General features: G+C 42.5%; 1 protein-coding gene across 1 annotated transcript; it reads right to left on the minus strand.

Moving 5' to 3' along the window:
- Positions 1-27,558: 27,558 nt before the first annotated feature.
- LOC117541462 (fucolectin-5-like) lies at positions 27,559-31,467 on the minus strand. Its single transcript, XM_034208623.1, is given in 4 exon segments — positions 27,559-27,739; positions 27,895-27,982; positions 27,985-28,065; positions 31,437-31,467. Coding segments are annotated over 4 exon segments (381 nt in total).
- Positions 31,468-72,089: the final 40,622 nt, after the last annotated feature.

Genomic DNA, 72,089 nt, shown 5'->3' on the forward strand with positions numbered 1-72,089 from the left:
CAGTTTGCAAACCACTTACGAGTACTGGAGTGTGAAACAAGAGCTATTGAGTCAGTGTTGTGGTGCTGTTGTTTTGGTCTGGATCTGTGAGCTAACCACGCCCCGTTCATTTGCATATAAGGAATGGAAATTAGTCATTATGAAATACAAGTCCCCTGAAATAAATAAATGTGTCATTATGAAATACAAGTCCCCTGAAATAAATAAATGTGTCATTATGAAATACAAGTCCCCTGAAATAAATAAATGTGTCATTATGAAATAAAAGTCCCATGAAATAAATAAATGTGTATTTAAATGTACATGTATACATATTTATTGCCTCATTTATTTATTTCAGAATACATTTCATAGGCATATTTATATATATATATGTATTTATTTAATTATTTATGTATTTATTTATTTAATTTTGGCTTAAATGGCATTCCATCTTGTAACTTTGTCTATCTATCCATCCATCCATCTATCTATCCATCTATTACTAGTTTGACAGGAAATGAACAAAAGTAAACATACAATCTTGTTCACTAGATGTTGCATATTAATTCACTTCCTGACGGATGGCAAAAAAGCAAGAGATTATAGAATTAAACAAATAAATAAAAACAAGGATAATTGTGTGTTATTGTTGAGTAAATAACAGTGTGTTATTTAGAAAAGAATAACAAATTAGAAGGAAAAAAAGATTTAAAAAATACAGATTTCAGTATTCTGAGGCTCTGAGCCCCATTTATTTTCCTCACGGACAGCAAAAAAAAGTCCGACATTATACGATTTAAAATAAAAACAATAAGAGTAAGAAACATTTTCTTATGAACCACACAGCTTCCGGTCTTCCAAGACCCGACCGGACAAAAAGACGTGGTGTAGGCACGAAACACACTACCAATAGAAATACATTGCTTTTTAAATCGTTCTGTTTGACAAGAAAAAAAGGGGAAAATCAATAGATGACTATAACACGAAATGCCATGAGACTGGGTTGTTTATTAGCTCAATAATAAACTCTTAACAATGTGGCTGTATGTTGTTCTGGTACAACCTTTAACTCCATTCCTATAGTCTTTAGTTGCTATTTTTGTCCGAGGTTTAATCATCTTGAGACGATGGGATAGAGGATCGGTTCCGAGACTGAGGCAGATGCAAAAAGGCAGTGAAAAAATCAGTAATGTGTCAAATGTATAATTTGATTGTATATTAGCATATTTTAGGTAATAATTATAAAGATTTTACTGTTTTGTAATTGAACAGTTAAACCCCACTCTCAGTGAACCTTGCTTCGTGAACTTTAATAGCCCCCCAGCCTGTGCTGACTTACAATACCTTGAAATTAAAGTATCTCGCCACAAAGTCCAGAAAATATGTATTCCAGTGAAAGACATCCCACTTTAAATGTAAGCCTTTCACTCTGACATTTTATGGTAGACTTCACACCTCTCAGCATTAATCTTTCTAATTTGATTTGTGACAGATTTTATTCGGGAGCACATTCCCTTCCTTAAGTTATTAATTCAAGTCTTTAAATCTCTCTATGCTGAGCTGTGGCATGGTTTTGTCAAATCAAGGTCCTGTGAAAAAAAGAATATAAGCGTGAAATATGCAGCGGTTGAACCTTAAAAGGTCTTTTCACACTGGGGCCCATAACACATGGATTGGAAAAAAATACCATTTGAGAAATCATACTTTATAGAATGGTATCTGTTGTTTTATCATATCTTGTAAAAAGGTTATTTACATTTGTAATGTCTATATATCAAAACATGTATTCCTTTGTCAATGAAAAAGGCTTTTCACTTTACATCTACAGCAGCATATACTGTTCATGCACAGCCCAGAAAAGGATCTCTTCTATGAAGTCAAAGAAGAGATACTGAAATGTGTAAATCATGTACTACTTAAAAAGAGAAACATAAAATACTGAGTGGGTCTAGAGACCTATAAACAGAAAATACTCTGTTGCCATTTCTGAATGCCCCATATATTAACATGCTGATATAAGAAAGTAGCAGGGTGGATCAGTGCTACATTACCTCATGCTTAAGACAATATATGGTCTTGCAAAGCTAATATAGTGCTCACCCCAAGGGGGAATCCATCTTACCTGACACACAATGGAGCTACTGAAAGACATAAAATCTTATCAGACCCCACCATTTGCCTGTAATTAGAAAAATAATGAAACAGGTAAATGTGCATGTTATAGAGGAAATGTGGATGGGATTTTAATTGAAGCTAGATCATTTTATTTGACAAGGGATTTTGCCACTCTAGGTGTCCTGATGTAGGTTTTAAATAAATCCATGTATGGTAGTGTGAATGGGTTAGTTTAAAAACAAGATGAACCCTACAATGTCTCATTTTGTTTAATTTTAAATTAAACAATTGACCAGTGTTGTGGAACCTGCTGACATTTCAGGCATATGCACATTTTACTTATGTCATACTCAATGCCATAAAACACAGAAATGATGTAACAAAAAATGTATATGCCATTTTTTACGAAAGCTGTAATTTTTCAGTTTTGTTTACATGTAGCAGAGAGTCAGCCGCTGTGTCCTTCTCTGTGACAACATAATATTCATGTCTGGTAGGAAAAAAGGTCAAGCTCAACAAAGTGGGCATCAGCTGAAGAGGATTTTTCACTCGTATTGCAAAATGTCTCCATTTTCAAAAGCCAGACCTTGAACTCCAAAGGTGACAAAGTGTTCGAGGCTTCCACCAGTCACCTTAATTCAACGGCTGGTTGTTAAAATCATCAATTCATCAGATGACTGTATTATCTGAAATCACTTGCTCTTGGCAGTTGTGGATAATTGAAGACACAATCTGGTTTGAGTGCTCAGTTTATTGCTGGGATGAAAAATGTATTCATAACGGGACCCCAGAATGATCAGATTTATTTTTAAAACTGAATACTCAGACAAAACCACTTTTTACAGCTAAGTACCTTTGTAGTTTTGGAAATCTGGAGTGTCCCACAAAACTTTTCTAAATGTGTTCAGAATTTGCAGCAATAGTTTTTTGTTGAATATGTTAATCTATTAGATGACTGAGTCTGAAGTGATATTACAGTCAGAACAAAAAAATAAGAAATGTTGGATACCATAAAACGAATGTTAGAATATATATGGGTGCCTGTCATTAAAAAGATAGAGCCAATGTTATTACCATGATGTAAATTAGATCTTCAGCAGAAAAAAAACAACCTGGGTTAGAAAGAAAATAAGGAAGGATACAAAGAAAAATCACAACATCTGTTTGCTTCCTTCAAAACTCTTTGTGACATTAACACCCAAACTGACCTCCAGCACAATCTTCACAGTCCACATGATATTTATGAAACTATGTCTTCACTTTGCAGTTTGAGGACAATTCAAAGTCAAACCTATAGCTCATTCCATGTGTGGGTGTCTCGATTCATTTTCTCTTGACTTCCAATTTAGAGAGGTACAAAAAAAAAGAAGTAAACCCCATGGCAGTGACCTCTGCTGTAGGGCCATGAATAATGGGGACCATTAGTTGCAAGGTAGTGCACTCTGAGAAAACTAGTCATTTCAGCCGCAGGGGTGTTTCATTTAGATATTGCGTGGAATGACACATTTTGCAAAATGTTTTGCATATAAGTTAGAAAATATATATGGAGCTGTATGTAGAACATGCTGTAGGTCACAAACATGTCTCTCTGCATTATTCTGTCCCACAGGTGCCCGGATGAATTTCATTGGCTCTCATCGTGTTTTCTCTCTACCTCCATCCAGCTCACCCATACACAGAATACAAATATAACACAATTAATAGTTCAAGAAAAGTTCATGTTTTATGCGGGATGCAATCTTTACGTTTGCTTTATCACCCTACAAGGGGTGAAGCACCCACAGGTAGACAAATAGGTTTTTCTATAATGAATCGCATAGTGGCGAGGAAAACAGCCTCTGTTAGAGCTCAGTCACAATGACACAGATGTTAATTTTGCATCACAAGTTAAACAGTTTACAAAAATAGGTTGTATTTGTTCTAGGATTTCCAAAAGGCAGTCCAGATTGGGGTTTATGGTTTGGAGCAACTGCACAAGCAAAGCACATGGATCAAAATGAAGAAAACAAAGGCTGGAAAAAGAATCAGTCGAGCTTCAAAGACTTAATTATTTCGGTTGAATTGGTCCTATGATAATGATCCATTTATCCAGTCTAGGAGATTTGCTGCCAAAGGCATAAGGGCGGAAATTACTCACCCGCCTCCAGCAGAGAAATGTTTGTTTCCCTGCCCTGCCCTCAAATTATTTCAATCAAAACACAAATTAAGTGCAATTAACGGAATGCTAAAATGCTCCAAACCAACTGATATGGAATCATTAGGAGTCAACTCAACCATATCTCCTTCTTTCTTTCTCCCTCTCCTTCTCTCTGTCTCTCTGTCTTCATCAAACTTCGCACTTCATTAATTAATTCATCACCTAAAAGCTGAGTATTGATTTTCAGTAATAGCTTTACAAATCTGTTGGACACCTAGCTGCAGGGATAATTAAAAATAATGCGTATCTGCAATAAATCATCTTTAAAAGGGTTAAAAGTCTTACAGGTCATGGGGAGGTAGGTTACAATATCAACAAACAGGCCGTAATATCCCCCAGTAACTAGGACACCAAAGGACAGCCTTTACGATTGTTATTTTTTACCAACCAGTGAGCTTAATGGATGTCATGAAATACTGAGAGGGAAACTGAATCATTGCGGTATAGAAACTTTAAAGTGATATATTGTTAGAAGGTTATTGATTGATCAAGTGAGAATTACAAGTGCCTAAAGGTCGTGGAGAACAGACATTTTAGGTGAATGGAGACAGGCGATCTTGCCAATATTTACAAATAGCATTTCATCAAGGAAGTTTATTCTATATTTGTTGTAGAGAGAATTTTTTGCTAATTCTCCACCATAAATAAAATGTTCTGCGCATCAAAGAGAACTTGAGGTAATGCCAATTTTTAGGCCACACACTAGCTGTTACTGTAGATGTACAACAAAGCTGTGTGTGGAAAACTGTGTGAAGAGCCATCATCTGAGGTTACTGAATCAGACTGATCCTGAGACTCAAGTCAACTACATTTCCCAAATATTGAAATATGGTTGAGCCATTAATAAAGGTGAATATATTTAAAATTGTATTCATGTAGCCGATTATTAGGTTGGTCTTTCCTGTATTTTTTCATTACAGCATCTCCTATCTTTACGTTACACCCAGGAGGTTCCAATAACCTTTGTCAATCAAAAGTTGCTGTAAGCCAGGTGTTCACGACATATGTTGAAACCTATTGATTTTGTCAATACGATAATTGTCAAACTGATATATCATGTTTTTTATAGAAAATCAATACAGCTAAATGCCATTGGCAAAGTACTGGTTCAAGATCCCATGTGGTTTCTGAATGATTTACTGATGACCTGCAAAGTTGAAAAAAAGCGTAGATTATCAAAAGAGCTAAGTAGCCATTTTTTCCCATCCTTGGGGATTTAGATAAAGGGACAACGATAAATGATTTGATAAAATTGGTTAAGGTTTCTAAATCATTGATTTTGTAAGCCTGCCAGGATGACATGCTCCATGGGCGAAAATGTCATCACCTGAGCAGGAAAGTACGTAACCAAAAGCCGTGTTACTGGGGAGAAGACACTAAAAACACATGTAATATAGCTTGAGCTCCAACAAGGTGAATTTGTCATTGGGAACATGTAAATGTATTCCACCGTCACCTTATATCATAGTAATCACAGCCTACTCCACTGGGGCAAGTCCTGTGATTTAAGACAGGAGACACCGTTTTATAACACTCTTAAAATGCTCTGTTCTTTGCTCACTCTGCCCCTCTCCCCTCCTCTTTAGCTCTCCATTCACTGCTCTCTATCTTGCTTTATCTCCTCTTTTTTCCCTCACACACACACATGGATAGAAAAGTACATACATCTGGCTAGTGTGCCAGAATGGGCTATGGACACCATAATTACAGAACATCAAATGAAATAATTAGTGTCCCTTTTCTCATTGCCATGCAAGACTTGCAAGTCCTCTGCAATTCCCCGGCTTACCTTTGCTTTACAACCTACACATGCAACACACACTCTCTTTCTATCTCTATCAATCTCTCTCATTTTGTCATAGTATGACTTTCTCTTACACACACACACAAACACACACACACAAAATGCATGTAAATGTGCAATAATCATGTGTTTTTTAACTTTGAATAGGTTTTAAATGTATGTATGAAGGTTGAGGACACTGAGTAGACTTTATACTGTAACTTATGTAAGGTTAGGTTAAAACAGGTTGTACTGTAGGTCTATTATAGTCAAATGTAGTATATGTGAATGGTATAACCTTTGATAGTAAGACCCTCAAGAAATGTCTTTACATAAAGTTTGAGTATTTTAATCTGCCTTTTATAGGGAATGCTTTATTTTATCACATGGTGTGCTGATAATTAACACAATTTCTGTGTTTGCCTTGAACCACCCTGTGCAGGCCTCAGGAAGTAATGGTCGTTATCCCTCTGTTCTTATCTGCTTCCCATCCCTATTTGTATCCATTTTATGTTTTCATCATAAGCTAAATCATTTATACATGATGCTTTGGTGTCATGAAATGTGGCCTGTTGCTTTGCTTGAGTAGAAAACGTGATGTCTTTCCAAACAGTGTAAAGTGTCTGTCTGTTGTAAGGGTTTCTGTAAGCAGTTCCAAACCAAGGAAACAGCGTATAAACACCCTTAAAATATTTTATTAGAATTTCCAATGAAAAGACCATCTGCTAATCTTGTTGCCAACATTAATTGACTATTATTTCCCTTTATCTGACACAGCAAAAAGAAGAAAACATGCATTCGTATCGTATTGTACTTTTTATCATGTAATTATTCCTATATAAATAGTCGTATTTTATGTGTGTATAGTCAAGGGGGATAATAGCATGCATCATTACAAATAACAATCTGAGAGAAATCTTCAAGTCTGTCCCCAATTTCAATCAGATGGAACAATTCAAGAGCATGATGATAGCTCTGTCTCTTATTTACTTGTTGTTATTGCTTCTGTTGGTTGAGACTGATAAGTTGCATTATTTCTTAATGGCATAATGAACACAAGAGCAGCTAATGTACAGTACAAAGACTTCACATTTCATTCATATTTTAGTTTTTGGGTGCTGAATAATTGTTTGGAAACAATAGTGTTTCATATTTTTACCATTTGTCTATTCCAGACGAAAAACTCAAGACAAATGTAAAACTACATAAAAGCACCACCAGTTGTGCACTTCATATGTTGTCTTTGTCACACTACTCTTGTGTTTCTTTAAATTCAGCATTTAGAGATCCTGTATCATAGCCGTGACAATCCATCGAAATCGAATTTTCCAGACTCAGAATTGCCCCAATAAGACTGACTATGCAGACACAGCGACAGGCCTGCTTTCCTACACAGTAATGAAAGGCTCCCTCTCTTCTGCTTTCCTCTTTCCTACCTTTCCTGTCAATTACCATTCCACACATATGGAAAAAATGTACATCTCAGCAGTTTAAGAGCCACCTCTACTTGAAGATTTCCCAAGGTTTTGATTGCAAAATCTTATAAAAAGCTTGAGGTAAAGGCTTTAGAGCAGTGGTTCCCAACCAGCCAGGCCTCAGATGATTTGAGGCCAAATATCATAATTTAGACTTTTTTTTTTTTTTACATATTGTAAGGCAATACATGATTGTCAATAAAAGCCTTGTCTCTACATTACAATAAAATATAAAAAATAATTGACTAATTAATTTTAATAAAAATTCAAGTTAGTATTAAAGGCATAAAAAGACAAAAATGTATAATTCTTTCTTTGATATAAATGTTTCTTCTGCCCATAAAGTGTCCAAACCAGGCTTGTCTGGATAAGCGCATTTTTAAAACATAGTCATTGTCCATGCCGGTTTCAGTTGGATTATTTGTCACAGTTGCTCCAATCAGATCGGTCTCCTCCGTTTTGTAGATTATTTACGACTTTTGAATCCACATAAACACATCGGCAACATCCGGCTTACTTTGAGCATGTGTTTTAAACAGTTTAATCTCTTTGTGAATTGTTTCCACTTGCGCCGTCCTTTAATTTCTTCATACAGCGGGAATCCAAATAAATTAATCCTAAATCCAATAGTCCTTTTTTCCCAAGAGCCAAAATTCCCAAATGACTCCTGTTGGAAGTTGTGCCCATGGATAGATGGAGGTGAAAAGCTCAGTTTCAGTGCATGACTTTTTTTTTGTAACCGAACAGGATGAATCGACTGCACTATAGTTTAAATGTACAATAAATAATACATACATTTTAGCTATAAAATTATGTATTGTTTTACTTTATTTTGGAAGATAAGGAAATATTTGAATATAATCACATGGATGTTACCTGCAATACAATTACAACTATTTTGACTTCATTATCTGCAAAAACGGTTCCACTATAGCAGTAATTCAAACTTTGTAAGATGCACATTGTGCAATACAAGCAACGATAAATACATCAACTATTACTAATATATAATATATAGTATAATATTGATTTATTAAAATGACCCAATGCCATAAACAAAGCACCATATATTTCTGTATGCCACTTGAAATAGCCATGACTTTATTGCCCACATAAAATATATTTATTTTCCAGCACTGGCTCGATGAATGTCCAGAAGGCTAACTCAAGCTGAGAATTATTACCATTTCAATGACATGCTATCGTTTTGTTTGTCCCTATTTACATTTTAGTGAGAGGTCTGTATATTTAAACCTAATTGACATTGACTCACTCAATGAGGTTGGGGCCCTGCCCATAACAGTTGTTTCCTCACTACTTGACAGACAATTACAGTACAGCTTTATAAATAAACCTGTGTGGTTAACATCAACAGAGCCACCACAGCCGCCTAGCAAGTACACTTGTGATTTAAAAGCCATGGGTGGCTAGCCATGAAATCTCCCCTTTTGTCATAATAACCTTTTCATTTTGGAATCTTATTTACACATCACGATATACACATATTACCAGAAGCGCTTGTGATATCAAACTGGCTGCTTGGGATTATGAACATTAAAAGAACCCCAACTGATTTCCATTAATTTGCTAGCTCAACTCCCCATTATGTAGCAAATTGGGATTTACATTGGTATGATTCTGCGGGTTAGCCACTATGCTTACAGGCTCTACCCAGTTTGAGCAAGTGTGACAAGAAACAAATACCTGACTCAACAACAGCAATACCCCACATTGCTAATGACAACATTTCCTTTTGGGACTAGATCAAAATCTTGGAAGATATGTTTATTTGTGATCCCTGGGATAAATGAGAAGATTGATACAACTCTCATGTTCGTGTGGTAAATATGTAAGCTGAGCGAACAGCTTGTTAGCTTAGCATAACTATTTGAAACCGGAAGAAACAGCTTACCATGTTAAAAAGCATATTTCTGTTACGGCCTAGAGATATTGGACCCCAAAGCAAAAAACTTAGAGTGATGGTCAAAAACAAAAAGTTTATTTTAAGCAGAGGCACAGGTAACGGCAGTGGAGGCAGGAAGCTGGCTGGCATGGAGACAGAAAGGACAGGAGACACAAATCCAGGCGATAAGATCACAGGGACGAGGAGAACAGCGAGACACACAGGAGGGTCAAACACGACGGAATTATCTGGCAGGGAAGTGGCATGAGGACCGGGCTTTTATGTCAACAGGTTGAAGAGGTGAGTGAAAACAGGTGTGCCTCGTCTGCTGCTGGGAGGAGCCAGCCAACTCCCAGTCACACACCAGCTCTGCAGTGAAAAACAGAGAAGGGAGGGGGGAGACAGTAGAAAACACAAAAAAAGCACAAAACTAAACAAAATCATCACAGTATCCCCCCCCTCCCTCAACGGACGCCTCCTGGCAACCTACCAGGCCTGTCCGGGTACCTAACATAGAAGTCCCTAAGGAGATCATGGTCCAAAATAAGGGAGCGGGAGATCCACGAAAGCTCCTCTAGCCCGTACCCCTCCCAATCCACCAAGTACTGGAACCCTCGGCCTCGCATTCGCACATCCAACAACCGCTGGACGGTGAAAGCAGGGTGATTGTTAATGATCCGGGGGGGAGGAGGGGGCTCGGCCGGAAGGCTCAGAGGACTGGAGGAAACTGGCTTGAGAAGTGAAACATGAAATGCTGGGTGGACATTCAAGGCAGCAGGCATCTTGAGCCTAACCACAGCAGGATTAATAATCTGTTCAATTACAAACGGGCCAATGTACCTGGGTGCCAGTTTGCAGGATTCAGTCTGGAGTGGGAGATCACGGGAGGCGCGGTGGAATGCCTTACTGCGGGCGCAGGCGGAGCAGGCGGCGACAAACTCCTTCGTGTTAGTTGACATGGAGGGCCACCAGAACCGTTGCTGGAGGAGGCCTAGAGTCCGAAGTGCTCCTGGAAGGCAAGCTACCTTAGCATCTTGTCCCCACTGGAGCACTGAAGAGCTGGCGTGCGGTGGAATGAACAGCCTATCCAGTGGACAATCCTCAGGAGCCGGATGGTCCTGTTGTGCCTCCTGGACCACCCTCTTAACCTCCCACCTGGCTGCTCTCACCACACAGGAGGATGGCAGAATGGTCCCCTCGGATGGCTCCTCAACCGGAGGAGCGAACTGACGTGACAGGGCGTCCGCCTTGACGTTCCGTGAGCCTGGCCGATAGGTGAGGGTGAAGCTGAACCGACCCAGGAAAAGAGCCCACCGAGCCTAGCGAAAGTTGAGCCTGGGAGCAGAACGGAGATAAGATACGTTTCTGTGGTCAGTCCCAGTGCTGGAATTGGGCCGGTACTCACCGGTACGCAGTACCGGCACTTCTGGTTCTGACCCATGGAGTACCGGCACTTCTTGCTCAGTACCGGCATGCTGGCGGTACTCCGGTACTCATGCACCGTGCCAGTACTCAACACTCTCCCGCCGTTCTTATTATACATCCATATATATATATATATATATATACAGCCGCCCGGTACTCAGTAGATGCGTCATGAGGTGCCGAACGGACATTCTCATCGCTCTAACCGCTGGAGTTTCACAGCGGCTGTCAGCTGTTTACTCCTGTCATTCAAACAGAACGTGCTGGAGAGGGGGCGGGGCTTATATTCTCCATGTAAATACTGTGGTGGAAACGACTATGTCAAAATTAACCTATTTGACCGTGATTTAATAGTAATACACGTTTCAAAATAATAATAATAATAATGCCGAAGTAACAACATACTGAAAACTGTTAGTAAAACCATGTTTTAATGCTTTACAATTTACATACCTAGATGCACGTGTGTTGTGTTTATGCAGTGCAACTCCCACCCAGTGGGTGGCTATGTAGAGTGATAGAACAGAGCAGGCACGCCCCCGAGAGAAGGAAAGCAAGTCACGTCACAAATTAGCATTTCTAAAATGTTAGCGTGGATTAATAAAAGTGCAAAAAGACAGCGGTTGTCGCCGGAAGAAACTTCAAATACAGAGAATGCTGTGCCTGTGTTGGAAATTGTGTCTGATGGGGAGCTTTCTTTGGTTGATCCTCCTGCTCCAAGTTCTAGTGCATTAGCATTAGCACTAGCTCCGCCGCCTCCTCCAGAGCCTCTAACGTTAGCTGCTGCTGGCGCAACTGCCACCACCAACACCGGGCAAAGCGATGCACCTGACTGCTGGACAACGGACCAGGTGCAATATTTTTGCAAGACCAATGCATGGCTCCTTCTTAAAGATAAGAAGCTAGGATGTCGGATATGCAGAGATGTCAAATCTTTGGGAATACACACTGGACAAGGACTGAAACTGTCAACTGAATGGGGTGAGTGTGCAGTGTCTCATTTCGGTGTTGACAAGGGCAAACAACAAGCTAGCCTGAGAAAAAAAAATCAAAGAACATAAAGAATCACAAGCCCATGTAAAAGCTGCTGCCATCCTTACATCTGCTTCACGTGAAACTATTCAACATCAAGTGCAGTCTATGCATACATCTGAATTAGACACCACTATCAGAGTTTTTCGAACGGCATATACAATTGGCAAACATAGCCGGCCATTCACAGACATGCCAATTGATTTGAATGTACAGAAACTGAATGGGCTGAACGTGGGCAGGGTTTTGCACTCCAATAAAACCTGTGGCGAAATCATCGACCACATAGCTCATGAGCTGAAGAAAAAAATGGCAAAAGACATTACAGAAAACCAAAGAAAACTCTGTGTTTTGGTCGATGAATCTACCACTATTAGTGGTAAAACGGTGCTTGTTGTGTGTCTACGCTCAGCATTAGCTGATGCTGAGCCCGAAACGTTTTTTTGGGAGCTGATCGAGTTGGATGGAACAACGGCTGATGACATCACAAAGGCGTTAATGGAGTGTCTTGGAAGAGATTTTAACGAGGACTTTTTAGGTCAGTGTTTCGTTTCTTTTGCATGTGATGGGGCTTCAGTCATGCTAGGGAAGAGAACAGGCGTTGCTACCCAGTTGTGTAGTAAATTCCCAAGCCTGTTTGTGTGGCACTGCTCCAATCATCGTCTAGAGCTGGCAGTTGGGGATGTGGTCAAGGAGGTCTCAGGGCTCAATCATTTCCAGATCTTTTTTGACAAACTCTATTCCTTGTTCCATGCCTCCCCCAAAAATCAGAGGCAGTTAGCGCAGTGTGCGCAAGCAGTCGGACAGCGTCTCCTGGTGATAGGGCGTGTTTTGTCCATCCGCTGGGTGGCTTCAAGTGAAAGGAGCATCAGAGCAGTCTGGGAAAACTACCGAGTGCTTCATGATCACTTCACAAATGCTGCAAACGACACGAGCAGGGATTCCAGAGACAGAGCAAAGTACAAGGGCCTGGATGATGTGCTCACATCTGCAACGTTTGTCAGCAATCTGGGACTGATGTACGATGCGCTCACAGAGCTCAGCGACCTCTCTCGGCAACTCCAAAAAAGAGAGATGACACTGCCTACAGCAGATAGGCTCTTAACTTGAGAAATACGAGTTTTTGAATCCATGGTCACCATGCCTGGCCCACACATGACTACAGTTCATACAGCTCTAGCTGAGAAGTCCTTCAAGGGTGTTGCCCTGCGTGAGAATGGCAGGCTTGTACAGATTCATGCAGGTCAGTTTTTCCGCAGTATGGTAGAGAATCTGAGACACAGAATGACTTCCACAACCTCCTCTCATGTCAGCACAAGAGAAATCCCATTACATGGCCGGGAGGCCCGGGACAATCAGCTAATCCAGGACATGAAAGTTATCCATCCTGGAAGTTGGCCTGAAGAGGAGTTAGACGTACAGTATGGGGACGTAGAGGTGCTACGTTTGTGCGAAGTGCTGAAAGTGGACAGAAGAGAGACTGTTCAGGGCTTTCGCGAATACAAGGAAACCAGGGCATCCCGTACACCTCTTGCCATGGAGCCTCTACTGAAAGCAGTCCGAACCATCGCTGTCTCCACTAGTGAGTGTGAGCGGGCATTCAGCTGCATGAACGATATCCTTACTGCAAAAAGGAATGCTCTCTCTGTCAGCCGAATGTCCAGCCTGGTTTTCATTAAATGTAATGGACCATCACTAGGACAGTTCAATCCGGAACAGTATGTGAGGTCCTGGCTGGCAAAGGGAAGGAGAAGTGCTGATGAAAGAGCCTGTCCAGCTCCAGCCCCTGATACTGATGTCCCCAAGGCCTTCTGGAGCCTTTTCTAACAATGTGAAGTATATTGCAAAGCAGCTCACCCAGTGAGAAGACTTTTGGCATAATGTGCCGATTTGTACAGATCCTGGAGATAGAAGGACTTCAGACCAACCAGGGAGTTATCTGATCAGCTTGGTGTTCAATGTAACTCTTTACCATGGCTCAGACTTTGTTACTTGCAGTTACAGTTTCTCATTTTAGATTGTGCAAATTTTGCATTTGTTTTTACATGTTCTTTGTTCATGCTCTTTATCATTTTTCTGAGTTGAAAAGTTAGATTGCATCATAGTTTACTTTATACATATTTGTATTCTTCAGTGGTGAAGTATATTGCAAAGCAGCTCAGCCATGTGAGAAGACTTTTGGCACTTTTTCGTTTTTCGTTTTCTGAGTTGGAAAGTTAGATTGCATTCAAAATGTACAGAAATACTTAATTTTGTTAAAGCTTTTTATAAAAAATGCTTCTGACCAGAGCTTTGTTTCCTTGTCATTAATGTTGAACACCACCAGAGGGGCTCTCATCTGAAAGGTCTCTGCTTCATGTGTCTTCAGCAGAAGATCTAGACTTTGATTGCTATATTTTCAGTTAATATTGACCTTACTGAGCTTTAGCCATATCCGCTGCCTATCATAAAAAATGTTAAGTACAGTGAACCTTTCTAAAATATACAGTAGTAAAGAGACAAACCCACCAGCATTATAGTAGCCAAATTCTTGTTTGTGGGCTGTATATATAAAATTGACTTGAAAAAGTTGCTGATTTTAGAGTACTGGCACCTTTTTCATTCCAATTCAAGCACTGGTCAGTCCATACCAAAAACGGGTGAGTCGTGCCCTCCAGCCAGTGCCTCTATTCCTGCAGGGGTAAGACTACTGCCAGCAGCTCCCGGTTGCCCACATCATAGTTCCTTTCTGCCGGGGAGAGCCGGCGGAAAAAGAAGAAGCAGGGATGCAACTTCTGGTCGGAGGCTGAGCGCTGGGAGAGGACTGCCCCGACACCAGTGTCGGAGGCGTTCACTTCGACCACGAAAGGGGCTGAAGGATCAGGGTGGGATAACACAGGGGCAGAGGAAAACAAACACTTCAACATAGCAAAAGCAGCCTCAGCTGCAGATGACCACACAAAGGGAACTTTAAATTGAGGTGAGCTTGGTAAGTGGGGCGGCTGCTCGACTTTAGTCACGAATAAACCTGCGGTAAAAGTTGGCAAAACCAAGGAACCTTTGAAGTTGCTTTCTCGTTGTAGGAGTGGGCCATTCGGCCACTGCCTTGACTTTGGCAGGGTCGGCATTGACCTGCCCTTTCTCCACCACAAAACCCAGGAATGAAACAGAGGAAACATTAAATTCACACTTCTCAGCCTTCACATACACTCTGTTCTCCGGCAGTCTCTGCAGCACCAACCTCATGTGTTGGACATGTTATTGGGGATCACGAGAGAAAATGAGGATATCATCAAGATACACAGACAAATCTTTTTAGCATATCACGAAGGACATCGTTAATGATGAGTGCCTGAAACACAGCAGGGGCGTTAGTTAACCCAAAAGGCATAACAAGATATTCAAAATAGCCCAGGGGAGTCTTAAATGCAGTTTTCCACTCGTCTCCCTCCTTTATCCTTACCAGGTGGTAGGCATTTAGGAGGTCCAACTTTTGAGAAGATGGTGGCTTGATGGAGGGGATCAAAAGCTGAGTCTATGAGAGGGAGAGGATATTTATTCTTCACTGTGATGTCATTCAAGCCCCTGAAATCAATACAGGGGCGTAGAGTCTTATCCTTCTTGTCAACAAAAAAGAAGCCCGCCCCCAATGGAGAGCGAGAAGGTCGAATGTGGTAGAGACAGGGCACGATCCTTGCTGAAGACCTCCTGGAGGTCATGATACTCGGAGGGAACTGACATGAGGTCAACAGGTCTTGGGGGAACGGGTTTGGAAGTAACAGTGGTGGGTATGGCAGAGTGTAAACAGTGAGAGTGGCAGAACAAACTCCAATTGACGATGGATAAGGTGGCCCAGTCAATGTGTGGGTTGTGGAGTTTAAGCCAAGGGAGACCTAACACAAGCGGAGAAAGGGGTGAAGTAATGAGATAAAGGGAAATGGTCTCGTGATGATTACCTGAGAGTAACAGTGACACTGGGGCAGTACGGTGAGTTACACAGGCTAGGAGCCTACCATCAAGAGAAAAAATGTCCTTGAGCTCGGGAAGGGGTTCTGAGGGGAGATTTGACTGGAAAACAACATCAGAGTCAATAAAATGTTCATCAGCCCCTGAATCTACTAAGACTTTGAGAGGAAGGGACATTTGTGAACAGAAAACAGTACCTTTTAACTGGAGACGATTAGCGTGGGAAGGGGACACAGAAGTATGGCTCACCAGCGCCCCTCCCCTGGCTGATGAGCCTGCTCTTTTGGCCGAGCAGGACAGTTGGCTCGGATGTGGCCAGCCTGGCCACAGTATATGCAGAGCCTCTGGAGGAAGAGGCGTTCACGTTCAGCAGGTGAGAGCGTCATTCTCCCCAGCTGCATAGGCTCCTCTGGGTTTAGGGATGAGGAGGCTGATGGAAGTGGGTCCCGGTAGGGGAAAGGCTCCAGGCGTGGGTGAGGAGGTGCGGACTGTCCAGGTGGACGTGGTGACTTGGGTTGGGAAAAGGGGAGAGGGAATCTCTGCCTGCCTGTTCTCTCCCTACATCTCTCACGGAGGCGATTATCTAAGCGAATGGCCAAAGAAATTAATTCCTCAAGGGATGAGGTCTCATCTCGAGCAGCGAGCTCGTCCTTTAACTCCTCGTTTAATCCATGGGAAAAAACTCCCTGTTGAGCCCTCTCGCCCCACCCGCTCTCTGCTGCAAGAATGCGGAAATCAATGGAATATGTGGTGACTGAATCTGAACGCTGACGGTGGTGAAGAAACTGACTGCATGTCCCTGAATCACCTGACTACCTCACAGGGGTGGGGATGAATGGTTCACGGGGTTGGCCGGGATGGGTGACTGGAATATCTGGAGCTTGAGGCGGTGGGGCCGGAGCTGGAGCCGTCAGAATGTTGAGCTGGGTGGAAAACTGGTCCAAGTGGCCGCTAAGCTGAGTGACACCGGCAGTAAGGTTGTGGAGGGATTCCATGATTCTTTGCAGAGCTTGTTCGTGCTGACCCACACGAGTTCCCTGTGTGGAAAGAGCCTGCTTAAATCTCTGTCTCTGCGGGGTCCATACTTTGGCCAGATAATTCTGTTACGGCCTAGAGATATTGGACCCCAAAGCAAAAGACTTAGAGAGAAAGATGGTCAAAAACAAAACGTTTGTTTTGAGCAGAGGCACAGGTAACGGCAGTGGAGGCAGGAAGCTGGCTGGCACGGAGACAGAAAGGAGACAAAAATCCAGGCGACGAGATCACAGGGACGAGGAGAAAAGCGAGACACAGGAGGGTCGAACACGACGGAATTCTCTGGCAGGGAAGTGGCATGAGGAACGGACTTTTATGTCAACAGGTTAAGGTGAGTGAAAACAGGTGTGCCTCGTTTGCTGCTGGGAGGAGCCAGCCAACTCCCTGTTACACACCAGCTCTGCAGTGAAGGAGGGGGGAAACAGAAGAAAACACAAAAGAAGCACACAACAAAACCAAAACTAAACAGAATCATCACAATTTCCCAAGAATATACATTTCTTTGCATAAATTAATAAATGTTCACGATTACATTGACCCTATTTTCTTCCCAAGAATAAAGGTGTAGTACATATATAACAGCTTCTAAAGATCTTACTTCAACATTGTAAATGATGTTTGTTATTTTAAGCAGGAAAGAAACCTCTTCCATTAAATACAATGGGACATCCCATTAACTTATTGATCACTCAAGTACAGAATCCTATCTGGTAGATCATTTTGCCTTTCATGGCAGAAGGGCTCACTGAACAAGCGCTTGATAGAAGTGAACTGGGATGTAAATGTGCCAGTATCACTTCAGATTTTTCGCACCAAGGAAATGACTGATGACTGTTTTTCTGCCCGACTGCCACAGTGGGTTAAGACAAGGGGCTTTATGATGCATGGACATCCTTCATAACTAATTAACCTTCATACCACACTAATTAATTAGATTCCAGCAAGGTCAAGCTTTCTAAATGGGACAATTAAGTGCCTTCCTCATACAGTATTGCACAATAAAGAGGACAGATGTCTCTTCTTTACAGAGACGTTGGTCAAAGGTTTTACACTTTTCACTTACTATGTAAAATATCATTCTTGTGACATGTGCATATGTTATCCGGACCAGCATTGAAGTCTTCAGTTTAACTATGGAAGTATATATATATATATATTTATTATAAAAAGATGGAAAATACATTATTCCAGCCCTGTCTGAACTACTGGACAGTCCTCAGGTTGCCACCTATGGATCAAAGCATGTTAATATGAAGGGAAGAACACAAATATGTAAACCAAGGAGAGACACCAAAATAGAAGATAATGTATGGTGTGTTCATGTCATACCACTAAAAACATGTTTTTGTATTTTGAACGTGAATCAAATGTGACAGTGAGAGAGGATGGATGGGGTGAGAAGTTCAAAGAACGGATAAGAAAAGAAAAGAAAAACACTGTGGTCTTCATCAACCCATATAAAGGCTGTGTATAGCAGCACAGTATTCAAATGAAGGAAGGTAATAATGTGGAGATGGGAGCATTCTGTGGGCCAAAGAATGTCTTAACAGCACATTAGAGATTTCACTAATGATAGTGGTAGTTGAAAAGCAGTTAACATTAACACACATTTTCATTTTCTTTGAAATACCTAACAGAGATATTCAAAGAAAAAGACAATGTGAACTAGAGGATGTGAGAGTCAGGAAATTAAGCGTGCTTGAGTACACACACACATTTTCACATGCAGGCGTAATGGACCAGTTGGACAGGACAGCTTATGCTCAGGAAAAATAAATGGTCAAATAATGACAGAAACAAATAAAAGTTCTCTCACACTTGCACACACACTTAATCCTTTACATATGCATATGTATATACACATGCAAGTACAGTATGTGTGCACATTTGCATATAGTGCACAAACATGTGAGCACACAGAGGAGACAGTGGACAGTGGAGTAGGTATCATTTAAAAGAATATCCCCCCTGTTCACTTGAGCCCATATCTGACTAACAGTGTGGAACCAGCCAAATGTGGCAGCCAAATGTTCCCCATCCTCAGGCTATCCCTGGACTTGGCCCGAGTACAACAAATTGTATCATCGTAGTGTGCATTTCTGTGTGTGTGTGTACATTGGAGAGGGACCACTGAGAATAGTGGGTCTGTCAGATAAAGATAAGTATATTTATGGCGTGTAGAAAGTAATGTAGTTGACATGCAGTTGTGTGTAGAGAAATTACATGGCATATGCTCTTTCCATTTATGTATGTTGTTGATAGTGGATCAATGTCACGTCTTCATATAAGTGATGAAACAATTAGTTCATTAATCTGTTGTACCAAAATTAACATGACATTTTGGTATATGGCTAGTCATTTATCAAATGCGGGACATGTGGGACATGATTGGACCAAAGATGCGTGTGTGTGTGTGTGTGTGTGTGTGTGTGTGTTGGATGTGTGTGTGTGGTGTGTGTGTGTGTTTGACTGTGTGTGTGTGTATGTATGTGTGTGTGTTGTGTTTGTGTGTGTGTGTGTGTGTGTATGTGTGTATGTGTGTGTGTGTGTGTGTGTGTGTGTGTGTGTGTGTGTGTGTGTTTGAGTGTGTGTGTGTGTGTGTATGTATGTGTGTGTGTGTGTGTTTGTGTGTGTGTGTGTGTGTGTGTATATGTGTGTATGTGTGTGTGTGTGTGTGTGTGTGTGTGTGTGTGGTGTGTGTGTGTGTGTGTGTGTGTGTGTGTGTGTGTGTGTGTGGTGTGTGTGTGTGTGTGTGTGTGTGTGTGTGGTGTGTGTGTGTGTGTGTGTTCTACAGACTTCTAACTGTGCATTTGACAGAGATTAATAAGCAGTAAGCCAATTTTTGAACTACCACAGTAACCCTATATTTTACACAACCCCACATAAATAAAACCACAGGGTGCCAGTTACTTGAGCAGAAAAAAGATTCTTCACACACCATTAGCATACTAGAAATCGAAGACAGAAAGAAACTAGTAGATAGGCAGAAGGAGTAAGAAAAAATGCTGTTTTCCCCATTTCACTGGGGTCACTTTGTGAACCAAATCCTTCCAGATGGTGTTTTATGACAATTTTTTTATTTATTTCTAGGGAGTGATGAAGTTAGATGACATGGCTGATGAGAATGATTCTCAATGTTAAAGCGCCCAGGGACAAATTAAATCCACTTAAGAGTGCAAGGTTAAAGATTCTATTACACAATCTGTTTAGATCCCAGTAAGCACTGCCGGTTTTAACATAATGCCCTTCTCAGTGTTTAAAGAAATTAACATTTTGGGAAATAGACCTGCTGTCTTATTGATACTGAGATGAGATCAATTTCAACTCTGTGTGGTTAAATGAGTGATAGGTTTCGGCCAAAGACTGGCCCTCTAACAACTCCAAAGTTGGTGTATTTTGTAATATTGTAAAACCATAAACTTTAGTTTGAGATATCTAGTTAGCTTTAACTTTTAAAATGTACACTTAACTGTATGTTGATAAATAAGATAGCATACACATACAATTTATGTAGCTACAACCTGAATGTAAGGCAAACACCAACATAAGGTAATATTATTTTATGAATTACCTGCCTCAATACTGAAGTTTAGTTAATAATCCTAATGTCAATCTGATACTGAATGTAATATAAGATACAATATAATCACAGTTTGGCTAAGGTTGCCCAATTGGGAACTATTTATTGTTTCGTAAATGCAATTTAAGTTAATTGAAGCTAATTCGAAGAAAAAAAACCTTGTCGGTGCAACCCAGCTTTATAAGAAGCCTCTTTAGTTCAGCCTTGTCAAGTCTGTTTAAGTATTCCCTCTTTGGCATTGGTCTAGTGCATAATTTCTATAACATTTTTAAGTCTATTAATGATGAATGTGTAACCTGGTGAAAACCAAAGAAAGAGAGAGAGAGAGAGAGAGAGAGAGAGAGAGAAACAGTTTGATAGTGGATGGGTGTTGGCAAGGGTAATTAGAGAACAATAATGCATTCTATTCATGCCTCCACCAGGGAAGTCCTGCAACACAATGCGTTGGCCCACAGAGACTAAATGCCACATCTCCAAGTGTAATTTATTATGGAGTGAAGGTAGATAATATGGATGCCCTGGCTCACACAGAAAACAATGTGTTATCCAGTTACCATCACACACAGCTAGCACTGCAAAAGGCTTAGATTAATGATGGTCCTGTTCAGTCTATATGCCTTATATATTAAAAGCCAATGTAATGACTGTATTAGTGCTTATTAAGAGGCCAGAGATGAAGAGAAGAAGAGGTGGTTAGTGTGAGATATGAGGGCATGAGGAAGCAAACAAGAACATTCAAATAGAACATATGTGAAAGGAAGGGCAAAAGAAAGGGAACAAAACAGCAAATGGAAGAAATAAGTGAAAGACATGCAACAGGGAAGCTGAGACCTAAAGAGAGAAAGTGAATATTTCATTAGATACTGGAAAACACCCAAGTGCTTAGATATACATAGATGCTGCAATGCGTTTATTATTATTAGAGACCATTGTGTTGGGTTAACTATAAATGAATGTCCATTACTAACAGGGTTCACAGTAGACAATAAAGAACATAATCAGGGGACACGTTTATCTCCCACATGTATCTGCCATAATGACAAGAAGTCATTACAGCCATTGCCATTAACAGAGATAGTAGTTTCCCTTGTTAACTAGCGGAGTCTTTATAAATGTAACAGGACACAAAGGAAGAAGATGTGCTACCGACTGCTCTTCTTTAAGCAACAGTCTTATGTATCATCTCAAAGACCTTCCCGTAAAATAAGTACAGTACCCAAAGTAAGCAAGTTCATGAAGAACAGACTTCATAACACAACTACTTTTAGACACCATGTAATATAAACCACATTTAAATGTATTTGATATAAAACACAAATATTCAATATCCAATCTACCAAGTAAAGGCAGGAGTTGCATTTACCCAGCCGTGAAGGAAGAGACTGTTTTCCAGACTATTAAGAAATGACTGATAGGGCAGAGTGACAATGATCCAGCCTCTATGACAACCTCCTATCATTACAGTATCAAATGACCTCTTGGGCTATATTACAACCACCTAGTGTCACCAATTACGAAACAAAGATAAGTTGTAATATTGCGGAAGTGCATTTATACTGTCTGTTGTCAAATGTTAATGTTGCATAGAGGCCATTTGGGTACACTTTGAGTCTGTATTGAGGCATTTGATGGACGGAAATACAGCAAATTGCACACTGGATGATTGGTGGAGGTGCTGCAGCAAGACCAGTAGGAATGTTATTACAAGTCATAATAAAATAATAAAAAGCTAAGATGCATTCTTTTGGGCCAAGACTACCACTGCCATTTTTCAAGTTAAAGTCTGACTTTGGATGACCCAGTTATGAAATACAGTATTCCAACTGCAGACTTACTGTAATTAACACTAGCAGGAGAGTACTCACATACATGTTGCTTTTGAGCAATGACAACTACAGTACTACTTATTTGAATAATTAGTTTTGAATGATAAATAGATAGTGTTATCACCAGAAACTCATATTTGGGAGCAAGTTGTAAAGGCTCCCTAGGTATTTTTTTACTTGACACATCGTTGTAACTATTTAGGCCCAAAAAGCATTTGTTCAATTAATAAAACGTCCAGGCTAGATTAGTTCTCACGCTCTAGCTAGCATAAAGGTATTTGAGCTATAGACTTCAATAACTTTAATTACAGGTTACTCCTTTTTTGGTTATTATTTAAGTTGAAAGCCATTTCTGTAGCCAAAAAAAAACACAAATTGTAGGTGCGCAGTGGTTATCAATTATTTGGACAACTGCAACCGTTTGTATAGGTCCACATATCGTGTACATTAAAAGTAGAATGAAAAAGATTCTCCCATTTCAGTCAACAATTTAAGGCAACACTGCCTTTACTGTTAAAGTAAATCTGAATAAAACATCTAATAATCATATAACCCTTCTATATAGTTCTTAGCGTGAAATATATATATATTATATATATATATATATATATATAATATATATACAATCTTGTAGTTTTAAGATAATTATTCCAAATCAACACATGTTCAACCTAACAGCAATTCATTATGATATATTTATATTGCATTTAGCTTCATTGCTTATATCTTAACGTAACTTTTGGAAATAATAAGATAACTTACTCTGCCCAAAGACTTTAGTGACACAAAGAGATCTCAGAAATAAAGATGCAGAGATATTGGAAAATTATACAGACAGATTGAATGTGTTTTCAAAGATATACGGAAACAATACTACTCAGGACTGAAGGAAAAGAAAATACACCCAGGATTGCCGCTTGATTTTGGTAAAAAAAATGGGCCATGGCCTTTTCACTGTTGCCCTGTGTCTTTAAATGACACAGTGCAATTACAGCATTCTTAATTAGTATAGTTCAATAATACTGTAGTTTAGTTATAATCTGAATTGTGTGGGATTGTGGACTTTGCTGATACCATCTCGAATCGAAGTGAATGGATGAATGAACTTGTGCATCCGACTACTACCTGGCCTCCCTTGTGGACCTGAAATGACAAATATACAGTCTGGCTAATCTACAGAGGATAGCACTTGCTATTACACTGCACAGCCCCACAGGGAGGCTCGAGGAGAACATAATGGATAATTTGCTGATCTGGACATATTCTTTCTCTCCCTCTCTGTGTGTGTGTGTGTGTGTGTGTGTGTGTGTGTGTGTGTGTGTGTGTGTGTGTGTGTGTGTGTGTGTGTGTGTGTGTGTGTGTGTGTGTGTGTGTGTGTGTGTGTGTGTGTGTGTGTGTGTGTGTGTGTGTGTGTGTGTGTGTGTGTGTGTGTGTGTGTGTGTGTGTGTGTGTGTGTACATTTGGTAAGGAAGTGAGTATACATGTGCAGCAGAGGAAAGAGAGAGAAAGAGAATAATGGCTGTAATAAATGAAGATGAACATTCTAGGGCCTCTGCTCTCTTCCCGTGTTTTTCACAATTTTCTCCTCTCCCCCACTGCCAAATAAGTATTGATTTCCATGCATATTTATAATCTACACTTACCCAGGGGGTCTCCAGTGTTTTCAGAGGTGATAGGCCTGCTCCGTGGAGCAGAATCAACAATATCGAACACACACAGAATCTCCAATCCCTCCTCTAAGCTCTGATGATGCAAAGCATTCATTTCCAACTCTAGTTTGTTCGAGCATTGTGTACCTTGGGTATAGTGAAGCGATGGTGTAGGGTTTTATGTTGCGGTCAAACATTATTTATTCTGTTTTCTCCTCTTTGTTTGATTCTCTAAATCAAACTTAATATGGATTTCTGTAGTCCATTGTTCTGCAGTTTGTGCATTGTAGACATTAGCATAGCATTCATTGAGTTATCTAATGTTATTGCCTCTTACACTCTCTATTTCTGTTTTCTCTGCATGACATTGAATAAGATAATATATCTTCAAACTTGAATTACTTAAGTCTTCAAGCTTGGCTATGGCACTTTGATGGGACAGAATCCCCCAAAGACTCCCAACATGATAAATTATCCACTAATTATGTGAGTAATTGTAATTTTACTCGATTATGTTCTACTTTTCTACCCTACCGTAACACTTATTCCATTCATTTCTCTTCCACCTGACATTGAGATCAACTATGACTTCATTGTTCATTCCCTATCAATAGACTCTTTGAGCATAGAGCTCTCACAGGGGAGGCACAGGATAAAAACAAGAGACAGGTCTCCTAAGTGGCTCTTCATCTGCCTGCTGTCAGCCTTGACCTTGCTCTGATGGCTTAATGGACGTGCGTGTGGTGTGTGTTTCCTTTGTGTATTTTGTGTGTAAAGACAATGTTTGGGTACTTATCCGTGCTAACGTATGTTTTTAAATGTATTTGCCCATGGATTATGTAAGCAAACACATATATGTGTTCTCGCACAATATGTCTGACAAGCAAGTCTTAGCCCTTCAGAAAGCTTTTTCCTGTCATCAGCATGAAATATAAAGAATAACATATACATTTCAAAATCTAAGACATATACACACTGTCATGCATCGCTGACAGACCCAAGATGTATGTAGGTGGTGTCCAGTCTTCCATAGAGTGATTAAATGCTAGGTGGAGCACAAAGTACTCGTAGTTAGAGCGGAGATTTCCCCTGATGCCTCATCCCCTCACTCAGTGAATCAAAAAGAGAAACAAGTGACAAAAGGTTTCATAAACCAAATGTAGTGAGCGCACCACCTAGCACCACTGTTTTACATAGAAAGACTGTGAGAGGACACATGGCCAGTTACCATCCTTGTTCTATGACAAAGCATATGAAATAAAACTCAGTTGAAAAGGTTCAAGCAGGTTCTTTCAATATAAAAAAATGAATGCCTAAAAAAGCAAGAACTGAAATCATTTTGGAACATGAGTCAAAGTCATTATTGTCCTTCTGTCTTCTGTCCCTGTGTCCAAATGATTACAAATGATTGTTTTAATCTAATGTAATTTCACATACAAACCATTTTATGTTTGGTCAGGTTCAAGGTACATATCTCAAAACCCTATTGCTCGACTGCAAAGGTGATGAAGGACGGGACTGGCTCTGGGAAGGAGAAGTACTAACAACCAAATAAGAATTGACAGCAGAGGGCACAAGAGCCGGTCTAACTGGTAACTAAGAATGTCTGATATTACTTAATGGATTTGTAATGACTTAATGTCCTTCCAAGGCTTTGTGCATGCAAGCTGCAATGATGGTGACTTCTAAGAGGCTGTAGAAGTGACCGTGATCAGACCGTTTGCTGCTTTAGTTGTTGCTTTTAGAGTGGTGACACTGATTTCATTCTGGGGCACCATGAAGAAATAGTGAGCTCATCTGAGATTCACCATCCTCCAAAAACATTGTTGGCACACTATTGCATTCACTTTTGTTCTGCAAACCGACCTGTCTTCTAATTTCTTCAAGAAGCAGAGGTTGCGTGGATATGGGGGTGTCCGGGCATCTCTTTTACCCCCTGTTGACTGGATGATTTATCTAGCCCTAATGAAACGTTGATGTATGCTGGAAAAGGTACTTGTTATATCCAAGAAAGACACCTCTACAGGCAACACAAAATTGCGTGTGTGTAACAGGGGTGGGGCTGGGGGTGGGTTACTACCGACCCCCCTCTGACAGCGGCCCCGGTGATGGAACGTCCATGTTGGAAGTATTGCTGCCGGTGAAACTGACGGATAATATGTCATATCTTATGGTAGAAATATCTAGAGAATAGGTCTGACATATGGATGTGTTGTAGTAATAGAGAGGTAAAAATAGGCACTGAGAAGTAGAGACAGATAAAACAATGGGAGTTGTCGATAGAGTAAATAAAAAAGGACAAGAAAGATTGGAATCTAGAGAAAAACTCAAAAGTGTACGATAAAAATGATTTTCACTTTAGAAATCATTGTGGGTTTATTTTGTTTGGTCAGTTTTGAGCTGTGGGTCTGTAGCAGGTTATTGAACTTGAACACATTTCAGTGTGGATGAAAAGCACATTCTATCTTGGAAAAAAGAGGAAAGTATGCCTGTGGCTTGCCCTATTACATTTGTTGATAGAAGTACTCAGCTTTTAAGCTCTGTGTGTTTGTTTTTATGTTGGTGGTAATGACTTGCTTCACACAAGCAAAGCCTTAAAGAGGTTTACAATGTTCACTACCCATTTATCAATTATACACACTGAAGGATGGGCAAGGGAGTGGCAGCATCTGAAATGACAGCAGAGTTAAAACACTAGAACAAGAGAACAGAATAAGAACGATTAAAGAATAAACATGACAGCATGACAGGCATCCATGACACACACAGTCAGAAGAAAGGTCTAATGAGCCAGAACTAACGAATAACACAGTGTGTCTTTGAAATGTAACATCATTTATTGACAATAACAGTAAAGTACTTTCAATGTTTTAATGATTTATCACAAAAAGGAAGGACAAGAATATGTAGAGTCCGTCTTGCAATTGGATCCCTTGAGTCGGAATGCCAATACAAGGTTGTAACGCTTTAACCGTAAAAAATTCTGTACCCGACATTTCTTTTGACAGAATAAAATGTGTCTATGTATTTGCTTTTAAGTCTATTGATTGATACCCATTTAAAAAGAGAGAATTTGGAAAAACAAGTGATTTGTGTCCCTTTTTTGGAGAAAGAAAAACCGTGGTGAATGTAGTTCAAAAGAAACATTTATGTTTTTGTTTTGCAATTGGAGTACACAGTTAATCAAACCTATGAAACAAGCCAAGGAAAAATTAGAAACCACACAATACCATATTCTTAGACCAGGTAGACATTAGAGCTTTCTTAAAGGCTTTTCTCTTGGAAACAAACAGGACCACAAGCTGAAACCATCACCATTTACACAATATGTATGGAGCTTAGCATGTTAAATATAACGAATACCATCACCAGTAACCACCATTTCATTATCAATCCTTTGCCTAAACAGATACACAATTATTTTTTTCTGAATAACTTTGGTATGTGAGGGTGTGTGTGATTCTTTATCACTAAGGTCACCTAAAATTAGATAAACAATATTAATATTAATTTAGCATACCTTTAAATGTTGTAGTGAAGGAAAAGAAGCAGAAACATGTTTGATTAGCTTTAAAATGAAGTGGACATGAACATGAAGAAATATTTCAGATTCAGTCGCAGGCACATTCAATGGGATCATCTGCATCTGATTCTGTCCCGGTGACATCCACCTCACACAGTGTGAGGTATTCTTTTTTTCCAGGAATCACAATGTTTACATACTGGCCTTCCATTCCATCGCAAACAAATGTTGTTGAGCTCCCAGCTGTGATATATGAGATAACAGCACATCTGGTGAAATAAATTATGTAGATAATCAATTCAATCGTTCCCTGTAACTTTCAGAGGTAAGGTAACATTTATAAATATTATATAAGGCAGATAGTGCTGTTACCTGGGATTAGTGTTGATATTGTCATTGAGGGAATTGATCCTTTCATGGCAACAGTCTCCTCTGTAGGAGGTCCAGTCTCCACCAGGGTTTGGTTTGTAGTGATGTGTGTGTACAGGATCCCTTTCCATATATGCTAGCACGTTTCCATCAATGGCTCTTTCGGGGACACCATTCCACCCCACGGAGGACTGAGTCACTTTTCCACCTTTAGCAATATTAGTAGCTGGACAAAGTAACAACATTTGTCATGGAACATCGTTTGATGATATCACAGAAGTTGTACCTATGTTCATCTGACTAGAGATGAAAATGAACAGGCAGTTGCCATATTTGATTTTACTTTTAATGTGATTATTTGCTTTCTATTGAATCCTTTATATCAGGGGTGGGGAACCTCCGGCCCCCGGGCAGTATACGGCCCGCGAGACCATTTGGTGTGGCCCTCGAGGTAATTTATAAACACACGCAAAAAAGAACAAAATTAAAGAAATCTAGACCGCAAAATAATTAAACAAGTGAGTAACTGTTTTTCCTGGCTAAAGTCAGGGTCCTTGAACACAACACAAGCCTAACTTGTCATCACGTGGTATATGTCTCGTCTGACAGAGGTGCAGTTCTGACGGGGAGCAGTGAGCACCAGAACGCAGCTCCATTCCGGCACTTCCAAAAATTGCAGTACCCATAAGGAGCCGTACACATGCTGCAGTTTTTGCGTGGCTGTCTTAGTTGAAAGCCCAGTGGCGATCTGTTCATCTGTCATTCTGATCATACAGTCAATAACTTTGTTGTTATTAGCATCTGGTTAGCTAGCTATGCTAACGAATATAAGAAGCTTTTTCTACAACCAGTGAGGTAAAGGCACATCTTTATATGATCATTATAGTTATAAACAAATAAGAGAATAAAGTAAACAGGTATAAAATACTATATGACAGTAAAAAAAGTTGTTATTAATAAAAAAAGAATACAGTTTGAAAGGAGAGTGATTTGTAAAATATCCATAAAGAAAAATAAAATCTGCTTACAGTTCTGTTTCATATGGGTGTTGAGAGATGTATCCATAGATCTCTTAATGTTGCTCTCAAAGTGCACGAGATTGATGCTTTGAACTTCAACATTTAAAAAAAAATCTTCCCGGGGGACCAAGCCCCCCGGACCCCCCTAGAGGAGGTTAGGTCCCCCCAACTTAAATCATGTTCACATGGATAGGAGTCTAAATACATTTGCACACATCTTGTGTCCATATCTTTCTGTTTTGGTGGTCATGCCACAACCGTGCACGTGCATGCATACGTGAGTCATGGTGAGATATCTGGATTAAGAGGTTGCTTTTTATTTGCACATCATGAAAGAAAGGCCAAATGAGTGGGCTGTGATTTTAGTATTTTTAAGCAGAGGTCAATAATTTGTACGGCCCTCGGAGGATGTTGAAAACATTGAAATGGCCCTTGAGAGGAAAAAGGTTCCCCACCCCTGCTTTATATAGTACAGGGAGGACTGTGAGCATCCGTTTTGAACATATATATTATAACAATATATTAAAAGTACAATACTAATAATTTATAAGATCAAGGTTTGAATTTCAATTAAATATTCTATGTCTAAAACAGATTTGGATGTATTTTTTGTAATGTTGTGGTGACAGAGAGAGCTCCCTGCCGCACATATAGCGCGACACAGTGGAAGTTTTGACTGCTGGAGTGTCTTTGGAGTTGCATGGTTTCTTTACCGTATAGTGTCCATCTGTTATAGTTTAATGTAATTTAGAAACTCTCTAGATTGTACCTTCTTTGAAACATATGGATTAACAGGTGGATTTTTATTTTCTCAACTAAATTGACTTCAAGTGGATTATGTTAAACTACACATCGCACCGGATACACATGGCCATGACTGACAGCTAAACAAACTTTGTGGCACTTACAGTAATATTTAAGACATATATCACATATGTCTATTACACATAACAGTTGGAAAATCATACAGGAATTATTATTCATAATTTGATATAACCAATTAAATGAAGAATCTCACCAGAATGGCCCCATATCTGTCCAAGTAAAGCCAACAAGACAAACACCACAGCTGCAGTCATCTTCCTGTAGATTAAATTCATATTCAGTTAATTGAATGAAATCTCAATTTAAAGACATATTATTTTACAAACACATACATACATATACATAACAAGCACATGTTTGAGATAACAATGTATTTGACTATATTGATTATATCAGGAAGGAAGCCACAGCTAAAATCCACCTCTTGCCATCCTTTTAGACACATGCCTAAATTGACCTGTTTCTCTGTTCTTTTCTTGTACATTTCTAAAGAAATCTCCGCCCCATCTAGAACATTTAAAAAAAAACACTTAACAGAAATATAAATAGATCTACCATGAAAGGAAGTTCTGAACTATACATGGTCACAAGTTTGATAATCGAAAATTAAAAATAAATTAGGTACATGACCACATAAATGTTATATTGGTAAATTGTTAAAGAAAATTGGTAACATAAACATTAGTATTTATATATCATTATTTTAACAATTGAAATAAAACGTTTTTCTCTCTTTCGCTAAATTATACATATCTATATAAACTTGAAGCTTATTTTTTTATCAAAATCAAGAATCTTGACGATTATCTCACATCTCTAGCTAGAATGCAAATATAGTTCTCATTTATAACACTCCGTTCGATGTCTCACTATGGGATGCGCCTCATCGCGGAGCAAACAGAAGCATCAATCTCATTACGCCAATCCTGATTGGCTGGTGATCTTGACGTCAGCATCAGGGAATCCACCCCCTATAAGTAGCTTGCGCTACGTCGCATGCGTCATTCAAACACCTCTTCTCGCTTCAGAGCACATCTCGATGGTAGCCGGGCTAGCTTAACGGTCCACAGACTGAACCCAAAGCTAACTTTCGGTCGACGGGCGCTCGCCGGCTAATCTTCTGCTTCGCAAGAAGACTGTTAATGCTAACACACCAGTTAGTATTACAATCGACCTCGCCGTTTCTTTCCTCGGAAATTAAGGTAAGGTTTTGATTTTTTCAAGCTAGCAACACACCTGTTGCTAGCTTGCTTTCCCTCACTACCGACACCACGGTAGCGAGGCTACGTACCTGTTACGAGCGGGTCCTCTCCACGCCACGCGGCGAACAAGATGGACGCCTCTCTCCCTCACACCAGAGGAGTCAGGGACTCGGAGGCTCGGCTCTGCGGCTGCGGGTTGAAAATATCAGGCACAGACTCACACCAGGTCTGCTCGTCCTGCCTCGGGCTGGAACACGCCCAGGAGGCTATTGACAACCCTGGCTCGTGCGGGCATTGTGCCCGCTTCACTCTAAAGAGCCTCCGCCGACGGTTAGCACGCCAAGCTAGCTTGTCGGGACAGGACCCCCTCATGTCCGCTGATTTGCCAGCTGGCAATCAAGACACGGGGGCGTCCGCCGCAGAGATTGAGCCCCGCACTGTGTCGGTCTGGGGCTCATCAACAGCGGCAGCTGCGGAACCGGAGTCCCGCGCAGTGTCAGGCTGGGACCCGGTGGCGGCAAGAGACGTGAGAACGGAGCCCCACGCTTTACCAAGCTTGGGCTCCCGGCTGGACCTCACCATGGTTTCACCCGCGGAGGATGTCCTGGAATTGGATTATATGGAGGACGAAGAGGGTGCCTCTGAGTTCCTCCTGTCTGATTCGGATGAGCAAGAAGATGATATCTTCGTGTCATCGGCTCAGGCTGAAAAGCCGGGAGCGATGGCTGCTCTCCCGGGCGATAGCACACCAGCTTCGCCCTGTCTGAGCATGGACCTGCAGGCCGTGTGTCAGCGTGCCGCGTCCAGACTAGACATCCCGTGGCCTGAAATGGCCAAGGAGACCTCCAGGTCCCGTTACAAGGGGAAACATTTTCCCCAAGCAACGAGGACAAAGAGGCAACTCCTTCCAGTCTTCCCGGAGATGTTGGATGAGGTGTCGGTCTCGTGGAGAGACCGGCCCTTTAGCAACAAGGCCCCAATCCAGGGTGCCTCCTCCCTAGACTGTGACGGTATGGAGAGGCTCGGCCTGCTCCGCATACCGCCTATGGAACCGCTGGTGGCAGCTCACCTCCTACCGAGGATGGGCCCGTCACCAAGCAGGAACCCCACGCTGCCAGCGAAGGCGGACCGATTCCAGTCGACCATGACTGAACGGTCCTACAGAGCCGCAGCGTTGTTAGCCAGGGCTTTGAACGTTTCCTCGCTGCTAACCGCATACCAAGCAGAGCTCTGCGAGGATCTGTCAAGCAATCCTGGACCGGCCGTTCTGGACGAGATGGCCGCGATCACAGACATTTGTCTCCGTGTTCAACGCTGCGCCGTCCAGGCCACGGGCAAGGCAATGGGGATCATGGTGGTGCAGGAAAGAACTAGATGGCTCAACCTCACCAACCTCCCAGACCGGGAAAAGGAGGATGTGCTAGACATGCCCATCGTTCCCGAGGGGATTTTCGGCTCCGCTCTCGCCTCCATGCAGAGGAGATGCGAGTCGAAAAAGAAGGAGGACGAGGCCCTCCACCTCTGTCTCCCTCGAAGGGTCCAGCCGCTGCGTTCACAGCGGCAGTCCTTCGCCCAAGCTGCCTCGAACCCTGCTCAGTTCAAAGTACCAAAACAGCAGAGGTCGCAGCCCGCCCCGAGTCCCCAGCCCAGGCAGGAGACGAGGGCGAGTTGGCCTAGAAAATCTCCGGTTCCGGCTGCAGCCCAGGCGCAGCCAACCCAGAATTTCGGCCAGCAGTCGAGGAAGAAGAAGCGGGTGGCCTGACAGCCCCTCCTTCTCCCCTCTGTGACAGAGCTGGAAGTCCACGGTTCCCCAGCTCTAGATGTGTTCCCGCCGCCTCGAGAGATGCCTCAACGCCATCCTCAAGTCCGCAAAAACACATGTCACAATGTTGTTGTTGTTTCTCACTTAAACCATTTTCCGCTGACGCATCCAGGCTTCAAGCCAAGGGCGCAGCTCAAAAAAATGAAAAGAAAAACAATAAAAACAATAAACAGTCCGTCAACTGTTCCCCTTCTGAGAGCAGCTACAGCCTCTCTCAAAAGGCGGATAATAGACGGGTCTGTGAAGGCACCACCGTCACGCGCATGCGCAGTGCCGGCTGGGGTTGTGAAGGCACCACCGTCACGCGCATGCGCAGTGCCGGCTGGGGTTGTGAAGGCACCACCGTCACGCGCATGCGCAGTGTCGGTGGGGATTGTCGAAATGGGGTACCACCGTGTTCAGACACTAGAGGGCCCCATAACACAACAAATAGAGACTCAGAGGCTAAGAGACGTGACATCTCCGCTGGCTCTAAGGAGCATGCAGTGGAAGATGCTCACAACATCTGCTTGGGTTTTCAAGACAGTAACACGGGGCTACAGACTCCAATTCGCTGTCACCCCCCCTCGCTTCTCGGGCATTCTGTATTCACAAGCCCGAGGAGAGTCAGCCCATATTCTAGAGAGAGAGATCCTCTCACTTCTAGAAAAGAGGGCTATATCTATAGTACCCGCCGAGCAAGAGTCAGAGCGTCTTTTATTCCAAGTATTTCCTCGTTCCCAAACGGGGAGGGAACGGGATTCGGCCAATACTAGATTTGAGGGTTCTGAACAAATATCTAAAAAGATACAAATTCAGAATGCTCACTCACACATCTCTGCTGCGGCTCGTGCGACAAAACGACTGGTTTACATCAGTCGACCTGAAAGATGCGTATTGATCCACATCCCAGTATATTACCCACACAGGAAATATCTGAGATTCGCATTTCAGGGGATCTGTTACGAATACAGAGTACTTCCCTTCGGTCTGTCTCTCAGTCCAAGAGTGTTTGTACGATGTACGGAAGCCGCGATAGCCCCGTTAAGACAACAGGGTATTCGCCTGGCGACCTACCTAGACAACTGGCTGCTTCTCGCACAGTCGGAGCAGGAGGCTATTACGCAGACAAATGTCCTCGTAAAGCACCCGCTCAACCTGGGTTTCATAATAAACACAGAGAAGAGCATGTTGTGCCCAGCACAGACTGTACTCTTCCTGGGTTTACACCTGAACTCGGTGCCCTTTACAGCCCGCCTGTCAGCGGAAAGAGTGAAAGCTTTCAGAGCTTGTCTCGCTCATTTCAAGCTGCGCAAACATGTTCTCTTCAGATCATGTCTGCGGTTACTGGGGCTCATGGCGTCAGCCATCCTGGTCGTACGACTGGGACGCTTACACATGAGGGAGTTTCAGCGCTGGGTAGCCGCTCTAAAACTAAACCCCGCGCGTCATGGCGCGCGGGAGAGTACGCCCCTACACACGGCGGCGTGCGTTGCCGCTTCAACGCTTCTGCCCATTCACTTTTAATGGGGTGACGTCACGATTCGCCGATCTGCATTGTGGGAGCAAAGCGTAGCTTCTCTCGCGGTGCTCGCTGCAAAAGTAGAGCAATGTTCTACTTTTGCCGCCTCGACGGAGGCGTCAGCCAATCAAATCCCGCGTATGCAAATCTGACATTACAAGCGCTAGCCAATTAAACCGCGTGTATGCCAGACCGCAGTTCATTTCCTCATATGCCAAAAAATGGAAGAGAAAATAATCGTAGCGGTAGGGAATCACCCGGTGCTTTATGATCAGTCTCTGTTCACCTACCGGGATACAAACCAGAGGAGCCAGGCATGGAGGGAGGTGGCAGAGACAGTGGGTGAAACTGGTAGGTTTTCGCCTGTTTGGGGAGTTTATATCCAGTGTACTTCGTTTGAATGGACAGCTAGCAGGCATAGACAGTATTTAGCCTGCATGGAATGTTGCGTAAAATAGCACCATAGGCGTTAATGTCATAAATGTTCATCATATAAAGTGTGACATGTAAAACCTTTTATGCAATTGACAGGAGAGATTCATGTGATTGGTTGTTGGTCGCGTTGCTTGCGTAAACTCCCCAAGCTCAAGACACGCCCACCGCCAAGCGGCAACGCACGTAGGGGCCGTGAAAGTTATGGCCCCTACACACGGCGGCGTGCGTTACCGCTTGGTGGTGGGCGTGTCTGAAGCTTGGGGATTTTTTACGAACAACTCGACCAACAACCAATCACATGAATGTCCCGCCCCGGACATACAAAGCAAAGCATTCATGCTACATCCATGCTGGCTAAATATACTGTCTATGCTTGCTAGCTGTCCATTCAAGCGAAGTACACTGGATATAAACTCCCCAAACAGGCGAACACCTACCAGTTTCACCCACTGTCTCTGCCACCTCCCCCCATGCCTGGCTCCTCCGGTTTGTATCCCTGTATGTAAAGAGGGACTGGTCATATAGTACCGCCACGATCATTTTCTCCTCAATTTTTTGACATATGGGAAATAACTGCGATCTGGCTCTCCCAACATACACGCGGTTTGATTGGCTAGCGCTTGTAATGTCAGATTTGCATACGCGGGATTTGATTGGCTGACGCCTCCGTCGAGGCGGCAAAAGTAGAACATTGCTCTACTTTTGCAGCGAGCACCGCGAGAGAAGCTACGTTTTGCTCCCACAATGCAGTTCGGCGAATCGTGACGTCACCCCATTCAAAGTGAATGGGCAAAAGCGTTGAAGCGGCAACGCACGCCGCCGTGTGTAGGCTCCGTTACGGTACGTCCACACAGCAGCTTTTCAAAAATCTTGAAAATCTTGGAGCTGGGCGTGTCTGAAAGCTTGGGGATTTTTTGCGAGCAACGCGACCAACAACCAATCACATGAATCTCCCGCCCCCGACATACAAAGCAAAAAACCTTGGGGATTTTATGCGAGCAATATATATATAAACTCCCCAAACAGGCAAAAACCTACCAGTTTCACCCACTGTCTCTGCCACCTCCCTCCATGCCTGGTTCCTCCGGTTTGTATCCTGTTAATAGTTCTTGTCGTAAAGAACCAGGTGATTTGCTACTGTAATTTCTCGTTTGGAATATGAGGAAATGAACTGCGGTCTGGTTCTCCCTGCTTACACGCGGTTTGATTGGCTAGCGCTTCTACTGTCAGATTTGCATAAACGGGATTTGATTGGCTGACGCTTCCAGCTCAGCTTCAAAAGTTGAACATTGCTCAACTTTTGAATCCTGAAAATCCTGGAAATCCTGGAAATCTTCGCTTTGCTCCCCCACAATGCAGTTCGGCGAAAAGCGAGGCAAAGTGACGTCATCCCCATTCAAAGTCAATGGGCAGAGAAGCGTTGGAAGCGTTGAAAGATTTGTTTAAAGCTGCTGTGTGGACGTACCGTTACTGTGAAATGCGTAAGGGTACTGCGCCACTGGTTGCACCCGACTTTTCTACTACGGGGCGTGCCTATGGGTGCTGACGTGCTGTCCTTTCACGGAAGGAGGTCACCACGGACAGGGTGGGGAGGTATTTACAAAGGTCGTGCGGTGAGGGGTCTCTGGAGCAGAGACCTCCAGCGGGCGCACATAAATTACCTGGAGCTTTTAGCGGTGTTCCTCAACCTAAAACGCTTTCTGCCTTTTCTCAGAGGACATCATGTCCTCAGACACTAGAGGGCCCCATAACACAACAAATAGAGACTCAGAGGGGAAGAGATGTGACATCTCCACTGGCTCTAAGGAGCATGCAGTGGAAGACGCTCACATCATCTGCTTGGGTTTTCAAGACAGTAACACGGGGCTACAGACTCCAATTCGCTGTCACCCCCCCTCGCTTCTCGGGCATTCTGCATTCGCAGGCCCGAGGAGAGTCAGCCCATATTCTGGAGAAAGAGATTCTCTCTCTCCTAGAAAAGAGGGCTATATCTATTGTACCCGCCGAGCAGAATCAGGGCGGCTTCTATTCCAAGTACTTCCTCGTTCCCAAACGGGGAGGGAACGGAATTCGGCCAATACTTGATTTGAGGGCTCTGAACAAATATCTAAAAAGATATAAGTTCAGAATGCTCACTCACACATCTCTGCTGCGGCTCGTGCGACAAGACGACTGGTTCACATCAGTCGACCTGAAAGATGCGTATTTTCACATCCCAGTATATTACCCACACAGGAAATATCTGAGATTCGCATTTCAGGGGATCTGTTATGAATACAGAGTACTCCCCTTCGGTCTGTCTCTCAGTCCAAGGGTGTTTGTACGATGTACGGAAGCCGCGATAGCCCCGTTAAGACAACAAGGTATTCGCTTGGCGACCTACCTGGACGACTGGCTGCTTCTCGCACAGTCGGAGCAGGAGGCTGTTACGCAGACGAATGTCCTCGTAAAGCACCTGCTCAACCTGGGTTTCATAATAAACACAGAGAAGAGCATGTTGTGCCCCGCGCAGACTATACTCTTCCTGGGTTTACACCTGAACTCGGTGCCCCTTTCAGCTCGCTTGTCAGCGGATAGAGTGAAAGCTTTCAGAGCTTGTCTCGCTCTTTTCCAGCTGCGCAAACATGTTCTCTTCAGATCATGCCTGCGATTGCTGGGGCTCATGGCGTCAGCCATCCTGGTCGTACGACTGGGACGCTTACACATGAGGGAGTTTCAGCGCTGGGTGGCCGCCCTAAAACTAAACCCCGCGCGATGGTTACTGTGAAATGCGTAATGGCACTGCGCCACTGGCTGCACCCGACTTTTCTAGTACGAGGTGTGCCTAATGCCTATGGGTTGCTGTCCTTTCACGGAAAGTGGTCACCACGGACGCATGTCTGACAGGTTGGGGAGGTATTTATGAAGGTCGCCCGGTGAGGGGTCTCTGGAGCAGAGACCTCCAGCGGGCACACATAAATTACCTGGAGCTTTTAGCGGTGTTTCTCACCCTAAAACGCTTTCTGCCTTTCCTCAGGGGACATCACGTCCTCGTGAGGACAGACAATACGACCACAATATCGTATATTAACCGCCAAGGGGGTTTGCGTTCTCTCCAGTTACACACACTGGCGCGCAAACTTATCCTATGGAGCGGTAGGCGTCTCCTCTCTCTGAGAGCGACGCACGTACCGGGAGTGAGGAACCTCGGGGCAGATCTACTGTCCAGAGGTATACCACTTTATGCAGACTGGACTCTACATCCAAGGATTGTGAGCCAGCTGTGGGTGCGTTACGGCAGAGCCGCGGTGGATCTGTTCGCATCGAAAGACAACGCTCAGTGTCAGCTGTTCTTTTCGATGCGCGATCTAAATGCACCGTTAGGCGTGGATGCACTCGCGCACAATTGGCCCCCGGGCCTTCTGTACGCGTTCCCACCCCTGGCTCTGATACCATAGCCGTGGGAAGTAGGGGTGCAGGGGGTGCTGCAGCACCCCCTGTTGGCGAGTGGTATACATTTGAAAAACGGAGTGACCACCTAAATAAAAATGATTAAACTACATAAAATAGTTATGATTTTACTTAAAATAAAATTAGCTGTATACAGTAGCATATAATAGTCATAGTATATATTTGTATATATCAGGTGGCTTGAATTTATTTTCCAAATAAAATCCGAGTCATCTAGGTCGTAGGTCCTGGGAGAGTGACGTAATTGACGCGACACACACACTGCAGAGTGACAACTTTCTAGAATGGCGCAAACAAGGATTTTGGATTTTTTTCTCCAACAAACAACCCAATAAAAAGAGTGGACCACCAGCTACTCCTCAGCCCACCACCTCTACAACTAGAGTAATATGACACAGAAGAGACTGACACATCTGACTTTAATGCATGTCCATAGTAACATTTTGGACAATGTGGATGTATCTGCTCTAATGAGGGTCTTCATTAATGCCACCCCAGGCTACATTTGGAGTTTTGTGAAGCCCCAACACAAGGTAAGACGATATGTGTCCTTTAATGCTGCTGCCGCTGTGCAGTGTTTTGCCTTGTCAATCAGTTAAAATTGAATTCATAGTTTTATTAATATTGTAAATAATATTTTCTGACTATTTGTAATGTTATGTAGGTTTGTAAGACCCATAGTTAGCATGTGGGCATGTGCAGCTGTTGCTAAGTGATGTAGGTCTATAATGGTTTATTAAGCCTTTAAGGCGAGACACCCCAGGTGAATAGGGTAATTTATCCAGTTAATTACCTACAATAAGGCAATTGTTTCTTATATTACAAGTTTTCTGAATATGCAAATGATCCATTATCTCATTAAATTTGCGCATATTTTAACACATTTCAGGAACCGAAATCTGAATTTTGGATAAAGCCAGGTTCAAAATTCTCGTTTAATTTTGTAGTCATATTAGCATCTAAGGCTTTTACATAAGGGATTTTGGATATCTCTTTTTATCACTCCATAAATCAGAAAATACTGTCAACAGCCCTAAAATATCAATTGTCGCCATGTTTCTAGGTATACAATCTTATATAATTCAGGCTATGAATGATATATGAACAAACCCTTCTGTAAAAGCCTTCATAATATTGATAGGAATATAACTGGAAGGTTTGGTGTATGTAAGTGCAACTGAAGTGGACATTTCTGACTCAGAGTAGGAGAAAAAACTCATTTTGAGAAAATGACCTTTAAAGATTGCAGTGAGGCGCTAGCTAAACCCTCCTGTTCTTTGGATGACAGCTTGCTCCTCGACGCACTCCGTGAAGGTATTTCATGTTCGGGGTAATTTGGTTTTTGTATAATCTTGCTTCGTGCAAGTGACAATTGTTGTTGTCTTCTCTGTGAACGTTTTTTCGCCATTCTTTTGCCATTTTGAGATTTAAATTTCTAGCGGAAAGCTAACCAGGAAGTGTTTTAGCACATCACGTGACGCATCTGAACGAATCACGTTGTCAGAAATTGACACCAGCCAATGAGATTTCGTTTCTTGGTTTAAGACCCTTTTGTGCTTTCACGATTGGTTGCTGATACAAAGGAAATGACCCATATTTGGATCCGATGAGATTGTGCAGGAGAGACGGAGCTTTTCCAACGATGACATTGTGAAAACAGCGGTCGCGGTACTTTATGTTACGTTAGAATGCTAACTTTTGGTGAATTTAGGAGAAATCTACAGACGCAAATAGACAAACTATAGTAAAATGAACACTTAAATGTGTATTTTGTACGTTTTCCTTCCAAAAGCCTGAAAGAAAACATGTTATGGAATCAAAATAGCACAACATCTCAAAATTGACCAGTGCATGAAAAACGATGTTTTTGCCTGCCGTGTCTCGCCTTTAACAAACAATTGATGCGGCTTGTATCGCTTAAGCGGCTCCCTCCCCACTTTTGGCAGCACCCCCTGAGCAAAATGACTTCCCGCGGCTATGTCTGATACCCCCAACTCTGGCCAGAGTGAGAGAGCAACGCCACACACTTATCCTGATAGCTCCGCACTGGCCAGCTATGTACTGGCTAGCGGAGATATATCAGCTGCTGTGCGGGCAGCCATGGCAGCTCCCACTACGCAGGGACATACTGTCCCAAGCGGGGGGGGGCGATCTTTCACCCACACCCAGAGCGCTTGGCTCTATGGGCCTGGCCCGTGAGTGGTACAATCTAAATACAGTGTGACATGACGCTGACCCTGGCAGCTGCCAAGCGAGCCAGTGGCACTCATGCACTATCTGTACAGTTTTTCATGCACTCAGTTTGCCCCAGGGAAAACAGAGTGTGGTTGAAGCCTAACCCTGCCTTTATCTTAAGGCAGTCGGTTCGGGTACCACATTTGACATTGAGGCATCCTCCCCGCCACTGTATTCCTCCGGGGAACAGCGGCCGGATTTGCCGTGTCCAGCCCGTGCTTCACGCACGTACAGGGACAGATCAAGGGTGCTTTGTCATAATGACCAACCCCTTGTGTCCTGTGCTAACCCTTATAAGGGCAAGCCTGTTACTAAGCAACGGCTCTCCCACTGGTCTGTGGAAGCAATTGCTTTGGGGCTCATACGAGTCAGAGTTCGCAGGCACCCTCGGGTCCGCGAGCTCTTTCGACTCAGGGTCTGGCTGCATTCTGGACTCTGTCCAGGATGTCTCCCATCAAAGACGTTGGTGCAGCGGCGAGCTGGTCCTCGCCGCTCACTTTTGTCTGCCTCCTAACAGGCTGGACGTTCTGCTCCCAGTGTGACTCAAGCAGTGCTGGGCACCTGGTTGAGTCAGAGCTCTACCTGTTAAGTTCTGGTTGGTTTGGTGATTTTCGAGATAAGCTCGTCTGGCAATACGGGAGCTACAATTTCCCATAGTGAGACATCGAACGGAGTGTTATGAATGAGAACTATAGGTTACTTACGTAACCCCAGTTCTCAGAGTAACATGAAGTGAGATGTCTCACCAGACGGCTCTCCTTGCTATGGTGAAGCGAGAAGAGGTGCTTATTTTGAATGGCGCATGCGTTGTGGCGCAAGCTACTTATAGGGGGTGATTTCCCTGACGCTGACGTCAAGATCTCCAGCCAATCAGGATTGGCGTAATGAGATTGATGCTTCTGTTTGCTCCGCGATGAGGCGCATCCCATAGTGAGACATCTCACTTCATGTTACTCTGAGAACTGGGGTTACGTAAGTAACCTATAGTTTCCTCCCCTACATGCAGACATGATATCGAGTTAAGTATTGGTGGAATCTCTTCCTTAAATTTGGCTATAGCACTAACAGATAGGTTTCTCCTGCAGGAGCTTTGGACTAATGCTTTGTAGTCTAGTAACAGTACTTCAAAAGTTACTAAGAAATGGTCGGATAAAGCAGGATTATGCGGTTCGACTAATAGTTGCTCAATTTCAATACCATAAGTCAGAACAAGGTCGAGAGTGTGATTATAGCAGTGGGTTGGTTTATTTACACTCTGACAAAAACCAACAGAATCTAATATAGAGTTAAATGCAACAGTAAGGCTATTTTTATCATCGTCAACATGAATATTAAAGTCATCTACGATAATTACTTTATCTGTTTTAAGTACCAAAGTTGATAAAAGCTCAGAGAATTCTGATAAGAATTCTGAATAAGGACCTGGTGCACGGTACACTGTAACAAATAAGATTGGCTGCAAAGTTTTCCAGGTCGGATGCGTAAGACTAAAAACGAGACTTTCAAAGTAGGTATAATTTAATTTTGGTTTAGTATTGATAAGTAAACTTGAGTCAAAGATTGCTGCAACTCCACCTCCTCGGCCCACGCCTCGGGCAATATGAGTATTGATATGACTGGGTGGAGTGGCCTCATTTATGCTGACATATTCTTCATGTCTCAACCAAGTTTCAGTGAGACAGCATATATCAGTATTATAATCTGATGTTAAATCATTTACCAATATTGCTTTAGATGCTAGAGATCTTATGTTTAAGAGACCACATTTAATATTCCTGTTTTGTTGCACTGTAGTAGTTGTTACATTTACTTTTATTAGGTTATTATGTATGACACCTCTATTAGGTTTACCTTAAATTGTCCTTGGGCAGACACACACACCGCTAATATTGGGTATGTTATTGGGTTCGGGATTCCTATGGATGACTGCCTAGGAGAGAGCGCAGAGAAGCGTGTAAGACTGCGACTCCGCCTCCTGGTCTCAACTCCAGTTTGTCATGGATTAAGTCCACAAAGCCCTGAAATGTTTGCCGAAATGAGATCTGCACCTTCCAAAGTAGGATGAATGCCGTCTCTCTTAATCAGACCAGGTTTTCCCCAGAATTGGCTGTCCAATTATTTACGAAGCCCACATTGTTTGCTGGGCACCACCAAGACAACCAGCGCTGAAATGATGACATGCATGTCATCATTGATCAGATTGGGGAGGGGACCAGAGAAGATTACGGTGTCCGACATTGTTTTAGCATAACTACACACCGACTCCACATTAAGTTTGGTGCATTCTGATTGGCGTAAACGAACATCATTACCACCGACGTGAATAACAATCCTACTGTATTTACGTTTATTTTTAGCCAGCAGTTTAAGATGCGCCTCAACGTCGCCCGCTCTGGCCCCCGGAATGCATGTGACTGTGGAGGCTTCGGTCTCTAAATTCACGTGTCTCATAATAGAGCTACCAATAACCAGAGTTGGCTTCTCAGCGGGTGTCTCGCTGAGTGGGGAATATCTGTTAGATACGTGAACGGGTTGGTGGGGACCTGCGGGTTTCGTGTTATGCCCCTTCTGAACAGTCACCCAGTCTCCCTGCTGCTCGGGAGTTGCCGGGGGACGGCTAATAGGAGCTACCTTTTGCCGGTCCGCACCGGCTAACATGGGCTTTACTGTAGCTGAGTTACTTTCTAAGATGCGGAGCCGGGCTTCTATGGCTATGATTCCCGCCTCCGACCTAACAACTATACTACATTTAACACATGTATCGGTACCAGTAAAGGAGGTAGGGAAGTAACCAAACATGAGACAGGAAGAGCAGGAAATAACACCCGAGGGTGGGGAAGGAGCCATGGCTAGCTATCAAGCTAAAGTAGCTACCGTTAGCAAACCCGAAAAGAGTGTAGGCAACTGTGGAGTTACAGTCGCTAAGAGAAGGAGAGTTGTGAGTGCTTAAGCTGTAGTAACGTGTGATTACAACGTCAGGCAGTTGCCGTGATCAAGAGTTTTAAAACGATCGATTAAGTTAAGATAATAAGCTATCAGCAACAGAACAGGCACACAGGATACCTGGAGATGACAATGACAACAACAACCGGAAGTTACAACATGCTTACCGCAATAGTGGTCACAACTTCTCCACATTTCGAAGTGTTTCCCGAACCAGAACGAGCTATCTTTCTTCCTGGCTTGCTCTATAATGATCCAATTCAAATGCAATACCAACAACAACTCAACAGCAAACTACGACAACAACCCACACATTGCGCATTGTTTAGAGCGGTTATAAAGTGTTGAAGCGCTCAAATTCGAAACTGTTTCAACCTGTCACCTGTCAGAATCGAGACGAGGCAGTGCATTGAATCACCTGATTGGACGGCGAACCAGTGAGTTGATTCATTCAGGAAATGAAGCAGTTGCTGGTTCGGACGTCACATGTCACGTGATTTGAAGCAGTTGCTGCTTCTGACGTCATATGTCACGTGATTTGAAGCAAGCTTCTAATCACTGGCCGTTTCTCAATCTCGAGGATACTGGCTTCCAAGCCAATATTTCAAGGATGCTACGTCATCAAGTGGCACAGCAGGACCGTTCCAATGTCCAGCATACTTGGAATTCCACGAGGCCGCATCCTTGGTTTGGGGGAAATTTCGAGGCTGCACATGGGTAGACTTTGCGTCCTTAAAATCCCCACAATGCTTTGCGCACGGACCAATTTAAAAAACCCTTGCGGAGAATGGCTGAACCGACGCAGCACACATTTAAATGTAAGTATGTAGTGGCATAGAACATGTGTTGGTAAATATGTTACTTTGTTACATTTGTTTGTTATCACCAAAAATGTGTTCCGTGAAAGTAAAGCAAGTTCATAATTAGATAGACATCGTGAGGTATTTATTTTCGGTACAGTTTATGTTGAAACCGTTAGAGAGAGTGGCACACTTGTTAGCCTGTTCCATTGTTCTTCGTTTTCCGAAGCCGTGGCTTGGAAGTATACTTGCTTCGTTTCTGAAGGAAGTGACTTGGAAATACGCGACTACCAAGCCAGCATCCTCGAGATTGAGAAACGGCCAGTGGCTTGGAAGTATACTTGCTTCGTTTCTGAAGGAAGTGACTTGGAAGTACGCGACTACCAAGCCAGCATCCTCGAGACTGAGAAACGGCCACTGCTTCTATGGAATAGGAAGTCCAGGGTTGAAGCTCCGTTCGAAGCTTCAGTGTCAAACTGCCATCACTACTTTGAGGTATTTTCTGTTGACCTCTTTTATAGGCCTAGTTATTAGAAATTATTGATTTATGATGTTTTCTGTGGACTTTTGGGTAAATAAAAAACCCTCACTGTTTATTCATCATTCAATTCATTCTAGATTTTATTCTGAAGATTGTGTACATTACTTTTCACTTTACTGCTTTTTGCACTCCTGGTTAGAAGCTAAACTGCATTTCGTTGTCTCAGTACCTGTAATCTGTGCAATAACAATAAAGTGGAATCTAATCTTGAGCCGGAACAAATGTATTTACTTAGTACATATCTGACATTAACAATTAAACAAATTTGTGCATTCTTTATAAATACAAACTGGTCAAGACCACTGACGGAAGTAGTTTTGAAAAGTAGTGGTTCTGTCTTTTACATGTAGGATTCAACCCCCCTTGTATTGATTTTTTTTTTTAAATGAACAGACCCTTGAGTCATTCATTTGTAGTGATATAATAATTGTGGGATTTCTATTGCATCCACTTCATCTGCAACGAAGAACGCCAACGCAATTTCCACCATTGCAAACCGAGTCAAACCGACTCCGAGCTGTCCGACTTCAGGCGAGCTTTTTGAGACCTCCCCCGGCTGCAATCGGCTATTCTCGTCTACTTTCGAGGCGAGCCGCAGCTCATCTCAAACAAGCCTATTTCTGTCGTTCGTTTTTGTTTATTAAATATTGTCATTTGTCATTTAATCGTTTATTTGAACCGGGACAATGCACATTAATGAACATTTTAAACAAAATAATGCTTTGAAATGTAAATGAGCCGGATTTTAGCTTTGAGCTCATTTCCACCCGTAGTCCCGTCAGACTATATTACTTTGGTGTGGACTTTCTCTTTGAAAACGTGTCACAAGCCAAGCTTAGCCTCTCGGCGACTCAAACTGGACTGGGAATTATACAATTGAAATTATTATTATTACCTTACTTTTGTCTATTTTTATTACTCTGTGTTGCGTTTTTAAGGCGCAATGCCAAGACACATTCTTTGTATGCTTGCATTGGCTAATGAAACAGATTATGTAGTATTGTAATCTCTGAAGGTGACTCATTTTGGTAACTATTTCCATAAAACAAAAACAAACAAAAAAAAAGCTTATATTGGGCCTTGAAAGTGCTCTCTGAAACTATACGCCTGGGATGGCTTGTGACCATGAAATGAGAAAATGAAAACTTTGCCGTAGAGGTACACCAAATGCATTGTTGGAAAGGTCTTGACCTGGAGAGTAACATATGTCAGTATGAAGATTCCACATGGCTTTTGCGTTGAACTACTGACCTTTGAACCTTGACCTCGGTGCACGTTTGAAGGCTTATAATTAAGCAACAAAAGGGACTACAGACATGGGACATACTGTTATAGAGAGCTCTTGACCTCAGCTATCATGTGAGTGTAGTCAAAACGGGGGGCACTGTCACATTTGGGTCAAATATGGTTAAAATGTATTTTCACCCATTTCACAATTTGATATTTAAAATCTGATTACACAAATGTGTTAACCATCCCCTTAAACCCTCAGTGTATTCTTAATTCAGTATTTATAACTTCCAATTTTAGGAAAAACACTAATATATTTAAAAACTACAATTCCCTAGAGCCACGCTATGCACCTTTATTTAACCAGATAAAAGCATTGAGATACAAGCTAATTTACAATGCTGACCTGGCTAAGAAGGCAGCAACGTTACACATTCTTACACATAACACGGACATATAAAATACAGAGAACACAACTAAGTAAACAAAAGATGAAAAGCAGTCACTACATTGTGCACATTTAGGACAGTAAGAAAAGTACACTACTTAAGCCTTAAACCTTGTTAAGCCACTGACAAGTGCCATCAGTTTTGAGGCTTGATTGAAGGTCATTCCAAGACCAAGGACCATAATAAAAAAGACTCCTTTTTCCAGCCTCAGTCCGCACGGCAGTTACCTGGAACCGTATCCAGGCACTGGTTCTGAGGTTGTAAGAGTCACAAACTGGAGCAAATCTGGCACATATATACAGTGGAAGCTTACCTAAAATGGCTTTATACAATAATAAAAACCATTGCTGCATCCTACGCATACTAAGTGAGGACCATCCAGTTAGGCTAGTGTGCAATGATGAGTCCTATAGGGTGCATTCAATATATATATCGCAGTGCAGAATGGTAGAGTGGGTGTTAAAAAATCAAATAAAAATGTGTAGTGTACTGTACTGTAATGAGTGTGCAAACTTATCTAATATCCTATCCATGTGAAACTGTTTTATTTGTGGGTGGACCTCACATTGTCTAGGGGGGTCTGGTGGCATGCACCCCCGGGAAGATTTTTTTATTTAACTTGAAGTTAAATGCATCAATCTGGTGCACTTTGAGGGCAACATTGAGATACAGCTCTCAACACTAATACACTAATCACTCCCCTTTTAAACTGTTTTTTATTTTTTACTGACCTATAGTACACATTGGAATGGTTTCTTAACTTATATTTTACAACTATATTAAATAGGTGGAAATATTTGTGTACATAGATGACCAAACCGTTTGAGACCCACTGAGATAACTTAGACTAAAGTTTACAATCTAATCACTCAGTGAGTCCTTTACCTCACCTAAACTGACGTTATCTCAGCCTCTCAGTCTGACAGGAGAGGACTATCCCTCTCCTTATTGTTGAAACAGCTTCTAATCTCTGTTAGCTCCGATCTAGCACCAGATGCTAACAACAACCCCCGTAACTGGTGCACTCTCTCTCTCTCTTTCTCTCTCCCTCTCTCTCGCTCGCACATTCACACACAATTTGCTTGTGCCAAACACACCTACATGGCGATGACCGCTTGCGTAAAAAAAACCACATTTGAAAATTGGGGGGGACCCCCCTGTCCCCAGTGGAAATTACGGCCATGAGTTAAATGGATACAAGATGGTGATAGCATTTCATTTTTCTCTCAAGCAAAAGGGCCCCGATGTTCCTAAAGATACAGCCATACAGTGTGGATTAATACTACAAAATGTATCCGTTAAATATGTGAAGATATCATGAAGTTGACCAAAGAAACAAGAAAAATATAGGAATAAAGAGGGTTGTTAATAGTAATTCTCTGTGAAAGAACAGACTCTCACCGACTCTCCATGCAGCACTCTGCTCAATGGCTTGCTCTTAGGTCTCCTCTAATGACATCTCTAGCACCACACTGTCCCTGGCTAGTGCTTGCAGTCTATCGTCCCAGAGAGATGTTCCTAACATGGGGTGAGCATGTTGAGGTGGACATGGTTAAACTGTACACCCCAGCACGTGCACTCCGCTCTGCATCAGCCAAACAGCTTGCTGCACCCGCACTGCGAGGGGGACCCAAGTTCCCATCAGCAAAAACACATTGGTTTGCTATCCTGGCTCCAAAATGGTGGAATGAGCTCCCCATTGAAATCAGGACAGCAGAAAGCTTGCACATCTTCCGGCGCAGACTGAAAACTCATCTCTTTTAACTCCACTTCGAGCGATAGAATTACTAACAAAGCACTTATATACTAATAAAGGAGTCGGCTTATCTAAAGCCAGTTGAGTAGCACTTGAAATGTTTTAGCTCTATGAAAACTGATGTACTTATATGATTCTGTTTTCTTCAAGTTTGTATCTTGTTGGTCGAACGCACTTATTGTAAGTCGCTTTGAATAAAAGCGTCAGCTAAAATGCAATGTAATGGGAAGGTCTATCAGACAATCAAATTATAGGATTTTCTCTTCCTATCATTTTTGATAGTGTGGCTCTTTTGTGTCCTCAGGGTTTTCATGTGACTGAGAGAAGAAAAGGAGAACAGATTTTTTTCCTGTAATTTGCCATCTGGTCCCCAAAAATCAGCCATCCCTCTATTTTTTGGTATTTTACAAGTATTTTTTTAAATAGTTTAATCTTTCATTCATCAAACTTCTTTAATGTACTTGAGATGCTTTTGTCAAAAAAATACATTACCAAATTAGCTTTAATTGTAATGTCAAAAACACATATACACAGTTAAGTAAACTTTTGACCTCATATTATTGATTCAGTTAACTTGAGTTGTATTCAATCCTCATTAGCAGGACCTATTTACCTTGTTAATATCGTCATCAACACTGACTCTTAATGCTCTTTGCGGGTTGCAACAGCATACTTATAACATTTTATCTTTGGTTATTTATTGCAGATATTAAGATATGTATACTAATTATTTGTTTAAAATTGCATTTGTAATGATTTTATTGTTTTACAATGGTTTCAAGCGCTTTTATGATCATAGCATTTTATTGAATTGGGTGGATTTTAAATTGTACTTGTACTGTAAATCTGATTTGCCAGCGTGATCACATCTTTCAATCAACTCATTATACTCTGTTAACGGTGAAAGTACCTGCTGTTACCTGACCCATAAGCACCCCAAGTGATACACTGAGTAACTAACGACTGGGTAAAAGATTTAGGAAAAATGTTGTTAATGTGAACTGGGCAGTTATCAAGCAGAGACAGGTCATAACTAACCAGTTTTGGGTAGTTACTCGAAATAAGTAATGCGTTACTTTTTTGAAAAGTAACTAGTAGTGTGTAATGCATTACTTTGCTAAATTACTCACTGCTGAAAGTAATTAGTTTCCCTACTAGTCACATTACTTGTGGACTACTCTGTAACATCATCTGCCATGCATTTTCTTTAGCTCAGTTTATATCGCGGCATTACACTGGTTCAGGTAGCTTGCAAAAGTTGTCCTGTCTGATGGCAGCTGCCCGTCCGTTACCTCAATATGTTTTTGGAAAAATGGCAATTCCAGTGTTGAAACAGGCAACATTTCCTCCACGATGTTTGCTGCGCCAAGCCTGTTTATCTCTTCTATGCAAGTCTTACATTTTTTGCCCCTTCTCCTCATCCATGAACTTGCGAGTGTGGTGCAGCCGATAAGTGACGTTCTATATATGTTTCTATCCCCCCGTTATGCAGATAGTTGAAGACCTTAAAGTAATGCAAGGAACAAGATAATTTAATGCTCTGTAACTGTGATGTAATTACTGTTGTTATCAACAGTAACAAGTTACTTTACTGTGTTACAGAATCTTAATCTGATTATAGAAAAACGTTACTTTGTAATGTAGCGCATTAACCCCAACACTGTAACACTGGTCGAAATGCTCTCCCCAGGGGCGTCTCCTGGACCTGAAAACATTTGGGGCTTAGCCCACAGTGGCGGCGGCCGCGGCGCAACAGTGGAATTTTCTACTGCAACACTCCCCACACGCACACACAGTACACCCGCGACTGTTACAATGAAGGCTCGATAATCAGCTCACGGCATATAGACATGGGTAAAGTGCTATGTTTTATGAGTGGGGGGCGGACCTCACCTCCTCTAGGGGGGTCTGGGGGGATGCTCCCACGGGAAGATTTTTTTAAAATATTGAAGTTAAAAGCATCAATCTTGTGCACTTTGAGAGCAACATTATGAGATCTATGGATACATCTCTCAACAGTGACACCCATATGAAACAGAACTGTAAACAGATTTTCTTTTTCTTTATGGATATTTTACAAATCACTCCCCTTTTAAAATCTATTCTTGTTTTACTGCCATATAGACTATAATGATCATATGCGGAAATAATCTTTTAAATAATGTGTGACCAAACCGTTTGAGACCCACTGAGATAACGGCGCATTGACACCAGCCTTTTATAGTCCGGTTGAATCTAACCCTGGTGCGTTTAGCCACTTGGTGCGGTTCATTTGGGTCGGTGTGAACGCAGTCCGAGACCTCTGAAGTGAACTAAACAACCGGACTCTGGTCCGCTAAAAGAGGTGGTCTCGGAACGCTTGCTTGCGAACTCTGGAGCGGTTCATTGCTGGTGTGAACGCAGTCCGCACCAAAACATAGGAAACGTAGTATTTACGTGACACAAGAACGCAGATGTCTTCAAAAATCTTTAGCGAAAGAGTCTTTCAAGAGTGAAGCAGAATTAAGTGTTAAACAGTGTCGTGTAAAGTAAAAATGCTCCGTCATAAAAGTAAGAACACCTGTCGTCGGTGAAACGCCCCTCCTTACTGCAGAACGTCTCTCATTATGTTATAATGTTTTTTAACGGACGTTGTCTGATTATATAATCATATGCGAGGGCCGCTAGTGTCTGTTGATCTCCAGATTAACAGCAACATGAGAATAACCTGCCGAAAGTGCCGATGCTCCATGGCGGAGGCTCCGGTAGAAATTGCCGGGATTTGCGTTTTTAACCCCTTAATGTCTCACCAATTGTTGAACAGCATTTCCGTGCACATGACTTGTGTTAAAGTTTATAGTCCGTTTGAGTTTTGCCCGTGTGAAAGCAAACCGAACCTTCGGAAAAATGAAACAATGTAACAAACTGTCGTCTGGTGCGCACCAGAGAAGTGGACTATTAGGTGTGAATGCAAGACTAAAGTGAACTATCTAAACACTCAGAGTCCTTTAGCTCACCTGAGTCTCTCAGTCTGAGAGGAGAGGACCCTCCTCCAGCTTGTTGTGGAACAAACAGCTCCTTATGTCCGTTAGTGCAGCTAGCTAACCAGATGCTAACAACACGGTCCCTGCTGGTACCGGTCCCTAGTGATGTTACGTATTGCGCCGAGGCTTCGGAGCGGGTGTTGTGTAATCCCCGAAGCTTTTTGTGAAGCATGTATCGAGGCTTGTATCGTTTTGTGCCAGTGAGGTCATCGATGACAAACGAAGCCTCGCTGCCTGTCGATACCACGTGACTGCTTCAGGAAGCGATTCAGATCGGTTGAGCCGTTGAACCACAACGCTCATAATACCCATGGATGTATAATAAGAACCATAAGTTAACCCCTCCTGTACCCGGGCCCGGTGACACGATAGAATCAAGAGAGCTCAGACCCTCACTTATAGAGGTCGGAACATGTCATAAGTATAAATAGATACAAGCATAAATAAATGTAGGAATAAAAACATGAATAAATAAATGAATACATACAAGAATAAATATGGTCCAGTGTTGTCAGGGAGATTCAATGTGTGTGCTGTGGCTCAGCTGGAAAGCAGTTGACTCATACCGCAGGGTCCCTGGTTCAACGACTGAAAAATACGTCTTTTTTGTTGTTTATAAAAGCTGCAGCTAAATGAGATAATGTAGTTAATAAATGTATTCTTTGATATGGTTTAGCCTTTCTCAGGCTACAACATGGTTAAGTTTACGAATATTATTAAGGAATACAAATCCCTCTTTGCAATTAGGCTTTTCAATCACAATCATTCAACTGGAATACAAATGATATTGTTAACATGAAAATATGATTTAATGTTCGTTGTTTAGAGTTATTCTAAGGCTTTACTCATTGCTTGGGAACTCGGTATGAGATAGAGCACATTGTTGAGATGTCCAATCTGCCTGTTTTACACACTTTGACTCTCTCTCTCTCTCTCTCTCTCATTGCCACACACACACAGAGCCGAGCTTGAATGACACAAGCACACGTTTATTTCCATGCAACTCTCTGATTGGTCTGGTGTCATGCCTCTGTTGCATTCACTGAACACGGAAAATTACAGTCCTACCGTCTTCTCTTGTGTAATGATGAAGTGCACGTAAAGCACGGTCAATGTATTATATTATTGAGGGAGAATTGTCCGGGGCTACAGAAAAAACATTCGGGGCAACGCCACTGGCTCTTACCCTAACCCAGACATTTTATGCCTAACCAAACTTTAACAAACATACATCTACAAATTATAGTATACTCCATCAATCAGTAATTAACCTGCCTGCACATGTAACCCATAGGGCTACTAGACCCCTTTATGTCGTTTAGATGTATGAATAAATTCTGCAAGAGTCTGGAATGTACACTGTTGGAGCACCACCCAATCGAGTGGTTGGAAGGTTCACCTCTGCTCCACGCCGTCCGTTGATGAGTAGTCTGTTACAAGGAAAGGACTCGAACACCGAGGCGTGAGATAAGCAATAAGCTGAGTTTAATGGTAAAAAGCAACAATACAAAATACAGAGTACTCCGGGCTCAAGTTCTACCACCGTGTGATATACGTACCACGACAGCCAGTCAGAAGAAGAGCCCAGAGTGTAAGAATGTTACAGTATTTATACACATAAGCGGGGAGGGGTTGTGTTGATTGCCCCTCCCTAGCTATTTGTTTTTGGCGGTTACACTTCTGGGCGAACCCAAGGCAATGAGTCAGAAGCCGTTGACTCCGTCTGGTTCGCCCCATCTTCTTACAAGGAGATAGCTGGGATCACACACACACACACACACACACACACACACACACACACACACACACACACACACACACACACACACACACACACACACACACACACACACACACACACACACACACACACACACACACACACACACACACACACACACACACACACACACACACACACACACACACACACACACACACACACACACACACACACACACACACGTGTCCTTATAGGGATGTTTCACTATATCGTTGCACATAACAGGTATAGTTGATCAATGATTATTTTGTTGTACAACAATCAATAGTAACGAGGAAAACATTACCTCTGCTCTTAAGCAGTCCTACAGCAATGCTTGGGAGTAGTAGACTTTTACATACGCAGGACTCTTTGACAGAACGCACACACATTCCCCTTAAACATCTTTAACGCACACACATCTTAGACATGTAGCCTACCAGATGCTTGACATGCTGTGTCTAAATAAGGATGTCTCTTGCCATGCAAACTGCTCCTACTTCATACAGAGTAATTAAGCACACACATATTTAGTATGCACAACATGAAAGAATAAAACAGAGAGGAATCAAATAAAACACAAACACAGGTATACTTGATCAGTAATGATACAGCATGTATAGCCACTGCAATGAACACGCACACATTTTATCATGCAGCCTACCACACAAATGTCACATGTTTTTCTCTCTGAAAGCTATACTTGTATATGTTTAAACGTCATCGTCTCATGACATCCTTAGGATTAGTTAACTAACAAAGGTTAACTGTTCTCATACCCTAAGGCTCTTCTCTGAACTTCCTCCCACCTCGAAGTCAGCTCACTCAAAATGAATACATCTATTGATAATTCAGAACGACCATTGTCCCTCTAACTGTGTGACTCAATCGTCTCATGGCCTCTCTAGGAGTCTTGCCGGATATGAATTATCCAATTAACTAACGTTTGCACATGAACGCACATACATTTTCCCAATGCAGCTTACACACCAACATCCTTATCGTTTCTTAGCTAATGCATGCTGGATATGAACCACTAACTAACAAGACTTTAACTGTATTATGTCTGAGGAAGCCCTCTCTTGGAGTTCCTCTGACCTCTACCAATTCACTTAACATGGGTACATCTGCTGTTAATTGCTAAGACCATTTATAATTAGCAAAGAGACTCATGGGCCTCTTCTAATGACTTTCTGAAAAATACTTATCAACGGGTAATCATTTTACTCAAGGCAGAAATCACAGGTTGTACTGTACCTTACCTACTCACAAATAGCCAAAAAACCACCTTTTGATTATAACACAAAAGTGGAAGAAAAGACCATTTGCGCTAATGTACTTCTACTTAAAATGGGACATCATTTTAGGAATATATATATATAAAAAACCTCTCTATATTTAAGAGGAAAAAATTGACTCGTCCATTCAAGTTTAACACACATCCTATATATCAGGTGACATAAAAATGAATATACCACAAATACGCTGTATTAAACTTTCTGCTATAATACGTTACTTTAATCCCCCTTTTGATCTCACCTCAAGAGATCAACTTACACAAGGCATTCAAAACATAACCACTGTAATTATTTTCTACTGTGTCCGTCCCTCAACATTATATAAATCCATCAGAAGCTGGGATTTAGAACACTTTAAGCATTTGGGAACAGCCCATCATAACAACTTCTTATGACAGTGGAGAGAGACCAAAATATGTTAAAAAACTGCGTCCTTGTCTGCTGAGTCATCATATCCGTCCTCTCCCTCCGAGGCATAAGCCAACAGGGGCATTTGGTACGGAGGGGGAGGAGCAGCTTTTCCTTCAATGGTGGAACTGATTAGTCTGACACATAATGAGCGGATGCACGGCACACAACAACAACCACATGTTATTAAAATGGCAATAAAAGTAGCTATAGAAATCAAAAGAGACATTATTAAACCTTTCCATTGACAAAACATGTTAGTAAACCATTCTTCAAAGGGATTGTGTATCCCTGATTGTTCATGCATAATTTTGGATAGTGTACGAAGGCCTTCTAAAGCCTTTGTGACGGAACCGTCCGGAGCCGTATTGTTTGGAATGAAAGTACAACACATATCCCCAAACATTAAACACACACCTCCTTTCTCAGCTAACACCATGTCAAGAGCCATTCTATTCTGAACTGCCATAAGGGAAGTCGGTCCCAGCTGTTCAGCGAGTCCTTCTACAGCGTCCCTAGTGAGATTAGCTAAACGGAGCATATTGTAATGTACAAAGTTAATTCTGTCTACATTTTTGATAGGGGTCACAGGGAAGAGGGCAGAGATAATTGGCATAATTTCAAACCCTGCAGCTATTTGGTCAGCTAGTTTGTATTTGTCAGGGACCCCTCATGGGATTCCTATGGAATCGATGTAGGTGGGAGAGTCGAGGGATAAATCAAACGTGTTTCTGGTGTCCCTTTTAGCCAGTACATGTCTTCTACGGCGGGTAATAAGCTGGGTGTTGGCATTGTGTTTTGGATCTACTGGCACTAACCTGTCTCCTAGCACCATCAAAGGAGCATGAAGGCGTACCATAGCACACAATCCAATTACGTCTGGTGGGATTCTAGTATACAAACGCTGACCTCCACAGTAATAATAGAGACCGCCCCTGGCCCAATGTCCTATCTCTGTGCCAGTAGTAGTGGTGTTACACCAATCAGTTGAAACATTACCCAAGGAAAATATGAAACATGTATCCTCCTTCACCCCTACTGGGTGTAAATGGTCCTGTCCTAGTGCCATTATCTATCGGGGGAAATGCACTAGCTAAGGTGGTACAATGAGGTGGGCTAGCCATTTGAGTAAGTTTTAACATACAGTCATAGCCCCAGGTGTCAGAGGGAAACAAAGGTGCTGGATCAGTAACCAAATGAGGGCGAGCTGTCGCACAGGCTAAGTAAACCCCCACCATTTGTTCCTGAGCACTTTTTGCCACCCACTTCAACCATAAGTTGTCATCTTTGTATCCTGTAGCCATTTGTATGATATCTAGGGGACGCAGGCTGCTATAGTCTACTGAGAGGATTTTGTTATCAGTTTGGTCTGGACTAGGTGTAAGGAGTGCGGGCGCTACAAAAGTGGTAGTTGATGCAGGGGGTTTTACAAAATTAATCTTTAAAACACCCCATGAGTCTGCCCCGGGTAGTTCTACAGCCACCGATAGAAATAAGCTTCCAGTCACCCCTTTAGGAGGAGACCAAAAACCACCCATAGTCAAAGTGATAGGGTTCAGGTTACCTGACGTCTGGGAAGTTTCTCGGTAAAAGGAGATATTAGACCACCACTGGGCATCAAACTTAGGCCCATAAGGGGACCAACTGGAGCTAGTTGACTTAGCTACATCTCCCCAGGTACGACATACCGTAGCATGTCCCACATCTGTTCGGCATTTTCCCTCCCCTCAGAGCACATAGCTTGTAGGCCCAATGATGCACAAAGGTAAACATTATACCTGTGCCATGATGCCTTATTAGTGCCACATTTTATGATGTCACACAGATCGAATTGGTATGTTCTGGAGCTGCCTTGGACATAGTTTACTTCAAGACCTCCAAAATTGGGGAAACGTTTCTTAGGTGTGTTAGTACCGTGTCTAATTCTAGTTCTTAACCCTGCTGGTGTAGGAATGGAGTCTGGATGGTCAATGGATTCACATAAGATAATGGCAACAGTCACAGTAGAAAACAGGACTAAGCCTGCGAAACATTTCCAGTTACCATACATAGTTATGCTGTCAGCTCCAATTCTTCTGGTATCAGTAGAACGTATATGCTAACGTACGGTATTAGAACCCAAGTTATTAAGAGTGCTGTGGACCAATGGGTCATTTAACCATGACCTTTTAAGGGTTACAATGTACATACAGTAGGACGAACAAATAGACTATTATTCCTAATGCTAGTAGCAACCAACAGGTTATCAGGAAATTCAGGGCTCTTTCAGACACTTTCTATTCTTCTCTGAAATGTTCTAGTCTCTGTGTCAGCACTACACGAGGTCATTAAAACGTAAAACAAATATCCCTTAAATATGGGCTTTAGAAAACAACTCCCTAAATGTGGGCTTACAAAAACAAATTCCCTAAATGTGGGCTTATAAATGGGGTGCTAGGTGTGGCTTATAGCAACCTGATCACCCCGCCGTGGATCGTTGTCCTTCCTCCTAGTCCCCGGCGTCCTCTTCACCCAGCCTGCTGACGGAGGCTTCTGGGCTGGCGATAGGAGTGATGTCCTCTGGTTTCTTCTCCTCTGGTCCGCTGATGGCGGCTTCCGGGTCGTCTGCTGAAGGGATGTCCTCGGGGTCCTCCTCGACGAGAGCCAGGTCCGTCCTGATGTCGTCCAAGGTCCTAGCAGGAGGTTTCCTGACTGGCTCCAGTGGTACCAGTTGTCCCCCTTTCCTTCTAGGCGGACGGCATGGGATGTCCTCTGGGTCACTCGGTATGGGCCGGAGAACCTGGGGTCGAGCCACTTGGGCCTGTTGTTGCAATTTTCCTTTCTGTTAAATAGGCAAGGCAAGGCAATACATTAAATAAATAAACACAGCAGGTACAGAATACATGACTAAAAAGCAGCGACGTGCAGTCAGGGGAGGCAGAGCCTCACCTGTCATACTCCAATGTAACGGAAAAACAACTAAAGAAAAACTAAATAGTAATAATAATAAAATGTCTCCACTGATCTGTGTTGTAACTTGTAAATGTGATTTATGTATGATTCCAATCGCTTTTTATAGTCAAAATTAGCAAATTTGCTGAGCTCCGCTACAACTACGGGTAGCGATGAGAAGTGAGGCAGGGACGAGCTCTGCCTCTCGTAAACCCACAGTAACTGGCTGGAGCGCGGGCACTAATTTACCGCGGGCACTTATTTTGTGAGCACGCTCAAGCCAGTTACTGTGTGGTGAGGTGAGGCCGGTGAGGCACAGATGAGCTCTGCCTCACCTCAGAATGCGTCACCCCACAGAAACTGGCTGGACAGCAGGCCCTAAGCGCATGCCTGCACCATCTCACTGTATGTCACCAATGTAATGTTTGTAGATCCCTTTATTACATTTATCCTCGCCATCCATAGTCTCTAAATAACTTATTTCACGTATATATGATATTTAGGCTCACTGGTTTCATCATACAACGACAATGAAAAAAGCACCAGGGGAGGCAGCCATAACCTCTGCCGCACTGAAGGGGGCGCAAGTGAGCCCACAGGTTCTTGTTGCTACTGTTATTCTACGCAGAGACGGTAGACGCGACGCAAACAACAAACTAGACTTTTGAAACTAAAGGAAGATAAGGAGGACTTTTACAAAAAAGTAATAGAGATTGTTGTCCAGAATGATAGCATGGACTACAAGTCAAGGTAAGACCCCAATTGTAATGAAAATGGGATCTTACTAAGAAAGAACAATCCAATATTTAGATTTTGGGTATCCTTTTGTTGAACGGTCTGTTAAACTAAAAAAGATTTTGAAAATAACCGAATATGTCGATTATGGTCAAAATATGATATTTGTAAATCTGACTCTGAAAGAGTCAGTGCCTCACCAGCCATGAACCTCACCGCACGTCATTGCTAAAAAGGCATACTGTAGTGTGAGTATGGGCAGCTCAATTAAAAGCAGCGGCAAATAGGTGCGTTTTTAGTCGGGATTTAAAAATAGGAATTGTTTCGGCGGACGTGCATGATTTAGGCAGTTTGTTCCAAATTGTTGGGGCATAATAACTAAAAGCTGCTTTTCCATGTTTAGTGGTTATTCTCGGAACAGAGAGCAGACCCGACCCAGAAGACCTGAGACTGTTGGATGCTTCATAGTGATGGAGTAAGTCGTCTATATACCTCGGTCCTAAGCCATTTAGTGATTTAAAAACTAGCAGTAGTATTCAATTATTTGGCAGACTGGAAGCCAGTGTAATGATCTCAGAACCGGAGTGATGTGATCCACTTTTCTAGTGTCAGTGAGTACTCGAGCAGCAGTGTTCTGAATCAGCTGCAGCTTTCTGATAGATTTTTAGTGAGCCCTGTGAATATACTATTGCAGTAGTTGAGTCTACTGCAAATAAAAGCATGGACAAGTTTTTCTAAATCCTGTTGCGACTTTAGTTTTTTAATCCTTGATATATTCTTCAGATGGTAGTATGCAGGCCTAATAACTGTTGTAATGTGACTGTTAAAATTCAGGTCTGAGTCCATCACTACACCAACACTACGATTTATTGCTTTGTGAGTTAGTCTGCCGACTGAAGCTCTGTGATTACTTTTAATCGGTCATTCTTTGCTCCAAAAACAATGATCTCAGTTTTTTGTTTGTTCAGTTGGAGAAAGTTCTGAGTCATCCAGTCAGTGATGTGCTCAATGCACGTGCTCAGTGTTCTAATCGGAGAGTAGTCTACCGGTGTAATTTTAAAATAAATCTGGGTGTCGTCTGCATAGATGTGATAGCTTAGATCGCTCTTTTTAATAATTTTAGCCAGAGGTAGCATATAAATATTAAAAAGCAAAGGTCCTAAGATGGAGCCTTGAGGAACCCCGCATGACATATTTATCAGGGTTGATTTGTAATTGCCTATTGAGACTAAGTTTGTTCTGTCCTTCAAGTAGGAGCTAAACCAGTTTAGAGCTGTTGCTGAAACTCCCACCCAGTTTTCAAGACGGTCTAGCAATATGTTGTGGTCAACAGTATCAAAGGCAGCGCTGAGATCTAATAATACTAACACTGATATTCTGCCACTGTCTGTGTTCAAATGGATGTCATTTAAGACCTTAACAAGTGAAGTCTCAGTGCTGTGGTTAGGTCTAAAACCCGACTGAAACCGTCAGTTAAAAACATGAAATTACTCAACTGTTGAAAAACTGCTTTTTCATTCAATTTGCTTAAAAAGGGAAGGTTTGATATTGGCCTGTAATTATTCATTATGGTTTTGTCTAGGTTATGCTTTTTTAGGAGCGGTTTAATTATTGCAGTTTTCAGGACCTGTGGAAATACACCTGATTGAAGAGACTTGTTTACTATGTGTATATCTGAGGCCAAGCAATGAAAAACAGTTTTGATGTCGAGGCTACAGGACGAGGATTTCAGATGTTGGATAATGTCTTCCAGGTCTTTAGCATTTATCAGACGGAATTGTGACATGGTGTCTGAATTGGCTTTAGGTGAACACAGGAACAGTACATTTGCTGTACCTGATGCAGAGGCACTGACTGCCTGTCTAATTTGCATGATTTTGTCAGTGAAGAAGGAGGCAAACTCATTGCAGGCCCTGGTGGATAGAAATTATGAGGCTATCGACACTGGGGGGGTTTGTTAGTCTGTTGACGGTAGCAAACAAGGCACACGAGTTGTTTTTATTTTTGGTAACGATGTCAGAAAAGAAAGACTGTCGTGCCTTTTTTATTTCCTGATTATAGAAACAGAGTTTCTCTTTATATATTTCCAAGTGAACCTGGAGATTTGTTTTCCTCCACCTGCGTTCAGCTTTTCTGCACTCAGTTTTTGCTGTTCTCACAGTCATGGCTTTTCTCCATGGAGATATTTTCTTGCCAGATACTTCCTTTATTTTAATGGGAGCGATGGTATCCATGACATTTGTTATTTTAGAATTAAAATGATCAACTAGCACATTTACTGAGAAGTTAGCATGGGCAAGTGAGGGAGTACAAATCTGGGCAAACATTTCCTCTGCATTTTCAGTTAAGTGACGTCTAGTGGTTACCTCTTTCTTAACAGTTGTATGGACGGTAATAGAGCTCTCAAAGAAAACACAGGAATGGTCGGAGAGCGCAACATCAGTCACCACAAGCTTAGAGATGTTCAGACCCTTTGATACAATTAAGTCCAGGGTGTGCCCCTTATTGTGCGTCGGACCCTTGACATGCTGAGTCAGTCCACAATTGTCCATAACACAAAACAGTTCTTTAGCCCCTCTGTCCTCAGGGTTGTCAACATGGATATTAAAATCGCCAACAATGATTAAACGGTTAAAGTCAATACACACTATAGACAGCAACTCGGTAAAATCATCAAAAAAGCTTGCACAGTATTTGGGTGGTCTGTAGATGTTTAAGAAAATATCTCGAAAGGAGCATTTCAACTGAAGGGCCACATATTCAAAATAAGCAAAGTTTCCATACATAGTCTGCTTGCATTGAAATAAGTCATTAAACAAAATAGCTACTCCACCCCCTTTCTTATGTAGTCTTGCCTGACTCATAGAATTAAAGTTGGGAGGAGTTGATTCTATAAGAACAGCTGTGCTGTTGTTTTGGTCTAACCAAGTTTCAGTTCAAAACATAAAATCCAGGTTGTGCTTGGTGATAAAATCATTGATTAAAAATGATTTACCTGCTAAAGACCTGACATTTAATAAAGCCAGTGTGAGTGTGTTTGACATACCACCACTCTGACTGTTAACGACAAAACGTGGAGCACGTGGAATCACTGCAAAATGTGATACATTACATACTGTACATTCAGACGGATGCCCTTGGATCCTCTGTTCTCAGTCCGAGTCGCCAGCCTGTGTAAGCAGGCCACAACACAAATGGGACGCTGCACTGGCATAGAAGCCTCTGGTCGTTGGGTGGCGCCAGAGAGCGAGACGGCAGGCGTGGAAACAGTGGCCTTGGATGACACCGCCGGAGAGGGGGGTGTGTCAACGTGGCGCTGGAAAAGTCAGGGAGACGTCTGAACAGCGTGATGCATGTTAGCCGCTAGCATGCGGCTACCAAGCCTGCTGAGGTGGATTCCATCAGTGCCGAAGAGGGCGGGTCGGTCCCAAAATAGATTGAAATTGTCAATAAAACCAAAATTGGTAGCTCTGCAGGCGGATTGGAGCCAGTTGTGGAGGCTGAGGATCCTAGTGAAACGCCCTGCTCCACGGCCTAGCGTTGGGATCGGACCGGAGATAAAAACCGACTTTTCACAGCTCCGTAAAAGAATAAAAAGTTTCTTTAAATCCTTTTTTGTCAGCTCCGACTGCTGGCGGGCTGTATCGTTAGACCCCACATGGACGATTAGACGATTGACAGAGGACGGGAGTGAGTGCAGCAGCCCCTGGAGTTTCTCCAGGATAACCGGGACGGTGGCTCCAGGGAGGCAGGGCGTAGCCGCGTTGAAAAATCGGATGTTTCTGATTATGGAATCCCCGATTATGAATGTGGTTGGGGCGAACAGGGGACGAGGGGGTGCCGGTGATTGAGGATGTGGTGACCGAGCAGAAACAGCTGGGCTCAGAGAGGATTTTCTTGCCGGCTCAGGCAAAAACTTCCCGAGTGTCTCAGCATGGCCTCTTTGAGGAGTCTACGACGTGAAGAGGTGGTTGCCAGACGGGATAAGGGACGCCGAGTTAACTCCACAGTGGCCTGGGAAGCAGCACAAATGCTGTCGGCTGCCGGCGCAGAAGTTGCAGAGGCGGCAGGGTGCAGATCTAGATGAGTCGGTGCCGCGGGAGCATCAGCTGGACGGGCTGGATCATCTGGACGGGTCGGTGCCGTGGGAGCATCAGCTGGACGGGCCAGATCGCCTGGACGGGCCGGCGCCACGGGAGCACCAGCTGGACGGGCCTGATCATCAGTTTCCACTGCAGGCCTTGCTCGGTTTGGTTAGGCCTTATTAGGCCCGGCTCACTTTAATGCTGCGCTTCCATTACAGGTTAGGAACTGGGGCAGTTACTATAGTAACGCAGTATAGGCGGAGCCGTAACGTCATCTTCAATGAGAGCCCCAGAAAAACAACACAGCCGTTAGCTCTTAGCACTCAGAGCTCACAGCTCCTCATATCCGTTCAGAAACTTGACAAAAGTTAAACCAGTACAAACCACAGACTGCCTGTGTCATGGCGAATACAGTCGCTGGTTTATTTATGTCTGTATAGGCCGTTGTTGTGAGTGTGGATGGTCGGAGCATATATAACGTTAGCTTAGCCAAGCTACATTTAGAAAACACGCATTTTTAAAGGGTTTTTTCGCCTGCCGTCTGTCTGCAGACTTGTCAAAGCATTAATTCATGGTTTTTACTAACCGGTATCAGTATGTTATTACTTTGGCATCATTTTGAAACGTGTATTACAATTAAATCACGGTCAAATATGTTCATCTTGTTGTAGTTGTAGCCCCCTTGCCAGCGATTCTCTCTCTAGTTTAGCATACTCAGCCCGACTCAGCCTGGTTGTTCCTGGCCCTAGAACCACGATTTAGTCGGGCCAGAAAAAAGGTGAAAAAGTAGCCCCGGGCCAAAACTAGGCCAAGTGGAAACGCAACCAAAAATGGGCCCTGCACGCAGGGTCGGCTCCAGAACAAATCGAATGGGGGGGCAAGCATTTACCAAGGGGGGGCACACACTGCCGTCAACAACCAACACACAAACACCAACGCAACTTCAATTAAAAAAAACATGCTGTAAAGTGTCTTTCACACACATTGCAGGGGTGTAGTGCTATTTTATAGCGCACCTATGACTTGTGCATACATGCACGGTTGTGGCACGACCACCAAAACAGAAACATATAAGGACATAGGCCACCATATAAAAAGTGTGCAAATGTATTTAGTATCCTATCCATGTGAACATGTTTTAGGTGGGGGTGGACCTAACCTCCTCTAGGAGGGTCTGGGGGCATGCTCCCCCGGGAAGATTATTTAAAAAATATTGAAGTTAAAAGCATAAATCTGGTGCACTTTGAGAGCAACATGAAGAGATCTATGGATAGCCTACATCTCTCAGCATCCATATGAAACAGAACTGTACACAAATGTACTTTTTCTTTATGGATATTTTACTAATCACTCCCCTTTTAAACTGTATTCTTGTGTTACTGTCCTATAGTATTTCATACCCGTTTTTCATTTATTCTCTTATTCTTTAATAACTATAATAATCATATAAAGGTATTCCTCGCAAATACTTGTTTACATAAATGGTGACCAAACCGTTTGAGACCCACTGAGATAACCTACACTAAAGTGAACTATCTAAACACTGAGAGAGTCCTTACCTCACTGGGCTGAGGTTATACGATCCTCTCAGTCTGACAGGAGAGGACTCTCCTCCACCATGGTGTAGAAACAGCTCTTTATATCCGTTAGCATAGTTAGCTAACCAGATGCTAACAACAACATTCCACGTTACCACTCGCGCACTCACAAAATGCGCTCGTGCCACACACACACAGAGCCGAGCTTGAATGAAACACAGAGACCCAGAAGTAGGCTACTTGTACTGTACTGTATATCATATTATTTTCGATGGCTTTACTGTATAATCAGTATAACAGATGAACAGATCGCCACTGGGCTTTCATCTAAAACACACAGCCACGTAATGATAACAAAACAAAGGTCGGGGGTCATTGGTCAAGCAACACACCAATCAGAGAGCAGCAGTGAGCACACCTCAGGCTGTGTTTTATATTTGTATTCTTTATTTCTTATGTATTTCACACAAAAAACCTTTAGTGGAAACGTTTTCACTGATATGATTAAAAAAAAAAAAACCCGGCAAAGTGGCAAGGCTTGCCCACCCTGCTTTGGGGGGGCACATTGACTCATTTGGGGGGGCATGGCCCGCGAATGACCCCCCATGACGCCGACCCTGCCTGCACGGCTCGGCACGCTTAAAGCGAGCTACCCGCTGCACCGATGCTACCTCCATGAGACCGGACACGAGAGACTCTTTTTCTTTCAGCTTGTCAGAAAGCCGTCGGATATCCTCCTTAAGGTCTGTTATCTGTTTATTTGCTCTTTGAAGTAGCACATCATCCTCAGGGTGTTTTGATGGCATTCTTGAGTGTGAAAGGTTTAGGGCAATTACTGTCCCATGCACCAATGCCAAACTGCGTCAAGATGTTGTACAAGCAGGGATGGCTAAATGTTTGTAAGCAGGAGAGCTAGATGCTAACAGATGCCAGATGCTAACAGGTAGTGGGAGCCTGTAAAAATTGCGACTGCAAAAAAAAACAAGGTTCGTTAGATCCGAGTCTTCCTGACAGTTCATATTGTGCCGCTGCCCGGTGTAATTCAAATGTACCGCTGCGCGCAGCACAGACACACAAAGTCAAAAAGTCAAAGTCGGCTTTATTGTCAAGAATTCTACATGTTGTACATCCAGAACTCCAACTCAAAATCCACAACTGCTGCCAAGCCGCAGCACCGGAAATGTAACTGCTGGGAGAAAAACTGACTATCAGATGTAACATTATCTTTGATAATATTTTGTTTCCTCCTTTTTCGTCAACGAAAGTAAAGAGAGATTTTGGCAACGTTTTTATTTAGTAAACTACATTTTCGTCTCGTCACTTTTCGTCAACGATATTGCATGTTGATTTCGTTACAGTTCATGTTTACTGACGTTGGTTCCGTCTCGTCTTAGTCTTGGAAAAAAAGGTCGTTGACGAACATATTTCGTTATAGTTTTAGCCAACGAAAATAACACTAGTTGGAAGCGGTGCCTACAGAGGATGTTGGATTAGAAGGAATCCTGCTGAATTCACTCACTCTGATTTCAGATAAGAACTAGTACACTATTAGCTCTACCCGGGTAGAAGGAGCCATAGCAGCACACACACACACACACACACACACACACACACACACACACACACACACACACACACACACACACTGTATTGTATTATTGTATGAGAGGTTCCAGGTTGAATTGAGGCGAATATTTGTAATGTTCAGAGGTTGTTGTGTTTAATATTCATGAGAATATTTGTCATTGTTCAAATGATAATAAACACACATATAAAGCATATTTGTCCACTCATATGTTGATAAGAGTATTAAAAACTTGAAAAATATCCCTCTAAGGTACATTTAGAACAGATAAAAAATGTGCGATTAATCGCGATTAACTATGGACAATCATGCGATTAATCGCGATTATATATTTTAATCGACTGACAGCCCTATTTATAATACAATATTTTTCTGTTAGCTCACGGTATCTTCCTCACAATCATTGCTGGCCAGCCTTCAGATCAGTGTTTCCGCCAGACCAGGGCTGAGAGGGCGTCCACCCCGAGAGCGGTTTACCACGGAGCCTCAGTTTCGCCTCTGCGAGGCTCTGGTGCTCGAAACTCACGTGCACGCTCAACTAGCACGGCTCATCGCGTCCAAATCGCGCACCTTTCCGTGTTGTCCTGTAGCAGGCACCGCCGATGTCGGGGAAACGATCTTCAATACTCCGAAAATAATCCCACCAGACTCCTTTGCCCCTCCAACAGCGGGATGTCCTTGTCCTTTTTCCTTTTCAAGCGATAAAAACTCTCGATCTTCTCTCGAATTATTAATATTTTTGGACGCCCTCGGCTCGAGTTCAGGGCGTCCCAAGCTGAATAAGGGCGTCAAATGACGGCAAGACGGCCCCCTGGCGGAAACGCTGGTTTTGATGTTACCTCCCAGAGGCAACATCTCCAACAACCTGGTGTGCTAGTGTAAGTGCAGTGTAATTGTGCAGACAATAAGCCAAATAAAGGTAAGGTTTTTGATTGACTAAAGCTTTTGCTGGTGGTTTTGGACCTACGATGCAGAGCAGCACACAGCCACTCCTTTGACCCGTAGAGGGTACATTTTTGTGACTTTAATAAATATGATTTTTTTCCCATTATACACTGAACAAAAATATAAATGCAACACTTTTGTTTTTGCTCCCATTTTTCATGAGATTAACTCAAAGATCTAAAACATTTTCTTTATACACAAAATAACCCTTTCTCTCAAATATTGTTCACAAATCTGAAAATATCTGTGATAGTGAGCACTTCTCCTTTGCCGAGATAATCCATCCCACCTCACAGGTGTGGCATATCAAGATGCTGATTAGACAGCATGATTATTGCACAGGTGTGCCTTAAAATGGCCACAATAAAAGGCCACTCTGAAACGTGCATTTTTGCTTTATTGGGGGGGTCTGTGGGGGTCCGAAAACCAGTCAGTATCTGGTGTGAGGGGTAGGGTTAGGGTAATGTTGTGAATCGAGTGGCCTGTGTTCGTCGTCCATAACATACGCCTGCCCATACCATAACCCCACCACCACCATAGGCCACTCGATTCACAACATTAACCCTAACCCTAACCCTACCTCTCACACCAGATACTGACTGGTTTTCGGACCCCCCCAATAAAGCAAAAATGCACGTTTCAGAGTGGCCTTTTATTGTGGCTATTCTAAGGCACAACTGTGCAATAATCATGCTGTCTAATCAGCATCTTGATATGCCACACCTGTGAGGTGGGATGGATTATCTCGGCAAAGGAGAAGTGCTCACTATCACAGATTTTTTCAGATTTGTGAACAATATTTGAGAGAAATGGTTATTTTGTGTATATAGAAAATGTTTTAGATCTTTGAGTTCATCTCATGAAAAATGGGAGCAAAAACAAAAGTGTTGCGTTTATATTTTTGTTCAGTGTAGTATGACTATTTAACATATATATTATAACTCTTATATAACTATTCTAGAATTCTTAAAATACAATGATATGTGTAATATATTTTTAATGAACAGAACATGACATCTTCTTAAAACAAACATTTTAAGTCATTAAGTTCACCACATCGTAGGAAATTAAGAGTGTGATGCTAAAAATGTCTGTCGCACCTATAGTCCTATCCCACACCAAGACCAGAGGCACTAACATCTACCTAGGTCCGAATAGTGGTATTCCGTGAATAACTCTGGGAAGATTTAAGATTTAGTTAAAGATTTTACAATTGTATTGCCAGCACTAGGGATGCTCCGATCGCCAATTTTGGGGCCGATCGCCGGAATCAGTATCGGCCGATACCGATGTGATCGAGTGGGCGGGGCCTATGGGGATGTTCCATTTAAAGTGATGTTTAAAACTCAGTTAATGGGGCTCATTCACTTGCGCTTCCGCAAACAACAACCAACAACAATTACAACAATTACATTAAAATGAAGTACATTTTTTTAAGTTTACATTAACTTTGGATAATAACACGGGAGAAATTAGCGGAAGCCAGGGCTCTCGACTAACTTTTTCACCATCCTCCCGGAACCGTCCCGAAATACAATCTAAGCTGTCCCAAAATTAATGTGGACCGTCCTGAATTTAAAATATTAGTTTTTCTACATTATCATTAGTTAAAATCATTCAAAGTGACCTTTAACATAAATAAAACATCATAGAAATCATTAGATGATAATTCATCAACCATTTTATTTAAGGAAATCAGTCAAACACAGAAACAAAGGCCAAATACGTATGTGTGTGTGTGTGTGTGTATGTCGCGGGTTGCTAATTGTTTTGTGCGTGTGTGTTTATGTTGACAAGGAGGTTTAACTGTGTGCTACACAAAACGTGCAGTCAGTTTCATTTTCATCGCCGTTCGTAGTAGAGTTAGCAGGGTATTTTTATTTTAACTCTCGTCCCAAATACGTCTCAAAATTATTTTTTATCCTCCCCGACCCTTTTTTTCTTTCAGCCCCGGGACGACGGGACGTCCTTAAGCTCGAGCCCGTCAGTATCTCATGCAGCTCACTGATCCAGTAATGAGTGACCCGACAGTGAAGAATACATATATTTATAACTAGTTTAGCTAGTTCCAGAGGTAGATAAAATAGCTAAGTGTGTTAGGTCTAACTCTTAGTGTGTGTTTTACTCCGCTCACCGGTCCGTCACAGCGGGTGGAGCTGCAGGATTTCTGCTTCAGACACGTTGAAAACCGCTATTTTATTAAATAACCTTAAAATACTGCCAGACTGGTGAAGCCATTTTGGCGAGCTTGTTTTGCCGCGCACAGAGAAAAGTGTTTTTATCATTTTACGTCATGCGATCGGCTCTCCCGATCGGCATTTTTAGAGAGATCGGCGGCCGATCGATCAGAGCATCCCTAGCCAACACCATTCAACAACATTTACATTAGATTGTGCCAACAATATGACAATAAAAAATATAGCTCTTTAACATACAAATAAGAGTCCTTATCCTTTGAATAAGATGATCTGAACTGATCGTGTGTGTGTGTGTGTGTGTGTGTGTGTGTGTGTGTGTGTGTGTGTGTGTGTGTGTGTGTGTGTGTGTGTGTGTGTGTGTGTGTGTGTGTGTGTGTGTGTGTGTGTGTGTGTGTGTGTGTGTGTGTGTGTGTGTGTGTGTGTGTGTGTGTGTGTGTGTGTGTGTGTGTGTGTGTGTGTGTGTGTGTGTGTGTGTGTGTGTGTGTGTGTGTGTGTGTGTGTGTGTGTGTGTGTGTGTGTGTGTGTGTGTGTGTGTGTGTGTGTGTGTGTGTGTGTGTGTGTGTGTGTGTGTGTGTGTGTGTGTGTGTGTGTGTGTTGTTGGAGATTTGGAGGGATAACTGGTCCGCTTTTCAAATCTCCGCGCGTTCCTATGAAGCTGGTTATAATACAGGAAGGAATCCATAGCTACAAAGTAACCGTTAACAATAATCTACTTTAATGGCAATATGACAATGCAATACAATCATTACAATACAACATGATATATTACAGTTATATTGCAATGCTTAAGGAGTAATGCCGGCTTACTCCTGCCCTAGTCCGCATACTGCAGAGCTACTTTCACCCGAGGGCAGCATGTGAAGAAGAGGCCGAACGCCAGGGATCCACCGGAGATATACCAGAGTAAGAAGGAGGGGTTTGGTGTTAGGTCAGCTGGTCATCTTTTCAGGTCATCTCATTGGGAGACGCAACGCAGCAGGAAACGCAGCAGGAAACCAAACAGGCTCACTTTCCAACAAAAGGTCTCAAGGCCTGCATACCTACACCTCCCCCACAGAGCCATAAAACCCTGTTTACTCCAACCAGCCCAGAATGTTTATAGCCATTTGTAGTCCTTACATTTATGAAAGGATAAAACAGAGAAATCAATATAAAACACAAACACAGGTATTGTTTGAACAGTATTCACTTAACTGCTACTGTTGATAAGCACCAGAGAAACCCAAGGGACCTCTCTTAACATCACAACCACTGTAGCTCGTTCTAAGTTGAATGCAAATCAGGACATGCTCTCACCTTCCCCCATCTTCCTTTGTCCTCAAAAACACATGTCAACAGGCCCCAAATGCAGCTCACAGTTTTACCCAAATTATTCCCATTTTAAGCTTATCCATAGTTTGCTAACATGAATAAATACAAATATAACTCTACAAATCCCCCTTTTTATCTCCTTCTCCAGAGATAAACTTAGACAAGGCATTTTGAAATATACCCACGGTCATTCTTTTCTACTGTGTCCGTAAATCCATCCGAAGCTGGTATTCAGAGTACTTGAAACCTTCATGGAGACCGAACACCACTTTCCATGGCAGTGAAGGAACCATAGCTGAGTGCTAGAATCATCAGCCCCCCCCCCCTCCCTCGGAGGAATAGCCCACAAGGACAGCTAATAGGGAGGGGGAGATGCAGCTTTCCCCTCACGGGTAGAACTGAGTAGAACCGAAGTAGACTCCTCTGCTGCGCCGTCCCGGCTTGCCGTGTCTTTGTCCACCCAATCTGCTGACAGCAGCTTCTGGGCTGCCTGCTAGAGAGATGTCTTCCTCCTCCTCGTCCTCCGGCCCGCTGATGGCGGCTTCCGGGTCGATGCTGTAGAGATGTCTCCAGGGTCCTCCTTCTCCGGCCCGCTGATGATGCCTCCCGGGTCGTCTGCTGTAAGGATGTCTCCAGGGTCCTGCTCCTCCAGTCTGCTGCTTCCGAGTAGTCCACGTCTGCCAGGGCCACGTCCGTCCTGATGTCGTCCCCTGGTCCTAGTAGGTGGTTTCCCCGCCGCACACTGGCTCCCGTGGTACGAGCTGTCCCCCTTTTCTCCCAGGCAGACGGCATAAGAGGTCCGCTGGGTCACTCGGTCGGGGTCGGAGAGCCTGGGGTTGAGCCACTTTGTCCTCGTGCTTCTCGGGTCCCCCTTTTGGCGCCAGTGACCTGTGTGGAGAAATCTGATACAACTCCCTCAAGCCTACGCTCAGCTGTTTTGCCCCACTTGGAGCCTCTTGGTGGGGTGTCTTGAAACAACAGCCGTCTGTGAACAGGTTTTCCAAATTAATTGTAGACCTCCTATCTACCAGTGCAGCTTCAGAATCTTAATACTTGGACTGTGCCAACTAAATAAGAACCCCAACATCTTTAGGTAAACTAAATAACATATTTCAATAGCTCTGAATTTCTGACAAGCATCTGTGTTTATTTTTAAATGAAATCCTATTTAAAATCCAAACATAATATGAACTGCTAATGTTTCTGGTAAAGAAACACACTAATGTTATGGATTCAAAAACAACCAAAATCACGATGCTAACAAAGTGAATGATTTCCTGGTGATACTGCTTTTACCTGTCAGTGCTTAGATATTATCACGCTGAAAAAATGAATACAGAATTCCAACAAACTGTCATCAAATGTCTTTCTATTCTAAATTTAGATGAAATGTATATCCCCATAATGACCTAAGCAATAAAGTCTATGGCTTTTACTTCTTTACCAGGCTAGTTACATGATGTTGTCTAAATTAAATTCTGTCTCATTACATTACTATGTTTTAGCTTAACTTAACTGTAATATGTTCTTTCTACATTTCAAACCTCAGTTACTCTAATGTCTGTTAAAATATTACAAAATTGTTTCATTATCACAGGTCAACTTCTTCGGTTTCACAGTAGCCCCTTGGCCACTACTTCTTTGTTACCTGTTATAATTCAAATCAATATTTAGAAACATCTCAACATTCATCAAACAGTATCTTATCCCCAGATATGGAGCAGGTTAATTACATTCAATGCTCAATCCTTAAAAGAAAAATGTAAATTGTGAATTTTACAGCCATGTTGACATTTATACATTATACTCACTCCCCCCTTTTTACACATGAACTCATGTGTAACAAAAGCCTGTAATGGGAGGGGAACAAAAACTGTCAGGTAATTGGTTAGGAACATAACGAACATTATTATCATTATTTCCACAGTGAACACTTCAGTGAAAAGAAGTGTTCCTCTCCGTCCTTCAGGCCTAAAAGAAACAGAATCTTCAGATTGTAGTTTTACATTTGCAAACCGCCAACTCATGTGAGAGGAAAATATCACATGTGCGGTTTCCCCTTTTTGTGGAATTTTTAGGAAACCTCTCGTTTCCCTTGGAGCTCCAAAATAATATGTTAGTCCAAAAACATGCTTGGTTAGTTATTGTTTTAGAATCATGCAGTTACACTGATCACATGCCGGCATTCATTCACACTCACACTGTCTGGTTGTCATGTCAAGT

The sequence above is a fragment of the Gymnodraco acuticeps genome, unplaced genomic scaffold, assembly GCF_902827175.1.
Source record: "Gymnodraco acuticeps unplaced genomic scaffold, fGymAcu1.1, whole genome shotgun sequence".
NCBI lineage: Eukaryota > Metazoa > Chordata > Actinopteri > Perciformes > Bathydraconidae > Gymnodraco > Gymnodraco acuticeps.